The sequence below is a fragment of the Lactuca sativa genome, chromosome 8 (genome assembly GCF_002870075.4).
Source record: "Lactuca sativa cultivar Salinas chromosome 8, Lsat_Salinas_v11, whole genome shotgun sequence".
Lineage (NCBI taxonomy): Eukaryota > Viridiplantae > Streptophyta > Magnoliopsida > Asterales > Asteraceae > Lactuca > Lactuca sativa.
In genome coordinates, this window is record NC_056630.2 from 290,638,199 (window position 1) to 290,710,287 (window position 72,089).

Genomic DNA, 72,089 nt, shown 5'->3' on the forward strand with positions numbered 1-72,089 from the left:
TGTGCGTGATTCAGATTGAGTGACTGGGTTAGGTGGCGTGTCTGTGCCAGTGACAGATTCATAAGATTTAGATTTATCAGACACATCACCACACTTATCAGAAACATCTGAATCATCACTGTTCACAACAACTACATCATCAGAAACCAAAACATTAGTTTTCAAATTTGAAACCAAAACATCAGTGTTCATAATAGAAATATCATATTGCAACACAACATTATTATCAGAAAAGCTTTCTCCAGCTGCTTGTTTGCCTTGATTTAGGGGTAAATCTGCATGTGAAGTAGAAGCATTAGTATCTTTTACCCTAAAACTACTCTCCATCAGAAGTATGGTTTTGCCATACACAAGATGTTCCTCTCTGTCCATCTCTTCCTGGATCATAGGGATAGTAGTGTAATTGTGATTAAAAGGAGGAGGGACACTATCATACCCCATACCTACTTGATTTTTGTCTTTCCATTTCAATTGTTTCTCTATCATGGTCTCAAATATTTTACTTGACACATCAAATTTTTGAAATTAAAATCAACATTTTTAAATCGAATTTTTAATGTGTCAAGTTCTTCAGTTAAGCTAGCAAGTTGTTTTTAACGAAGTTGTAATTCTCACACTTGTTGCTATAATCTTCTTGAAGTTTCCTAAAATCCTTAGTTTTTGCCTCTAATTGTTCTTTTAGAGGTTTTTGGGCCTTCCTAAAGTTATATCCTTCGTACCTGAGTTCTTCATTGTCTCTACGTAATAACTCAATGTGTTCATGTAAAATTTTAACAGTATCAATGCATTTTTTAGAACAAGAAATTTCACTGACCTCTTTTTTCTCAGGCTCGGGAGTGGTAGATACCATGAAGGAGAATTGTAGCTGCATCATTTCTGCTTCAGGATCCTCTTCAACATTTTCCTCAGGTAATTCATTGATCTGTGCTAGACGAGCATTCTCAGGTCCTGAAATGTTTAAGGCCTGGATTTGATCCTCCCAGTCAAATATATGAGCCATAACTACCAAATTTGCAGTTTCACTGTTGGATGCTGTTCCTCTGTTGTTCACCATTGGTACCATTGTCCTATCATGGTTCTCTCTCCTATCTGGTTTTGGACACTCACAAGCAAAATGACCAGGCTCATGACAGTTAAAGCATCGTAGTTTGCCCCTATTGAATCCAACTTTCTTTTCTCCATTCATCCCCCAATTGTTCTTTCTCGTCTTCTTGGCAAATTGTTTGGCCCTAAACACCGCCATGGGAATTTTCCAGGTAATATCCATTACCTCACCGTCTTCAGGATGAATCTGGTCAAGATCAGCAAAGGAAATTTGAGGAGGCAACTCTCGAGCTAAGAAATCATTGTAACAATTTACGAGACCAGATGCTAGAGCCAGATTTTCTTCACTTTCCTTTGGAATTCAAACATTTGCAGGAGCTTTTGAAGAGGAGGCTGAATGTGGGCTAGACATGGATGGTGGAATAGCATGAGATTGTGGTTGTGGTGTAGGGAAAGGTTGAGTTTGTATAACATTGAAAGCTTGAGATTGTGGAACTATGAAAGTTGAAAAAGCATTGTTCGTTGAAATTACCGAGTTTGCTGTCGAATAGGAATGCACATGGTTTATCTCGTGTTGCTTATCATCTAGATCACAAGATTTAATGACGGCCATTGTTTCAGCGAGAGTGAGTCTATTAAGATCTTTGTTTTTCTTGATAACAGAGACGTTCATATCCCATGACTTGGGAAGAGAATTCAACAGTTTCTTATTTATCTCTGAACATGGCAGAAAAATTCTAGTGGTACTCATTTCAGTGGTAAGAGTGATAAACCTCTACAATTGAGCCTCCAGTGTCTCTTCAAGAACATTATTGAACATGTTGAATTTTTGACGAAGCATGTCTTGTCTACTTTGTTTCATGTCCTTATTACCCTCATAAACCTCTATTAGTGCTTCCCAAAGTGCTTTGGCAGAGGTGTATTCCTTGAAACCTTGAGCAATATCAGGGGATAAAGCCATTGTCAGAGTTGCGAGTGCCCTTTCCTATTCCTCAACTTTTTGAAAATCCTCATCAATGTAGTTTTCAAAATCTTTGTCAATTATAACTCCATTTTCAATAGTGGTGGTAATCCTAACAGGGCCTCTAAGAATGCTGCGCCAGACTTTGAAATCTTTCCTTTTGATATATTTTTCCATTATGTATTTCCATTCAGGAAATCCTTCGGAAGACAGTTCCCATGATTGAATCCAACTCCTGATGAATTGCACTATTTTGTGGTTCCATTTTTTAATTTTAATCAAAAATAAACTTGTTCGAAAATTAAGGAAAACACAAACGAAAACAGTTTTTGGTCGAAAAGAGTTTTCGATCGAGAAGCATTTTCGGTCGAAAAGAGTTTTTGGTCGAAAACTGGAGAACAATGATCAACCGAAATGTAACATCCCAAAATCGAGACCCAAATTTTTTTTGCTTAATTATACTACTTATGAAAATGATTTACGGAAATAATCGTTGTTATCATTTCAAACATCAAGTCACAAATTACAAGTCTGAAAAACCATATCATCAAATAGTAAAATGTCAGAGTACAATCTCAGGGTTATAAAAGAGGAAGTCATGTGTGTGCCATGCGCTGCTACCCTGCCGGTTCCTTTCCCTTAGCTGAATAGGTACCTGAAACCAAAACTAAAAACTATAAGTACGAAGCATAGTGAGTTCCCCCATCATACCACATACCATACAAACATACATACTGCCGGACAATTCTGGGGTGCCCGACCTACCCATGTCAAGCCATTCTGGGGTGCTGACCTACCCATGTCAAGCCATTCTGGGGTGCTGACCTACCCATGTCAGACCATTATGGGGTGCCTGCCTACCCTCCGGTCTATCTCACCCTGTGACGCAGACTATTTCACTCCTACTACTATCACATAATAACATATCATAAACATGTTGTCAGACATATCTGGGGTGTCCGACCTACCCTTCGGTCCTAACGACCGAATCGGGGGACTATTCCCCTCTTACTACCACTATCACATAGAACATATCATACTGGCACATGTAACACATCAAATAATAGCAAACCAGACAATTATCACAAACACAATCATCTCAAATGTAATTAACTACTAGTGGGTCGGCCTTGGTGCCTTAGACCCACTTCTACTAGCGGGTAACTCACCTCAACGTCATGTAGTGTCTGTGATGTCCTCGGTGTGAAAATCGACTCTCCCCGACTCCTCAATCCCTACATGACAACTTTTCCAAGTTATCAATTCATACTTATAACCCTTACAAGAGTCACTCAAATCCAAGTCAAAGTCAAAGTTAACTTTTGGTCAAAGTCAACATCTGGTTGACTCGACTCTCCTTGTTGGCCCGCGAACTCGTCAAGTCCCTATATCCACAAATGCCCTAATCCCGTCCCTACTCGTCGATTCTAGCAAGAGCTCAACGAGTTCGCCTGCAACAAAACATCAGACTATCTTCAACCGATTTGACGAGTTCGTCATTGAACTCGCCGAGTTCATCTTCAACCATATGAAGGTGTTAGGTCTATGACTCGCCGAGTTCCCTTTGAACTCGCCGAGTCCGTTTTCATGTGGCTGGAACATTGCCTTGAACTCGTTGAGTCCGTTCATCCACTCACCGAGTCCTATGATTTCCAGGTCCCTAGTGAACTTAAACAACTAAAGAACCTTCGATCTTAACATATGGTCCATAAACAGAAAGGATTTGGTGGAAAATACACTCTAACTCACCGAGTCCCATGAACGACTCGCCGAGCCCATCTTTGTGCAAAACTATACAGTCGATTATAATGGGTCTTAACGCATCAAAATCATAGATCTGGCCTCCTAGGTTCCATTTTATACGTAAAGCTACAAACTTGATGTACATGCATAGGGCCTTTGGCTCAAAAAGCCATAAAAGAAGGTCTACAAGATGCATGGGGTGTTTATGGCAACAAAGTTGGCACCTTTACACCATAAAGACCCCCAATAGTTTAAGATCCGAAGTATAACTTCAAGCATACCCACAAAATCCGATTTTAGCTTCTCTATACTCATAAAAAAAAGGTAGAAATAGCCTCAAATCAAAATCTAAGAGATAGATGGTTAAGGTTCCAGCTTTTTACGTTAAATGAGCTGAGAATGGAGTAAAACTTCTGGATCTCCTTGCTTCCACTTGAACTTCCAAGCTTCCTTCTTATTCTCCAACTTCAAACACACACAAAAGGCACCAGAAGGCTTAAGAACACTCAATAAGGGTTTAGGGTTTCAATCTAGGGCTTCTCTGAGTTGGGAGGGTGATGGACGCTGGTTTGGGGCGAGATAAAGTGTTTAAATTGGGTGCATACCCTAAACATTAGGGTTTCATCCAGACATCTCCTACTCGCCGAGTCGGTCTCCCGACTCGTCGTGTAGATCACTAAAACCCCCTCATAATGTCGAGTCTACTTGACGAGTTGGGCCTCCGACTCGTCGAGTCACATAGTAAATTATAACATTACTTAAATTTAACTATGTACCAGGAAGCGGGTTTTACATATCTCCCCCACTTATTTTAGACTTCCTCCTCAAAGTCTGCTGTTGAATCCGAAAAAAGATCAGGGTAGTGCTCCCTCATCTCGTCCACCGGCTCCTAGGTCCATTCCGAGCTTTTGTGGTGTTGCCATTGGACCTTCACTACTTCCACCCACTTGTATCTCAGATCCTTTGACTTCCTAACAAGGATAGCTACTGGCCGCTCGATGTAGTTCAGGCTGTCATCCACCCGAATATCCTCCAAAGGCACCACTGCCGAGTCGTCCACCAGGCACTTTCATAATTGGGAGACGTGAAAAGTGCTGTGAATCTGGTTGAGTTTGGCAGGCAGGTCCGGCCTATACTCCACCTTGCCTACCTGGGCTGCAACCCTGAATGGTCCAATGTATCTGGGGCCTAACTTGTCGCGCTTCCTAAATCGGATGACACCTTTCCAAGGTGACACCTTTAGGAGCACTGATGTGTGTCAAATGAGCTAGTTTAAATCCTACTTTTAGTTAATAAATTAAGCACACAAAGGCAGTGAACCTGTCTTTTAGTGGTATAGTTGGATAAGTAGGATGTCGAACTCAGGGAACGGAAATTAATCTAATAACTAATTTTAACTAAGCAAGAAATAAAAGTAAAAGGGTTTTTTCTCTAGTTTTACAAGACTAGAAACTTATACACAGCACTTAAGCACTTAACTAACTAAACAATTAAAGCAAATGACAAATTCACCAAATTTAATAAAGGGTTTCTATTTAGGTTCAACCAATTCACTCCTATGGTTATTTAAATGGTAGATTAATTATTATTGGTTACCAACTATAGTGGTTAGTTTCATGTTCATTACTCCTAACCCTTAGACAATTAATCAATTCAATCAGTGGCCAATTGTTTAAACTAATTAATTCCCTAGTTCAATTGTTTGGATTAAATAAGATTTGTCATTGGTTAATCAAGTTGGTGTTTCAGTTAACCTCTTGTTTGTTGGTTTCTCAAACAAACTCACACATTAATTTACCCATTATTTAATTAATCCTAGTTTCATATTCATTATTCCTAAGCATATGATGAAGTGTTCACATAACATATGAGGTTAACAACTAAGAGATGTTCATGCAGCTTAATTGCCTTCCAATTAACAGAAAATAGTTGTCATTAATGCATAAGGTTCTTTAACAAACTTAATTTAATAAAATCACCAAATAACAATCAATCAAAAAGTATAATTAAACCATAGGAGTAACTTGGTCTTCCCCAACAGAAACAAAACGAATTTAGTTCATAGTCATAGCAAAAACAAACTCAAAAACAATTTCAACTAAGCTAAACATGCTTAATTCCTAAAGTAAAGTGGAATGATTAACCTAAATTGCCTTGATTCTTCAAAGGATTGAAGGTTAGGGTTTCTCAGCTCTCCCAAGCGTTCTTCAATCGCAAGTGAAGCTCCAAAAACACCAGAAGTCCCCTCCATTCGGATAATGGTTTGGTATTTATAATTATCACAAAACAGGGTGTACTCGGTGAGTAACAGACCTAACTCGCCGAGTAGATGCTTGTTATCCGCCTTATACCAGGAGTCTTGACTTATCCTCTGGAATATTCTAGTGTACTCGCCGAGTAAGCTCGCAGACTCGCTAAGTAGCCATGCTTTTGTCCCTCATTCTTCATTCTTTGGTGTCTAATTGCTTCTCCTTGTTCCCTTTCACTTCCAAGCATGTCTTTTGAACTGAAAACAAAATTTAAACATTATTAAGTACCTTTTGTCCACATTATACAAATAATTAGCTAAAAATGATTAAAAATGTATGCTAAATATATGACTAATTATGCAAATATCAAACTACCCCACACTTGACTTTTGCTTGCCCCTAAGCAAAATTGAATTTTAACACATTAGAACTACTTATGACAACTCCAATCTAACCCAACCATTATGCCAAGACCGCAACGCATGCATTTGTGTCTAAAATTTTCCTAAATACCCCCATACTCTAAGTACTCACAATCCTCATAAACATTCACCCACTCACCCCGAACTATGCTCATTTTATGCATCCCTCCGAATCCATCCTCAGAAAATCTCTTAACCTCAAGGTATTTTTGGTTGAGCAACCTAAGCATACATAATCTAGATAATTACAATTTATGATACCACATTGGAGCTCTTTGGAATTCTTCATTTTTTTGGCATTGGATCTTTGATCTCTTTGAATTCACCACTTTGTTGTTTGATTTTTGGTATCTTCAACTTTTTTCACTTCTTTGGAATTTTTGATCTTCTAATTTCATATTTGACTTTGATGCTCCAAAAATTCTTCAAACTTTTCTTGTAATTTCTCTCTTTTTTTCTTTACATGTACCTCACTTTTTTCACTCAAAACCCTACATGCTTAAGCAGGGGCGCTCAACATCAACCTTTATTGGCTAAAGATAATAATTTTCCTGGATACATTTCTGGTACACGATGCTAAACATATTGCATCCTTCGGGCTAAGCAAGGTCGTGTTTTTGTCCCATGATTTTACTAGAATAAGGAAGCCACAAATGCACTAGAACGTATATAGTCTCAACTAAACATTTGGGTTTTTATGCAATCATCAACATAATTCTAACATGGAATCCTAATTACTTTTACTAAAATTTTCTAAATTAATTCCTAAGTAATCTTTTTGGTATGCAACATTTTTTAAAATTAGTCCTAAATTAAGATTCTAAATTTACTAATATGTGACCAACCCCCTACCCCACACTTATTTTATGCAATGCCCTCATTGCATATCATGCAAAAAATAAAAATACAAACTATAGAGAGAATTGGAACAAACTCCCCTGGGGTAGCAGTCGATAGGTTGCTAACTCTTCTTTTCATCTCCATCTTCAACTGACTTTAGACATGGGAACAACTCATCCATGTCTTGGGTGTCATTCGTCTCGTGTGGTTGACAGCTCGAAAATATCAAGGAAAAAGCTTCTTAGAAATCTCCAGTAACAATTCTTCACGAAAAATGGACAAGTACTGCAGTGAAAATGCTCAACACAGCTCTGGAATTCAAAAAATGTCAATCTACTCGGCGAGTAGTACCGTGTACTCGGCGAGTATCTCTTAATTTGCAATTATTACGTGTAATGACCCGTGTACTCGCCGAGTAGAAGTTGTGAACTCGGCGAGTAGGCACTGTGTTGCCAAAACTGATCCAGCTTGTGTTCTTCATGATTCAGGTTTTGAATTTGAATAATTCTTTGACCCTTTCTCTAAACCTTTCAGCAGCGACACCCTCCATTACTCTCAACTCTAACGGACTCAATCCTAAGGACAAAACTTCACACTTTTACTTGAACGTTCCTCACTTTCCTACTTCAACCTTGACCCTTAATCACTTTAATATGCTTCCTAACCCTTTAATCCTGAAAAAAATGCAGACAAAAGTGAAAGCAACCAAAACAAAAGTCCTAACAAGAAATACAATCATCCAAGTTTAACAAGTTGTCCAAATCAAACATCACGAAAATAAATTAAAAACACAAAAGAAACATTCTTCATTCTTCTTCCTCCATATTAGCTCCTCCACTTCCTCCTTCTTCATGCCTTCTCCTCATCCTTTCTTCCCAACTCATGATTTAGGGGTAGCCGGGTCCGGGTCTTGGAGCGATGTTCATTTGTTGGAAGAGGTAATTAAATGATTGATTGTTATAGTTGACCCCTCTTCCAATGTCATCCAAGTAGCGCCGGTACTCAAGTTGATTCCATCCATCATTCTCTTCTTCCACCGGAATAACCGGTGGGTCTTCCCGTACCCGCTCGCTTCTTTGTCTCACTCGCCTTCCCGGCTCCTCGGGGATAGCTGGCTCATCCGCATGAGGAATAGAAAAAGAATCACCAAACTTTTCCACAATTCTTGCCCTCCTATACAATGCGGTGTTGAACGGAGGGGGGTAAATGATCGTTAACGCCCTTGACTCTTGCAGATCTAGTACCCCAAATGACCTAGCTAGCCTCGTCACAAACATCCCTCCATTGATCTTGGAGTTCATCTTCTCCTTAACAGCCCCTTCCACCAGATACTTAGCTATGCAATAGGGGAGATTGCAGAAAACATTGGGAGTAATAATACTCCAAAGATAAAAGATGTCAAGGGTCGGGACCTTGTCCCAGTCTTTCCTCATATTGATCGTGCTTGCAACGAACCGATGAATGAGACGGTGGATTGGTGAACGTATATGACCCTCCTGTGTGGTAGATGGGATGTACACCCGGTTAGCAATAATGTTCCACCAGGTAGAAGCAACCACTTCCTCAGGAAGATCCTTGTGGCAATTCTCTAAAAAGGCTTCAAAATATTCATTCAACATAGTGCTTTGCTCATAGATTCCAAGCCTCCATGAAAATTCTGCCATGCTGCATTGTCGCAGCTCCCCACCCAAAGAAAAAGAAATTACATTGGGATTGTAGTACTCACTACCACCTCGGAAAGAGATGGTAGCAAAAAACTCCCAACATAATTCAGCATATACTGGTTGTTGAATTTTGTATAGCTGTAACCAACCATCACATATGATGGTTGAATCACCCAAATTACATTCCTTCACCAAAGATGGTGTTAGCTCTTCTTCCAAACCAACTTTCCCTAGCCAATCCCAATCCACCGCATTGGGTAAATGAATCTCCTTCTGTTTCAAAGCCTCCAACTTGTTCTTTGCACGGGCTTGAGACGATTTGGATGTGATTTGGCGGAACGAGAGCCACGGGATGTCCCCTTGGCTTCCCCCTCTTGAAGACTGACCCCTTCTGGACATGGTATCTGCATAACAACATTAAGAAAGCACAAACAAACAACACCCAACAATTAAAATCGAAATAAACAGATCTATATAGCCTCCTACTCGCCGAGTTCGTGTAGCGGGACTAAAAATCTGTTGAAGATATATGGGCTGTCCAAAACACCCAATTTCTCACAAGGGTTTGCTGTACTAAGTCTAATAACCACTCATTCAAAAGAAATTTCTCCTAACATCTCCTAATTCATGGTAAAATTAAAACCCTAGAATTTGAGGAAACCCCCAAATCCGAATTTAGACAAAATAGGGCAAATCAATGATAAAGCTTGAACCTTTGATGAGTTTTAAGTGTAAAGATCATACATTTTCCCTTGAAAGTCGAGGATTAAGCAAAAAATCAAAAAAAATCACAGAAATTGCTTGAAGGAGGCTGTGCACGGCGAGTGTGTGGGTAAAATGGGTGAAAACCCTTATTTTTCAGATTTTATACCATCTGTGTAAGTTGGCTACTCGCCAAGTAGAAAAGATCTACTCGCCGAGTAAAAATGCTTTTGCGCATTTTCTGGTTTATTTTGGCAAGTACTCGCCGAGTACTCGTACCTACTCGGCGATTAAACCTTGCAGTTTGAAAAAAAAAATGAATTTTTTCTCATTTTTAACCCTTCACCCCACACTCTAAGCATTGCTTGCCCTCAAATTTCCAGAAGAAGACGAATGAAAAAGATCCTAAAACAATTAAAAAGAAAGTAAAGGAAAGAAAATGCAAACTCTAAACTCGAGTTGCCTCCCGGAAGCGCTTCTTTTTAAGGAGTCATTAGCTGGACTCCTCCCCCTCTACGTGGCTACAATCCATTCCAGCAACATCAACTCTTCCATGCCTTCATTCCTTGAGACTCCTTCTTCATACTTTTTGACCCTATGTCCATTGACCTTGAAAGGTGTTCCATCTTTTGACAATAGCTCTATAGTAACATGTGGAAACACCGTCTTTACCAGAAAAGGACCATCCCATCTTGACTTGAGTTTTCCCGAGAAGAGTTTTAGCCTTGAATTAAAGAGCAATACCTTTTGGCCTTCATGAAATTCTTTATTTTCCTTGATCCTCTTGTCATGCCAATTTTTAGTTTTCTCTTTATAGATCAAAGAACTAGTGTATGCATCATTTCTAAGTTCCTCAAGAGAATTCATTTGCATTAACCGGTTGTTCTTGAGCTCCTCCATGTTGAAGTTGCACATCTTTAAAGCCCAAAAAGCTTTATGCTCTATCTCCACTGGCAAATGACATTGCTTTCCATAAACTAACCTATATGGTGTAGTACCAATAGGGGTTTTGAAAGCTGTACGGAAGGCCCAAAGTGCATCGTCTAGCTTATCCGACCATTCTTTTCGATTGCTCCCCACCGATTTCTCCAAAATTATTTTTAAAGCTCGATTTGTCACTTCGGTTTGTCCACTAGTTTGTGGATGATAGGATGTAGAAAATTTATGGGTTACCCCATATTTCCTTAGCACCTTCTCTAGTGGATCATTGGCAAAATGAGTGCCTCGGTCACTTATAAGAGCTTTCGGGGCCCCAAATCTTGAAAATAACTTCTTTAAAAACTGCACCACCACCCGACCATCATTAGTTGGCAAAGCTTGTGCCACCACCCACTTGGATACGTAATCCACCACCACCAATATGTATTTTTTGCCTTTGGACATGGGAAATGGTCCCATGAAATCGATCCCCCACACATTAAATACTTCGCACACTTGGATACTATGTTGTGGCATTTCATTTCGAGATGAAATGTTTCCCATTCTTTGACAGGCATCATATTCTTTGACAAATTGGGTTGCATCTTTAAAAATCATGGGCCAGTAAACCCAATGTCAAAGATCTTCTTAGCGGTGTAATGTGCTCCATGATGTCCACCCGTGGGCCCGCTATGACAATGCTCCAATATTTTCCGGCTTTCATTCCCGAACACGCATCTTCGTATGATTCCATCCGCGCAGCTTCAGAAAAGATATGGTTCATCCCAAAAGTAATACTTTATCTCGGAAAAGAATTGATAGCTAAGTAATTAGCTATATTTGCAAACCATGGTTCTTCTCCCACGGTCACCATAATGTACTCGTCCGGAAAATCATCTCTAGCTCAATCTTCTTGCAATCGCGGGTTTTCAAGCCTTGACAAGTGGTCAGCTGCTACATTCTCCATCCCCTTTTTGTCTCGTATCTCTATGTCAAACTCTTGAAGAAGTAGCACCCATCGTATCAATCTTGGCTTGGCATCCTGTTTGGCAAATAAATACTTGATAGCAGAGTGGTCAGTAAAAACTGTTGTTTTAGATAAAACTAAATAAGGACGGAGTTTATCAAAAGCATATACTACAGCTAATAATTCGTTTTCCGTGGTGGTGTAATTTTCTTGGGCTGGATTTAAAGTCTTGCTAGCATAATATATGGGTCAAAAGTGCTTATCAACCCTTTGACCAAGGACAGCTCCTAATGCAAAGTCACTAGCATCACACATGATTTCAAATGGTAAATTCCAATTTGGTGCAATAATGATCAGGGCATTAGTTAATTTTTCCTTTAGAAATTCAAATGCCTCTAAACACTCTTTAGTAAAATTAAATGGTGCATCTTTTAGGAGTAATTGTGTTAGAGGTCTAGTTATTTTAGAAAAATCTTTTATAAAACGCCAGCAAAAACCCGCATGACCTAGAAAACTTCTAATGCCCTTCACATTAGTTGGTGGGGGTAATTTGGCAATGGTGTCACTCTTTGCCCGATCCACTTCAATTCCCAATTTGGAAACTTTGTGGCCCAAAACTATACCCTCCTTGACCATAAAGTGACATTTTTCCCAATTAAGGACTAAGTCGGTCTTTTCGCATCTAGCAAGCATTAGGTCAAGATTTGTGAGACAATCATGGAAGGAAGATCCAAAAACAGAAAAATCATCCATAAAGACTTCCATGAATTTTTCCACCATGTCATGGAATATGGATGTCATACACCTTTGAAAAGTCGCGGGTGCATTGCATAGCCCAAAGGGCATGCGTCTATAAGCAAAAGTCCCACTTGGGCAAGTAAATGTGGTCTTTTCTTGGTCCATTGGGTCTATGGGTATTTGGAAATAACCCGAGAATCCGTCCAAAAAGCAATAATAACTATGGCCCGATAATCTTTCTAGCATTTGATCAATAAAAGGTAAGGGAAAATGGTCTTTACGAGTGGCATCGTTTAGCTTTCGATAATCGATGCACACTCTCCAACCGGTTACCGTTTGTGTCGGAATAAGTTCATTCTTTTCGTTGGTTATGACCGTCATCCCTCCTTTCTTGGGCACCACTTGGACCGGACTCACCCACGGGCTATCGGAAATGGAATATATGATTCCCGTATCTAAAAGCTTGACCACTTCTTTCTTGACCACCTCTTGCATATTTGGGTTTAGTCTTCTTTGGTGCTGCACAACCGGATTTGCTCCTTCTTCCAGATTAATCTTGTGAGAACAATAAGAGGGGCTTATCCCCTTGATGTCGGTGATGCTCCATGCTATGGCCCACTTTCGCTTCTTCAAAACTTGCACTGGTTCTTCTTTTTCAGATTTGGAAAGGTCAGAGGCTATAATGACTGGCTTTTGATGGCCATCTTCAAGGAAGGCATACTCCAAATGTTCTGGTAACTTTTTGAGCTCAGTTTTTGGGTTCTGTTTGTCGTACTCGCCGAGTGCAGGTAAGGGACTCGGCGAGTTGGTAGCTGAATTTACGAATTTTGTCTTTGCTAAGGATGAACTCGGCGAGTAGCTCGGCCCGACTCGGCGAGTAGAGCTGTCAGATTGCTTTACCAATTCTTCAAACTCAGCTTCTTCCAGCAGCCTTTCAATCTCCATTAAGTCTTTTTCTGTATCAAATTCTTCATCAAAAATTGTGAACTTTATGGGATCTTCACTTATGCATTCCTCCAATAATTCATCAAGCATGTCGATTGAGAATGTTGTGTTGTCATTGTTCCTTGCATACTTCATAGCTTGATCTACCCCAAACGTAACTGAATCTTCTCCTACCCGCAAAGTGAGCTTTGAGTCCCTCATGTCTACTATAGCACTTGCCGTGTTGAGGAAGGGTCTTCCAAGGATGATTGGGACTTGAGGATCCGCCTCCATGTCTAGAATGATGAAATCAGCAGGAAATACAAACTTATCCACTTTGACCAATAAGTCTTCACATATGCCTCTTGGAAAAAGTGACTGTCTTGTTTGCTAAGTGAATCGCCATGCGAATTGGTCTTGGTTCTGGGAGATCAAGCTTCTTGAAGAATGAATATGGCATGGGGTTTACGCTTGCTCCCGAATCGGCCAAAGCATGAATGGTAGCCAAGTTGCCAAATTGGCAAGGTAAAGTTAAGCTCCCTGGGTCACCCTTCTTCTTTGGTAGCTTATTTAGCATAGCAGCTGAGCAGTTTTCATTGAGGACTACCTTCTTCACTTCCTCCATCTTCCTTCTATTAGTGAGAAGTTCCTTAAGGAACTTTGCATATTTGGGCATTTGTGCGAAAACTTCAATGAAGGGTATGTTAATTTGAAGAGCTTTAATGTGATCTAGAAACTTCTGGTATTCCTCTTTCTGCTTCTCTTTCTTAGCTTGGGCTGGGTATGGCAATGGCGGCTGGTAAAGCTTTTCAGGGGTCTGATCCTTCGGATTTGGCAGTGGACTCGCCGAGTCCATATTTGGTACTCGGCGAGTAGAACTGTCAGATTGAAGATTTTGATTTTCTGCTTCCTCCTTCTGTGATTCTTTGGGTGCTTCATTCTGAATAGGGGCCAGAGGAGTGAATATTTTCCCACTTCTTGTTGTAACTAAATTTATGTGCGCGCCTCGTGGGTTATTTTTGGTTTTACTAGGAAGTTCGCTCGGTGATCTTTGGTTGATTTGTTAAGCAAGTTGCCCTAGCTTCATTTCTATGTTGTGGATAAATGCTTGCTGGTTTCTAAGCATGGTCCTTGTTTCTTGAATTGCAACATCATGATCACTATGTCTCTTTTCTGAAGCAGCAACGAATTTGGTAAGCATTTCTTCCAAACTTGGTTTTCTTTCTTGTGCCGGCTCCTCCTTTTGGTAAAAACCACTTCCTTTCTGCCTGAACTGCTCCTCCTTAGCCTTCTTGTACTCTTCATACGGGAGCCACTCTTTCTTTGGTTTCCGCCAATCTTCATCATATCGGTCTCCACTTGAGTAACAAACTTGCACCTTCTTGTTGCCATTTTCATTCAAGTCGTAGTCTCTAGTAAGATGAGGCCCATTGCAGTTTTCACACCCCACCCGAATAGCATGGATCGTTTGATCCATTTTATCCATCCTCCTATCCATGGTTTTTAGCATAGGCATGACCACGGATAAGTCTTCCGTAGTTGCATATGCGGCTCCCCTAGTAACATGATTTCTTGGGTTGTGGTATTCTCTAGAGTGCTTAGAGAATTCTTCAATCAATTCCTTGATCACCGGGGGTGGCTTCTTCGTGAGCGGGCCTTGCGAGTCAAGTAATTGCCTAGTTGTGACATTGACTCCATCATAGAAGATGGAGACTTCTTGTTGGCTATTAAGGTCATGGTGCGGGCAATTTCTTAGCAAACTCTTGTATCTCTCCCAAGCTTCGTATAGCGACTCTCCAGCTTGCTGTTCAAAGTTGGCAATGGACTTCTTCAACTTGGCTATCTTGGAAGGTGGGAAAAAGTGATCAATGAATTCTTCTTTCATCTTGGCCCATGTAGTGACTGATCCGGGGGGAAGTGACTTGAGCCAGTCTTTTGCAGCACCTTTGAATGTTACTGGAAGCATGCGAAGTAGCTGAGTCTCACAAGGCACATTTGGAACATTAAAGTAGTCAGCTACATCATTGACTTCATCTAAATGCTTGTAGGCATCTTCGTGGTCTTTTCCATAGAAAGGGATTTCTTTAAGTAAAGCTAGGATATGACCCTTGAGCTCAAAAGTAGTAGTCGCGGGAATTGCGGGTTGCACAAGTCCCGGTCCAGTGTCGTCGCGAATCCTCTTCTTCCATTCCCCTATGGGGATTTCATCAATGTTAGCCATGGTAAGAGCTAACTCGTCCTCAAAATCGGATTCGTGCTCGTACGTATGTTCTTCTTCTTCCTCGGTCTCGTACTCGGTGTCTTCTTTAATCGGGTCTTCGATTGTCAAAGAGGCACTGGATGCTCTTGATTTGTTGCTCTTCTTCTTCCCAAAAACAGTCTTCAAATTAGACAAAGGTGACTTCTTAGGTGTGTTTGAGCTCTCCACGTCCTTTCCTTTGTTCCTTTTCAATGCGGATTCGGGATCTTCAAACCGGGGTACCAGCGGGGTGTTTGATCCTCTGGTCATGAAAGTCCTAAAATAAAACAAGATAACAACGTAAAAAGAACAAAAAATTGCAACTAAAGAAAATGAAAATTAATCTGCGAAATACTGCTGTACTCACCGAGTAGGTGCGAATGCACTCGGCGAGTAGCAATGTAATTTTGAAAAACTACTAAACTTAATAATAAAACTGAAACAGATGCTAAAATCTAATTACTAACTACTAAACTGTAATAAATTAACTTTGTGCTAGTAAACTCACACAAAGGATCGAAAAAATTAGGAATTAGATTAAGTATTTAGAACCGTTCCCTAGCAACGGCGCCAAAAACTTGATGTGTGTCAAATGAGCTAGTTTTAATCCTACTTTTAGTTAATAAATTAAGCACACAAAGGCAGTGAACCTGTCTTTTAGTGGTATAGTTGGATAAGGAGGGTGTCGAACTCAGGGAACGGAAATTAATCTAATAACTAATTTTAACTAAGCAAGTAATAAAAGTAAAAGGGTTTTTTCTCTAGTTTTACAAGACTAGAAACTTATACACAGCACTTAAGCACTTAACTAACTAAACAATTAAAGCAAATGACAAATTCACCAAATTTAATAAAGGGTTTCTGTTTAGGTTCAACCAATTCACTCCTATGGTTATTTAAATGGTAGATTAATTATTATTGGTTACCAACTATAGTGGTTAGTTTCATGTTCATTACTCCTAACCCTTAGACAATTAATCAATTCAATCAGTGGCCAATTGTTTAAACTAATTAATTCCCTAGTTCAATTGTTTGGATTAAATAAGATTGGTAATTGGTTAATCAAGTTGGTGTTTCAATTAACCTCTTGTTTGTTGGTTTCTCAAACAAGCTCACACATTAATTTACCCATTCTTTAATTAATCCTAGTTTCATATTCATTATTCCTAAGAAAATGATGAAGTGTTCACATAACATATGAGGTTAACAACTAAGAGATGTTCATGCAGCTTAATTGCCTTCCAATTAACAGAAAATAGTTGTCTTTAATGCATAAGGTTCTTTAACAAACTTAATTTAATAAAATCACCAAATAACAATCAATCAAAAAGTATAATTAAACCATAGGAGTAACTTGGTCTTCCCCAACAGAAACAAAACGAATTTAGTTCATAGTCATAGCAAAAACAAACTCAAAAACAATTTCAACTAAGCTAAACATGCTTAATTCCTAAAGTAAAGTGGAATGATTAACCTAAATTGCCTTAATTCTTCAAAGGATTGAAGGTTAGGGTTTCTCAGCTCTCCCAAGGGTTCTTCAATCGCAGGTGAAGCTCATAAAACGCTAGAAGTCCCCTCCATTCGGATAATGGTTTGGTATTTATAATTATCACAAAACACGGTGTACTCGGCGAGTAACAGACCCAACTCGCCGAGTAGATGCTTGTTATCCGCCTTATACCAGGAGTCTTGACTTATCTTCTGGAATATTCTAGTGTACTCGCTGAGTAAGCTCGCAGACTCGCCAAGTAGCCATGCTTTTCTCCCTCATTCTTCATTCTTTGGTGTTTAATTGGTTCTCCTTGTTCCCTTTCACTTCCAAGCATGTCTTTTGAACTGAAAACAAAATTTAAACATTATTAAGTACCTTTTGTCCACATTGTACACATAATTAGCTAAAAATGAATAAAAATGTATGCTAAATATATGACTAATTATGCAAATATCAAGCACCATATCCCCGACCTGGAATTCCAGGTCCGAACGACGCTTATCAGCATAACTTTTCTCTTTTCTGCCGACTCAGAGCAATTTGAAGCCTGCTCTAGACCTGTTGGATCCTCTCCGTAGTCTTGAGTACCACATCGGTACTCCCCATGACCCTCTGGCCAACCTCACCCCAGCATATCGGGGGTCTTGCACTTCCTCCCATACAACATCTCAAAGGGAGGACGGTCAATACTCATATGATAGCTGTTATTATAGGAAAACTCAGCCAAAGAAAGGTAAGTATTCCAACTACCCCAAAGTCTATAACACACTCCTGCAACATGTCCTCCAGAGTGACCCTTTTGACCTTAGTCTACCGCAACCCTCAAGGATCCGCAGTCAAGCCCTCATCAGCAGCCTCATCCGAAGTCATCTATCCAACCGCAGTCTTACTTAGTTTAACTTTATCTACTTTTCTGTAATACTCTCTATTGTCTAGTATGCCTTGCATGGGTACTCTTAGAGATGTGATCCAATGTAATTCTTGAGTCTCTATATATAGAGCTCATTCTTTCTCAATTATAAGAATTAGAACAATCTTCAAGTCTATCAATTACATCTCTCTATTACGCGTCTCATATCTCTCCTTACTCTCAAAATTCTCTAGAACATAACTGAATATTATTTCTCTTCAGAGCAAGTCATTCGTGACTTTATCACTAAGATTGATCTCACTCACTAACTTGGTCTGAATGCATTCCATGTTATGAATCAACTTATGTGTATACTTGATATATCACCTGCTGTCATTTATATTTCTTACATTTCCACAACTTACTCTCTAACTATCTAACTCGTTAACTTATTATTGTTGAGCTTTTAGATCCTTTGAGATTAACTATTCCACAATTATACTTGTTCTAACGTTTGTTTAAGTGTGTATCAAGTTTTTCTCTCACAATTGGTATCAGAGCCATAGTGGTTGCTTTTTGAAAAACAAAACTATGATTTTCAAAGGGACTTCTATACCACTGAAGCTCACTTCTAAAAAAAACAAAAAAAAACAAAGAAAAATGGCACAAGCACTATCTCTGAATGTTTCCAACAATGTTGGTGGTTCAAATCGAGCTCCAATATTGGTGGCAAATGAATACCATCACTGGTCTCAGAGGATGGAAAGGTACTTAAGGAGACTTGGTAGAGATGTATGACGGTCCGTAGAAGAAGGACCACATGTCCTCGTTCTTACACCTGTTCAAACTGATGGAGCTACAGCCAGACTAGGAGGAGGACAACCAGTCATGAACTGTCCCACCAAATATGATCTCGATAAAATGGAAAATGATGATGTTTCTTTGTATGAAATATCTTGTGGAGTTGCCCCTGGCAACTTCGACAATATCATAAACTGCAAATTAGCAAAAGAGATCTAGGATGCTCTCAAGAATTTGTACGAAGGCTCAGAACAAGCTCAAGATAAGAAGCTCACAACTGCACTCAATGAATTCAACAAATTCAAAGCTCATACAGGTGAAAGTGTAGAAGACTCTTTCAAAAGGTTCAATCTGATAGTCACCAAGTTATCAAATGCTGGCACCATCCGCAGTATCCATGAAACAAACCTTCAATTTCTCAATGGTTTGGGAAGACAATGGACTACTGCCAAGATGATAGTTCAAGGGGATAGAAAGATTCATTCATTTTCTCTCTAAAAGCTCTACGGGGAACTGCAAGCACAAGAATCCACTATACTCAAAGACTGTGCTGACTTCAGAGGACCACTTGCTCTTGTAGCACAAGCTCCACATAATCAATCTTACTCTCCCTCGTATAACACTACACCGCAATCATACGAAGCCGACTCAGAGTATGATGACAAAGAAGAATTTCATAAGGCTATCACTCTTGTCAGTCAATAGTTCAACCGACTACCACCTTCTTCTTTTCGAAAAAATCAGCAATTCAACAAACCTCCTTTCAACCGTAACTTCAACCCACAGAATAATCACTCTCGTTACCCCAAAAGTTCTCACCCACTACTGCAATCTCAAAATACTCAACCAAAGGAGGAACCACAGTGCATTCAAACCTCTGACTCCGGTACTCCCTCAGAAGACAAAAGTGATGTTGTAATATGTCACAAGTGCAACAAAGAGAATCATTTTGCAAAAGATTGCAAAGCAAATGTGGTAAAAGAAAGAGCATTCTACCTTAGAATGGCTCAAGAATTGGAGGAAAAGGAAAAGGCTAGGGCATACGTGGCCCATGTCAAAAGAGACCATCAAGTTTGGTCATCCGGAGATGATGAAGAAACCATCAGCAATATCAAAGGAAAAGGCAAAATCTGCATGCTAGCAACTACTGATGATGATGGGTCTACAAAGCTGGAAAAGAACTACTACTACATGGCAAAAGATAGAACTCTAAGCGTCGTCGAACAAGTAAAACTCATGATTCAAACTCTAAACTATAACATGCATGACTTTCAACCCTTTATAGACAATCTTAATGACACATGTGTTGCCGTCCTTACAGACTACAACAAAGCCTTAGATGAGAAGAACATAGCGTCCCAAGAAATGTTTCATGTGAGAGGACAACTGGACAACAAAAGACTCAAAATGGCTATGTTAGAAAAGGACTTAGAGTTAGAAAAAGATGTAAGAATGTTGAGTGAAACACAACTAGAGATAGCTTTGAACCAAAGAGATTTAACTCAGAGTGAGATTGTATGCTTAAATCTATTAATAGAAAAGTTTTTCAATGAAAGTGAAGCTATTGAAAATTTGGTTAATAATGGAACTGTGGACAATACATACAATTGGGGTTGGTCCAATGGATATCCTACCGCAAAGGATTCCTCACCCCGGTTTAACAAAGATTGATTGTATATCCCTCCGAACCGAGAATTTCTTTTTCTACTCAATAACAAGACTTTTCCCGAATACATCAGAACTCACTTCAGTAGACTTCATCATCTAAGCAATAACTGTGTCTTTGAGGAAATTGTGCCTGAGGTTTCGGGTCACACATGTGATCAAACTCCTATCTGTGGCACAATCTATTCAAATTCTAAGACCTCATCAGTTTTTGATGAAGAAATTGTCATAGAAATTCCCGAAGTCTCACTGGACTTTCCGTATCTTCCCTCAGACCGTAGTCATGAGTCACAGAAGTCCCACAAAAGTCCCATAGAAGTCACAACTCAGACTTACTCTACGGTAGTCAAATCATCCTTACCACAGTCCACAATAAAAAGCTCAGTGACTCTTCAGCCAATTCACTATGAATTACCCATAGAGAACTTTGAAGTAGGTCAATGCTCTCAAAACCCAGACTCTTCAAGTTCGGATGAGTCAAGCCCTCGTTTTCAAAAATCTTAGCAAAAAAGGCTTCCAAAGAGGAATTTCGATCCCAAGGCACAAATCGACAAACCTTTTCAAAAAATAAAAGACACATCAGATCACCAAAATCTAAGAGTCCAGAAAAGTTTGTTTTTGCTCACTATTTTTCAAAAAACTCTCCTATCAAGAAAACATTCAAAAAGAATGTACAGTTTCAACATACATTCCTAACTCATCTGACACAACCCAAAAGAAAGAAAGGTCTTTTCGAAGCAATGGTTTTCAAATCTATTCCTCAGATGATCCAAAATGGAAGGGTATCTTACTTATTCCAACACTCTTAAAATCACATCAAAATTTCAACAAGTGGAAGGGAATTTTACCAAATCCTTGAAAAAGGTCCAAGGTATCTACACGTGCTAAATATTTTTCGAAACAAACTTTTTCAAATTCCAACAACACCAATGTCAGATTTTACCAACCTCAGACCAGTCACAAGCCTACCTCATCCTTCTGACTGCTAACCAAACAAAGTGTCAAAACAAAAGGCAAAATTTCAGCATATCAATGTCAATGTAGTTGTCAAAATGTCAAATCTAATCGTTTTCAGAAACCTCACAATCTTTCAAAAAAATGCAACACTCCAAAAACTCACAAACACCATGGACTAGGATTAAAAGTTGACACGAAACCAGTCCCTGCAACCTCGATTCATGCATCAATCAGAAACTCATCCTTTGTCCCAGGTTCCAAACTAGTTTGGATGCCTAAACTAACGGTGTAATTTTCAGGCCATGTGCAAGGAGGAACAAGAAGAAGAATGGTTAATCGACAGTGCCTGCTCCTTACACATGACAGAAAGGTTAGAATACCTTCGAGAATTCAGGCCAATTTGCAACGATGGAAATGTCACATTCGGGAACATTGTCAATGGGATAATCCGAGGTTATGGTGTTCTTACTACGGGAAACTTCTCTATTCAAAAGTTTGCTTATGTAGAACGCCTTAAACACAATCTCATCAGTGTTGGTCAACTATGTAAAGTAGGCCATCATGTTGAATTTGATGACCAATTTTGCTATGTAATGACAAGCGATCGGAGCACTTGTCTGATCAAGTCCAGATCCGAAGTTACTATGTACCCTCTGGATGTATCTCTGATCATAGGAAAACCGCAGTTATACTTCCTATCTAAAGCAGTATCCGAAGTCAGCTGGCTATGGCACCGCAAGCTAGCTCATCTCAACTTCAGATACATCAACAATTTGGTCACAGGCGAACTCGTCAGAGGTCTTACAATTCTCAAGTTCAACAATGATACTCTCTGTCCTACATGTGCTTGTGGAAAGCAATTCAAGGCAAGTCACCCCACATTGATTGACTCCTCAATTTCTGAACCATTGGAACTCTTGCACATTAATCTCTGCAGTCTATCTACCGTAGCCAGTCTTCATCACAAAAAATACATATTGGTTATAGTGGATGACTTCACACGTTTAACATGGGTCTTCTTTCTTCGACTCAAGTCAGAAACACCGTAGGTGTTGATCAACTTCATCAAGGAAATTAAACTTCAGATCAAGTTACCGGTTAGACGTATCCGCAGTGATAATGGAACCGAGTTTACTAACCATCTCCTAAATAGTTTCTTGGTTTCTAAAAGCATTACTTACAACTTCTCAGCTCCCTAAACACCGCAAAAAATTGGGGTAGTAGAGCGAAGGAACCACACTCTAATAGAAGCTACCAGATCTATGCTCAACTTTGCTCACCTTCCTATTTACTTCTAGGCCAAAGCAGTGGCCACAGCCTGCTTTGTACAAAACTGAAACATTATGTGCAAACGTCTCAACAAAACACCGTATGAGGGCCTTAACAACCGCAATCCAAATGTCTGATTCTTTCATATATTTGGGTGTAGATGTTTCGTAATCAACAACAGAGACCACCTCAACAAATTCGCACCAAAGTCTGATGAAGGCATCTTCCTTGGCTACTCCACTAACAAGGTTGCTTATCGAGTTCTCATTAGACGAACAAGGCTGATAATTGAAAGCTTCGATGTGAAATTCGATAACTATCACATCCGCAACACCGCTCCATCAACCGAAACCACAACAATTTTATAAAGTGATATTCCTGCCTCTTGGGGTCCGTTAAATATAGTTGAAGTAAACTGTGACGATCTCTTCGACCCGGTAGATACAGCCAAGTTATCTGAAGTTCTTGTGTCTCTGGAAGCTCAGCAGCAGCATGCTGACGTATTTGGTCCAACACTGTCCGATGAAGTATCTCTAAATACTTCCACCTCGCCGGTTGAGGGAGAAAACTCAACTCCGGACCATACAACAACCATCGAGGTTCCAATACTAGAAGATGCAACTCCAATCCGCAGAGAGTTTCAACCATCAAATGTGTCTTCGGATTCGGATGATGAATATATAGAGAACATTGATATTAGAACAGATTCAAGGATTATCACACTCCCGTCTGCACTCCAGGGGGAACGTTCACCATCTGCCCAAGAAAACTTTGATCCCTGCTTCCCAGTTCAAGATAATTCAGCAGGATGTTCTCAAATCCACGGGAAACTGCCGTCTCCAACCGCAGAGTCTTCCGACATTGAAGAAATTCCCTCCACCGCAGCTGCTGATCATCTTCAACCTCGTCTATATGTTTGGACGAAAGACCACCCACCAGGTTAAATCATTAGCAACCCATCCGTAGGTATCCAGACTCGATCATCCAAGGAGTTATCCGATCATTGTCACTACGCAATGTTTCTGTCCTCGGTCGAGCCACGAACGATCAAAGAAGCATTACTAGAACCAGACTGGATATCCGCAATGCAAGAAGAGCTAGAAGAATTCAAAAGAAATAAAGTATGGCATCTCATTCCGAAGCCGCAAAGCGATATCATTGTTGGTACTAGATGGGTGTACAAGAATAAGTTGGATGAATCTGGTGCGGTTGTCAAGAACAAGGCAAGGCTAGTTTCCAAGGGATATAGTCAACTTGAAGGTATTGACTATGATAAAACATATGCTCCGGTAGTACGAATGGAAGCTATCCGAATCTTCTTAGCATACGCAGCACACAAGAACATCAAGGTTCATCAAATGGATGTGAAAAGTGCTTTTCTCAAGGGTGAATTAAAAGAGGAGGTTTATCTTCAGCAAGCTCCGGGCTTTGAAAGTCTTAAATTCCCTGAACACTGCTACAAGCTTGAAAAAGCAGTCTATGGTCTAAAACAAGCCCCAAGAGCATGGTACATGACTCTCTCTATATTTCTTGTCTCGTCCGGATACAACAGAGGAGTGATTGATCCCACTTTATTTAGAAAAGAAAATGGTGATCATCTTATGCTTGTACAAATATATCTGGATGATATCATCTTCGATTCAACTGATCAAAAAATGGTGAATGAATTCGCTAAGCTCATGACCAACAAGTTCTAAATGAGCATGAATAGAGATATTAAATTCTTTCTAGGACTTTAAGTGAAACAAGTCCCTTAAGGGATATTCATTTATCAGGAGAAATACACCTCTGAGCTGTTAAAGAAATATTCAATGGACAACTGTTCTTCGGCTAAGGTTCCCATGGCCTTCGGATATAAGATATTTGCTGATCCCCCAGGCGAATCAAATGATCACAAGACTTATAGAGGTATTATTGGCTCACTAATGTACCTCACCACAAGCCGACCAGATATTGTCTTTGCAACAGGTGTATGCGCAAGGTACCAGGTTGACCCGAAAATGTCACACATGACTGCAGCCAAGCAGATTATACGATACTTAAAGGGTAGCGAGACTCTTGGATTATGGTATCCTCTAGGGAGTGACTTCAGCTTACAAGCATTCACTGATGCAGATCATGTCGGATGTAAACTGGATCGTAAAAGCACCTCAGGTGGATGTTAATTTTTGGGTGGAAGACTCGTCAGCTGGTTATCAAGAAAACAAAATTGTGTATCACTGTCTATCGCAGAAGCTGAATATGTGGCCGCAGCCAGCTGTCATTCACAAGTCTTATGGATTAAACCACAACTATTGGACTACGGATACAGAATGTTGTGGATACCAATCTATTGTGACTTTGAAAGTGCTATAGCGATTTCTCACAAAGGCACTTGACTTTACAAAGCTCAATAGTTTCTTACAAATGTTAGGAATGATGAATCTAGACCCACAATTCTTTTTGAATTGATAGGTACCATAGACCATCCTTGGTTTATGTCGCGGTCCTAACTGAAGTTACTTATGATAGATGGTTTCGATACATCATGTGTACCGCAACCATATATCATATTTATCCTTCAATGGTCCTTATTGTTTGTTATTACTAATCTATGTTCAAGTGTTCTCCTCAGTTCTTCTACCGCAGTCATCCACCCTTTGACAGATGATCCATCCGCAATTAAGTTTCAATCCACAGTCACTTTGATTGATTTTCAAACTGTTTCATTTTTTTATAAAAAAATCATGGTGTGCTATTTAATGATCCTTCATTAAATTGGAAAAACATTAAAAAAAAACATTCTTTATGTAACTGTCCCATTCTTTTTGAATAAACCTTGTGTCAGACCTATTTTAGGTATGATGACAAAAAGAACGATTTCCCAAAATCGAATCCTTTAAAACTGTTCCTATTACCCCAAAACGTCCAATCTGTCACAACTTCCCCTTTACACAACGGATTAATCCCACCCTCACCACACTTTCTTCAGATGTGGTGTTGAAGTTTGACATTTTATTAAATGCTAACCCTTTTTGGTAAATCTCAAAAATATAGATTAAACCTTTTTCTTAATCTGTGGCTGAGATTATCTCTCTTAATCCAAGAGAAACACCCAAACGTTTTACCTAATTTCATTTAGGGTAAAATCATTTCCCTCTCCAAATTAGCCACTATAAAACCCCCTTCTTCTTCCCCAAGAAAAGTTTACGCTTTCTAAACCTCGAATCTTTTCTTGCACTCTGTTTTCTATTGCAAAAACATCTTCAACTCCTACAATGGTGAAATATGGCATCTCCAAGAAACACACCAAGGCATTTGGATCAGCAAACCCTACTGGTTCAGACTCTGCATCAAGACACCCAATGCCAATGATTGCTTCAAGCAATTTTAGGGTTGTGTTAGAAGAGCATTCCTTCTACAATGCTAAGACCAAGTTAATGATCAAGTTTCTGTCCAATCATCCACTATTTTTTCCCTTCGATTCATTCACAGATGTGGTTCCTCTTTCAATACTTTTCAAATGTGCCTTCCCATCGTATCGACCCCTCGAAAATCCTCAAGAAGTGCATCTGAACTTGGTAAATGATTCTTTGGTCATTCTGACTAAAGAAAAGTTCCTCACTGCCATCAACCTGCTAGTTCATCCTTCAATCAAGGTTTTCACTCCAAGTATGGCGGTCATCCTTTCTGCACTCTACCAGATGGGTTACCAAAAGAAGTTCAAAGGCATAGGCGAGTTCAAGAAAAATCAGTTGCCTGCGGTATGGGAATTTGTTTGCCATTTCGTGATCCGCAGCCTGTCCGGTAGAACTGGAGGCACTGATAATATGGGTCTCAAGCTCCTGGAGTTGGTGTGGAGCATCTTCACTTGCTATGATGTCAACTACGGTCAGATCTTGTGGGATAACTTCTTGCAATACATTCCCAAGGAAAGTCCAAGGGAGAACCCTACTGAACTCACGTTTTCTAGATTCTGGTCTCTATGTATCCCAGACCTTCATACGGATCCAGGACTTAGCATGGGAAACGACACCAATCTGTTCATCACTAAAGATCTCAAAAGGTACAATCCATCTACTGATCAATCTGTTTTTGGACCTATCACACGGCTACCAGTCCATATTCTTTCTACTCTTGGTCTTGAAACTGCTGATGTCTCATACCATATTGAGGCTACGAAAGGTATTGCCCCATACCTTTCTACCCCACCTCAACAAACCACATCTGCACTCACTGTCCCTGGTATTACCGCAGTCCCATCCTCCACCACTCTATCAAACCTATCTTTATCACAAAGACGCAAACAATTAGCCTCAGCTCGTCAAGGCCCCCGTCACACCAAGAAACATGGAACTCTTAAGAAAAAGGATGCTCCCAAGCAAGCTGATCCTTCAAAGAAAAGAAAAATCATCCCAACTGTGCCCACAAATGTCGATCCAAACGAACATCAATCTCGCTCTTCTTCTATGAGTGATTCGGATGAGGACGATTAGTCCATCTCAATCCTCAAGAAAAGAAAAACCAATCCCACATAACAAATGCATGACTGGACTGATGCCACAGCCTCTCTAAAGGCTCCGGTAGTCGTTGGGGTGGCCGCACACCCATTCAATGCCACTATCGAATACCACTCAGACACAGAAAGTGTGTCTGTTTCACCGGAACGTGGACCCAAGAGGATGGAAATGGTTCCTGCCCTAAGGTCTCCAGGGCTTCCTGGCTACACTTCTTTTCCCCTGAGGAGTTAAAATCCATTCTTTTGTCTGTTACCCAAACACTTCAAACACCTTCCCAACCGCAAGGTGATTCTTCAACCTTTTCCAGAACTAAGCCGAGGCCAGACTTGACCCCAGGTCAAGGAGACCAAGGAAGCTTAGGAAATCCTACTCTGCTTACATCTATTACAGGTGGTTTAGGCACAGTGAGCACCAATGTGCAAGGATCCGTGAACCCGAGGGATACCTCTATGTGTTTTGAAGGAATTGACGAAATTGACCTCAACGACTCCTGGAGCAAGTATCAACCAACCAATGAAGCTAAATCCAAGAAATATGCCACTTTCCGTAGGTCATTTCAAGCAAGAAAGGCTCGTCAAACAAAGCAGCTTCAACAGAAACAACAGGAAATTCAATCTGTAGCGAAGTATTGGCCAGGCGCAATCAATAATGCCAATACCGTATCTACAATCTGCAAAGTTCAAACTTTGATGGATGGAATGGCCAACACAATCCACAAGGCTCAAGCTACAACTACTGATCAAACTCCCTCAAAGCCCCCTCCAACTCCAACTGCTAGAGATTCTCAAGGCGAAGGCACCACAATAGAAGTCAGCTCCGCTCTTACCTTCGGATTTGATTGTTGGGTTTTGAGCATTCTAACACTCCTAAGTGTACATGCAACCCTAAATACCTTGGATCTATGTTTTCTCTATTATACATGCAAATATGAACTTTCCAAGGTATTCATCCTAACTAGCATAATAACATTGATTCATATGAATATAACAAGTTAGAATTACATAACTCTTTGATGTAGAATGTCTTCATGAAGCTTGAGTGCCTAGTGCCCCAAGTGTGACACCTCAAATGGTTCACACAACACTAAATACACTTGGAATAGATTAGAGAGAAATCCACACTTCAAAAAAATCGGCTAGCCCTTTCACATATACTCTAGTGTCGATTTTGTCAACAATAAGATGCTTATATAGTTAGTGAAAATTAGGGTAAACCCTAATTTTCATGGATTTCCATTTCCTTGGATCCATGGGTTCAAATATACCATGGAGCATCTTGTGGGTTTTAGCCCAACTTGACAATCCATGAAGCATTAGCCCACTATACAAGTATGGATGATTTACACAATCAACCCATATATTTAATTAGTTTTCTTTTGATCACTTAATTAATCCTAGATTAATTCTTGATCAATACTAATTAAATAATCTTATTAATATATTAGAACTTATAATATATTAAAAAACCTTAAGTGTTATTTCTCTCATTATAGTCTATCCAAATGCATGATGCCATGCAACCCAAATGGACCATGCCGGGTCGGGTCAAGTCTTACCAATTATAATTATGGACTTAGAGATTAATCTACCAGTCTCCCACTTGGATAAGTCTAAAACTATTATTGCAAGTATGACTTCAAGAACCGTCTAGCAATCGTAGCTCTCAAAAGCTTATGCCGAACCCTGACCTTGCTGATGATCTCTGACCTTTATCAATGACTTGTCCATTAGATAAGGGATCATATATTCCTTCATTCTAGATATCATATGGACTGAGACATGGATTATAATCATTCTATCTATCCATTTGTTGTTTCCCGATTTCCGATTTATGACGACTGACTAATTGAACAGATCAAATCAATCCAGGCCCGGCCGAGCACTTACATTTGTCATCACTAAATCATCGAGGGGCCCAAAGATATCGCTTTTATCCTGAAGGTAAAAGAAACGGATAAACTTCGACTCATATGGCTTGTTCTACTACTTGTTGAATCATACACAAAGGCACGTTTTATAACATCGAGTTACCAATGCGTTTTCGTGCAATCAATGTACAACCAACTCATAGTAACAACTCATATCTCTAGGTTTGAAGAATATAAGATATTATCGTCTCATGATAACTCATGATAAAATCCATGAAGTGATTCAAATGAGCACGGGTTGAATCAAATATTTAGAACTTATGAGCACTCATTAGTGTTTTAGCATCGCTTTGTCCAACATCTTAGACCTCTACAAGCCAACTCATGACAGTCTTAAATCATATCTACTTCCAACATATGACCAAATGTGGATGGTTTGAATAACTAGTCATTCGGGAAGAGTGACCTAGTTTATTCTGGAAGTCAAAATATGTAAAATGAAATACAATAATAATAGAATCCAATATGCTCTCAGAACTTATGAATATAAATAAAACACCTTTTATTTATCACCATATGATTACACATTATTCATTGCATACTGTTTCAGCTATCAACTTTATACTTGAATTAAAAAACACTAGTTGTCCCATGCTCCAAGCATGTACACTATGTTTTCTAAACACTAGTCATGCCACACACCAAGTATGCATACTATGTTTGTCTATGATCTTTGCTTTGTGAAATAGATAAATTGAACATAACTTGAATGATTCTCTTTTCACACTCCCAAATCCTTATCGAAAATGTAAGAATTCCAAATTCCTATCATTTACTGAAATCTATTAGATTTTAAACTTATATGCATTGATTATCTTGTAATGATTATGTACAAAGTCACAAAGACTTGTCAACAGACATTACAATGTATGCCAATGGAGATCAACTCCATGGAAACATCCTTCTTGCATTAAGTTTTTCTAACCTTACACAAATTGAATAATTTATAACTTTGAAACATTTCCATATTCCAATTTGAGTATCACTTCTAAACAAGAGTTGTTTTCTTACAAATTATGTCAATATGGTCCTTCCATAATTAACACTATACTTCCAACTGTCCTTGAGCAACCAATCTTTGGTAAACCATACATTGTCCTCGACAATTGGTTAATCATTTTAGTCATCTCCAATTCTAGATCCTTTTCCCTTCTTAATGCCCCAGGCATTTGTAAAATTTTAGAAAGGATGAATATTATAGCACATGCAGTCGATCCTATATCCGAAGCATATGGGACACGATTCACGATGTCTCACATAAAGACATGATACTAGACCAGTCTTTTGCTATAATATTTCTATTTCTATTTGCCAAGTTCTCATAATTCAGATTATGAAAAGGGATGCCGTAATCATAATCAAATTCTAGAACGCAAATAATAGACCCATATATAGAATTTCCTTATGTTGAGCCATTCCAACATGAAATTCATATATATATATATATATATATATATATATATATATATATATATATATATATATATATATATATATATATATATATATATATATATATATATATATATCCGTGACCAAAATACGATTAAAACCTCAATCTAAGCTTTTAGATTTGAGATGAAGTATAATTTCCTCTCCCTTAATTATAGCAAAACAACTTTTTCCCAACTGAAACCTTTTGTTTTCTATAATTAACATTGCTAACTTGCAACCTTTATCATAATTATCATGCTCCCACTAACATGATGATTATTAGCATAACAGTTATGCTCCCACTAGCTTTGACATGTACTCAGAAATCAGTTGAACTTCTAGAAAAACAATACTTTATTGACTTTCTTACCAAAGTTCAGATTTCTGATACTAGATTGCTTTGATAAAACTTTATCAATATCGTACACCTTATCTTAGATAGCTCACAGGTGTGTCTAAACAATGTTAAGAACTATGAAAAGGGATGCCGTAATCATAGTCTCGATTTTTTAGACCTTTGCCACTTCTCACAAGTCCATGTTCGTGTTCCGGTTAACCACACACGCTCCACTAACGACTTTGAGAATGCAAATATGACAATTTCTATCTAGCTAAAATCTACTTAGTGAAAGTGTTTCCTCACCATCATTTTCATGAATTGGAGAGAAACCTTATGTCACTTAGATTTAATGGTGAATGTGTTCTTATCCATGTGAATTGTCAAAACCGTAGTCACAAGACAAGGATAATGATAAATCCAAACTCATATGGACTGAACTCAATCTTAATTTCTTGCCATTTGGCAGCTCAAGGGCCTGCCATTGCTTCCAAGTTGTTGTGCAACCAATTCAGAACTATAAGAACTCATATGCAAAGCCAACTTTAATTGGAATGGACACAAAATATGTCAACACGATATGTTATAAACCTCAAGTCGTGTGCTAGTGAAGAACTTCAGGTTTTATTCTTGATTAGTTCTTGAGACTTTCAAGACCTTTAAGACTCACACTGTCCTCTTGACATATAAGACTTTCTTTTCAGATATTCAAGAGATAGTGTGGATTCTAATCAAGACAAACACTTCACACAATTGGCCTTAGTTGGTATTTGTTTTATCCAAAACATCACAACATACCAATTTCAAATGTACATGAGTATAAAACTTTTACTCATACATTTGACAAATGTTTTAAACCTTCTTTAAGACATGTCACTCAAGTTACAATCTTAGAGTATAACTCTAAGAATTATTTTTGGAACGAAGTATGAATCATCTTCTTGATTTAACCATTTCAACAATTCATAACTCCTCTTCTTAACTATTAGAATGCACTTAGAGGATGAATTGTGATAAGGTCTCAAAATCATTAAGATGGTCTTAAAACCTGATACTAAAGTACTCTACCATCTTTTCAGATTTGAGAAACTTTTATCTTTCTGCCTAAGTTGATTCTTCTTATTCGCTCTGCCATTCATTAGAACCTTTTCCAATGTCTCAGAATTACACTTAAGCTTGTAAGTATAACCATATTTATTGAGCTATAGTAAATTATGACAAATAGTCTTATCGATCTTTTGTGGTGGACTTAACTAGTGCACAAGAATGTGTACTCGATCCCTTAGTCCTGTACTTGAATCACACATCCATGTGAACAAGTAGGTAGTCTTAATTTTTCCAATGCTTGAGAGTTCTCATTCATCATGCTATACAACTTACATGATTCCAAGTTTCTATCCAACTGAAACTTGGGTGATGAGAATCTTTCCTTATTTGGTAAACTTAGACACTACCACAAATGAAATAATCAAATTCATATTTCCACTCTTGCTCTTAATGGAATCTTATAAGCAACAATTTTTTTTTCACAAATGCCATTGTAAGGATATTTTTAAAATAAATAAAATCAAAATTTTTTTCCTTTTATTTTAAAAGCTTTGCGGAAAAACTATCCTTACAGTGCAAAAGCACATGAAAACTTTGTTGTTATCTATTCCTAAGCAATATAACATAACTCCTAAGAAGTAGCTCAAGAACCCGATCTTCAAACTATGCGATAGAAATCCATCTACGCGATCAGCTTCAACATATTCTTTCTTTAAGTTTCTTCACTTTTCTTTTATTCTTAAAACATCAACATGTGACCCAGTCACATCATTTATCAAGAATCTCAGAATAGAAACTTAGCAGAGTTAGATAGTGGACTTTACTTGAAGTAGAGTCAAACTTATTGACTTTAACATCCTTTGGTAAAATTGGCAGCTTCGCAACTAATGCCCCTTCCTTTGGAAATATAAACATATGGACCCTTTGGTAATGGGATGCAGGACTATCACAGACTTAGTTTTTCGCTTTACCATTTGGTCAACCGAGTTGACTATGGCCGATCCCTTTCCATTGGGAAGAGAATGCTTTTTTTGGATTTCCAGTGTCTTCATTGTCAATGTCCATAAAGTTTTAGGAAGTTGATATTAGCAAATAGATAAGATCATTAAGGGTCTTGCCATAGTCTGTTTCATAGGAGTCCCAAAGGAACTCACTATGTGACCTAGAAAGTAGTTGAGCCACCAACTTTCTCAAGACTTTGACACCCAACTCTCCCGGCTTGTCAATATGTGACTACATCTCCAAGATGTGATCACACATAGACCTTTGCTTGCCAATAGGGCTTGAGTGACCTTAAACTTTTCAAGAACTTGTGGGTTAGGGAGAATAATTGGAGGAGGTGAAGGAAGTATGATTTCCATGGGACCTCATCTTCATTTAGGAAAGCTTGTTTCAAGAGATTTGAAAAGGTCATAAGTGTCTAAACCAGACATCTTTTGGGAGCTATTCAAGATAGTTGATTTAAAGTCCCTAATATAACACCCAATATGAAATATTAAGGCTAGGACCCAACAAACTATTTTATAACTTGGAAGAGGGATGTCATAATCCAAGCTAAAAAATATTTGAAGGTAGGTGAATGACGATTCACCAATTTCCACCAAGATAAACGAAATGTATTATTAGGTTTTAATTGGTTTTTGAATCTCCTAGATTCTTTTGAGATTCATTGTACTTTTCAATGGCATTTTTCAATCTCGAGTGTGCCCTTCAGGTTTTGTGACTGAGATGCCGAGGATCACAAAACAAGGTGTGAATAACCATGCAAATATACTTGGTACCCCTAATATTTACCCCTAAATCGATGTGCCGGTTAACCACACGCACTCCACCGATACTATGATAAGCATTTAGTTACCCTTTCCCTACCTTGTTAAATACGAGTTAGTGTGCCGATTAACCACACACGCTCCACTAACCGACTTAAACAAAGTGCAAAGTGTAATTTCATGGATTAGCAACTTATTCACATTTTCCTAAGTAACTAAGATTGGGTGTTTATAAAAGGTTTAGTTACTTAGTATTTATCATTAATACTTTTAATGAAGGGAGAATTCTAGTCCTTGTCCTACCCGTTCGGCTAACGACCGTCCACCGGTCAAGGAAGCGGTGGGTGAGAGTGGACACCCATTAAACTGCCATTTTATAGGCAGTAACCTTATACCATTCTTATAGACCGACTTCGTGAATGAGGCCCACTAACGGTAAGACTGACTTTACTCTTATACATACATACATACATACATATATATATATATATATATATATATATATATATATATATATATATATATAAATATTATTAACTTATAATATTATAAAGTATAAGGGTTGAATTTTAACTTTTAAAATTCTAAGGGCTAACTTGGAATTAAAGTATTAATAAGTGAAAACTTTTCAAATTTCAAAACTTGAGGGCAAGTTTTGAAACTATTCAAAACTAATTAATTCGATAACTTATGTGTTTAAAGTAGTTTTAATTAAAAGACTCTTCAAGTTCCATAACTTGAGGACAAGTTATGGAAGACTTTAAACTAATAAAAGAATGTAACTTTTCTTTGTTTTCTAACTTATGGAAATTAATTAAGGTTACACATTTTATTACTTAATGAAGTGACTCTTGAACCTCCATAACTTGAGGACAAGTTATGGAGTCATAAAACCATTTAATGAGAACAAGACTCTTCATTTTGTAACCTTTGCCATCTTTTATGAGTTTTAACAAACTTGAATGTGACCTTTCACGTAACTTGAGGACAAGTTACACAAACACATTTTAGAATCATCTCTTAGATTAAAATGGATTGAAAACACATAATCAATAAACTTATCTATTAATCTAAGCAACTCGTATGAAAAAAGATAATTCACATCAATCTTTTTCATGTAATTAGCATAACTTTTAAACTACACAAAACAAGAATCTATTGACAATTATCTTTGAAATTGGGTTAGCATGAACATTACCACATCAAAAACAAGTTTATAAGTCCAAAAACGGATTACGGTAATGTTCCTAGTCCATTTTTAGCCAAAAAACTCGAAAATATGTTGTCTGGGGTTCCTACTCGTCGAGTGTATCAACCTACTCGACGAGAATGATGATTTTCTTCATGGACTCGGAGAGTTCATCAGTGGACTCGGCGAGTCCAGTGCCTAGAAAGCCATAAAATCGATATTTTCAGCATTTTTTAGCAATTTGCATAAAGTATAATTGAAAAAAGCCTAGGCTCTGATACCACTGTTGGGTTTTGAGCATTCTAACACTCCTAAGTGTACATGCAACCCGAAATACCTTGGATCTATGTTTTCTCTATTATACATGCAAATATGAACTTTCCAAGGTATTCATCCTAACTAGTATAATAACATTGATTCATATGAATATAACAAGTTAGAATTACATATCTCTTTGATGTAGAATGTCTTCATGAAGCTTGAGTGCCTAGTGCCCCAAGTGTGACACCTCCAACGGTTCACACAACACCAAATACACTTGGAATAGATTAGAGAGAAATCCACACTTAATAAAAATCGGCTAGCCCTTTCACATATACTCTAGTGCCGATTTTGTCAACAATAAGATGCTTATATAGTTAATGACAATTAGGGTAAACCCTAATTGTCATGGCTTTCCATTTCCTTGGATCCATGGGTTCAAATATACCATGGAGCATCTTATGGGTTTTAGCCCAACTTGACAATCTATGAAGCATTAGCCCACTATACAAGTATGGATGATTTACACAATCAACCCATATATTTAATTAGTCTTCTTTTGATCACTTAATTAATCCTAGATTAATTCTTGATCAACACTAATTAAATAGTCTTATTAATATATTATAACTTATAACATATTAACAAACCTTAAGTGTTATTTCTCTCATTATAGTCTATCGAAACGCATGATGTCATACAACCCAAATGGACCATGTCGGGTGGGGTCAAGGCTTACCAATTATAGTTATGGACTTAGACATTAATCCAACATTGATGACATTGATCTGAATGAGGTAAATCATCCTAAACCTTCTGATGATGATCTAATGATGTTTGATGAGGAAGAGAAATCGAGTGGTTCTCAACACTCAACCTCCAAGCCTAAGGAGAAGAAGAAGAAGAAGAAGAAGAAGAAGAAGAAGAAGATGGCTATTTCTAGAAAAAAATTTCTGAGACTACAATCCAAAGTAGATCAAATTCTTGCTGCGGTCAATTCCAGTCAACTGCGATTTGAAGACTCTCCAGGACCTTAGTCCTTAATCTAAAGGATTGAAAGATTGGAAACTCGGGAACGTTTGGCTGCTGAGAGGATTTCTCTCAAAGTGGAGATGGGGATTCGGTCTCTTGACAACACTTGACAGGTTGTTCACAAGCAATTCATGGTTGCTGCGGAGCGCCTCATCTCTGATGTATCCGCAATCAAAGAACATTTGCAAATAGCCATTACGGACTAGTCCACTCTCTCACAGAAGCCGATAGCAGAGACTCACATTGCTTATGAGTCCACTATCTCATTCCTTCATTCAACCATCAACATAACTCAACCGTATCGTCTAGTTTTCATGGACCTGAAATTCTACAACTCACAAAGGAGATTCATCGGCTACTCTTCAACTCCGCAATCCCAGACAATCAACAACTGGCTGATGTTCTCAAAGCTCACTTTTAGGAGGCGTGTGCCAAGGTCGACGGTCTCAAACAATGGCTTGAGGAGGCTCCGGGTCTGAACTCCTCAAGAGGGGGAAGTGAAGAAGACCATCGTAAAGAAGAAAATCATGAAGAAGAACATCACTCAAACAATGCTTCTCATCATAGAAGCCCTCCCATCATAACAGAAAACATTCCCTCACCACAACCATCTACTCACCAGACACCACCACAACATCCCTCTCCCTCTCAACATAAAATTTCTCCTAAACGACCAGAGACTCCCCCTCACCTCAAGAATCTAGCATACGATGTGTCATCCACAAGATCCAATGAATCTCCCGTCACAAAACAGATGAAAGCTGGTTGGAAAGCAACTAAGTTCGCTGAACTCGTATGGAGAGAATTCGGTTTTGACACCAGCATGGATGAATCCTTGATCAATTCTTGGATCAATCCCCACCGCAAACTACTGGATGATGACTACAAACCCTACCTTACCTATGCTGAGCCCCCTTCTGATGGTTACTGGGATGTTCCAATCTCCCCAAATGCTAAATACTTCATGGTAATTTAGTAATTTGACCATAGCCTACCGGATCACAGAAGACTGCCTATGGAATTTGAGAGACTCAATCGTATCCATGCCAAACATGCCTCTTCCATCGAGAAAATCTGGTCTAACAATATACCATCGCAGTCAAGAACTTCAAGCCCCGGAAATTCATGAAGGCTGACTTCATTCAATACACACTTACAAGAATGAATCAGGACTATGTCTGCACCTAACCTGACTTCCCATGTATGAATCCAGAAGAAGTCTTTCTAATAGCAAGGGTGTTCCAAGAAAAATGCGAAAAGTATCCAAAAATGAATATAACACTTGAAAGGGCAAGCATTTTTCTAAAGGAAACCATGTGCGACTTTGCAATGATCGATGCAAACATCTACCCTACAATTTCAAAGATCGATGCAGACATCCTGCACCGATGCCTACCGAAGGTTATCAAGAGAGATCCCTAGGTGCAACAAACTTTCCTGAACTTGGAGTCATTTTCAAAAGGAAGGTCGATGAGATCAAATACTTCATTCCCATGACCTCCATGAAGCGTCTTACAAGGAAGCAACTTGAAATCTGTCGAACCGCAGTAGAAAAATCAAAACACACGACTGCCGAAGTCAAGTTCGAGATTTTAAGAAGGATCACATGGTTGGAAAATATCAGAAAGTTTTGGTGGATTCTGATCAAGTTCCTAAAAATTGATAAGTGAAGAAAAGTTAAAGAGGTCACTTAGGGGGAAATTGTTGAATCATGGAAGTGACCTTCTTGAACTTAGTCTACCTCAACCCTCAAGGATCCGCAGTCAAGCCCTCATCAGCAGCCTCATCCGAAGTCATCTATCCAACTGCAGTCTTACTTAGTTTAACTTCATCTACTTTTCTGTAATACTCTCTATTGTCTAGTATGCCTTGCATGGCTACTCTTAAAGATGTGATCCAATGTAATTCTTGAGTCTCTATATATAGAGCTCATTCTTTCTCAATTATAAGAATTAGAACAATCTTCAAGTCTATCAATTACATCTCTCTATTACGCATCTCATATCTCTCCTTACTCTCAAAATTCTTTAAAACATAACTGAATATTATTTTTCTTCAGAGGAAGTCATTCGTGACTTTATCACTAAGCTTGATCTCACTCACTAACTTGGTCTGAATGCATTCCATGTTATGAATCAACTTATGTGTATACTTGGTATATCACATGCTGTCATTTATATTTCTTACATTTCTGCAACTAACTCTCTAACTATCTAACTCGTCAACTTATTATTGTTGAGCTTTTAGATCCATTGAGATGAATTATTCTGCAATTATACTTGTTCTAACGTTTGTTTAAGTGTGTCTCAAGTTTTTCTCTCAACACTGGTGCTCGGCATTGACCTTTCTGCAGGTCAAACACCTCTCAACGTACCAGGTGACGTCCTGTAACAGCCCAGATTTCCAGGTATCTTTTATTCATATATTTTTGGTATTTTGTGAGGAGACTCGGCGAGTTGGAGCTCAGACTCGCCGAGTAGGATCGCGGTTCTGGACGCGGGTTCGCGCCTGGACTCGGCGAGTCCAAGGAATGGACTCGTCGAGTCCGCGCTATTTAATGAAACCCTAATTTCCCGGTCCTAAGCCCTATTTAAAGGACCTTATGGCCCTTCATCACGGCTACCTTGTCCTTGAGAGCACCTAAACAGCTGAGAGTTCTTGTGAGTGAGATAAGAGGCCATTATTCACTAATTTTGTGTGTATTTGCAAGAAAGGAAGGGGGAAATCAAGCTAGGAGAGTTGGGGAGCTTGGATCTACTTCCATTTCGTCAGAGGAAGCTTATTGAGGTATCATTCAGAGCTTATTCTCGTATTTTTGTTGATATGGTGAAATCTAGGGTTTCTTCATGCCTTGTTTGCCTTGTATTTGGAGTGTGAGAGGTCCCATGGGGATATGGTACCTAGATCTGGACCTTAGCAGGTCCAGAGAGTCCGAAATGCCATGCTTTATGTCCTCCTTTTAGGTTTGGAGACTAGGGTTGCCATCTTAGAGGTCATCTCTCCAAAAAGAGCCTTGTAGGTGTTGCATGGTAGCCAAGACTGTGACTTTACATGATGAATGAGCTTAGGAAGGCAAGATCTATGAGTTGATGCATGGCATGGACTCGCCGAGTCTGAAGAACAGACTCGGCGAGTAGCATGAAGATTGTCCTTAACCATTCAACGAGTGGTCTTGCCGAGTTAAGGGTTGACTCAGTGAGTCAGGGAGAGTTAGAGAGGGTTGACAGGTGGACTGAATCGAGCTGGAACTCGCCGAGTTGTTCTTCAGACTCGACGATTTGAGTCGTGGTGGCCCCGCGATTCATGCCAGGTGGGACTCGTCGAGTTGGGGGTGTACTCGACGTGTCAGGAGGGGATCCTAGAGAGTCAGTGAACACGTATAGACTCGCCGAGTCGCCATAGTGCACTCGCCGAGTCCGGTCAAAGTTGACCGTTGACTGTTGACCAGAGTTGACAATGTTGACTTGATAGGGGTAGTCAATCTTAGTGGTAAAAGTGTTAATTAGAGACATATGATGTTATAGGAGGATTATAGCTCGAAGGATCGAGCACGAGTGATTTTCGGGATTCGCGAGTTATCGAGATATACGAGGTGAGTCTTCTCACTATACTTTACCTTGAGTAGGTAATCAGAGTTATGTGATAGAGTATTTGTATGCTATATGCCGGTTATGTGTTGTACTGCATTATTTCTATGTGATTTATGCTGTGCATGTTTATAGAGTTGGAACCGGAAGGTTCCCAGAGTTAGAACCAGTGGGTTCACAGAGCAGGGTCTACGGACCCACAGAGTTATAGCCTCGAGTGGCTAATATGTGTTATGTGTGGTATTTTGAGGAACTCACTAAGCTTTGTGCTTACAATGTTAGTTTTGTTTGTTTCAGGAACTAGTGATGACCGTGGGAAGGCGCCGGCTTGATCTGTACACACACATGGGATTTTTATAATATGTGATCTTGGGATTTTGTATGATATGGATTGGAGTTTTAAACTTGATGTTTTACGAAAATTTAAATGAATATGTTTTTATATTATGCGAAAAATTATTTTGAAATTCACGGTGTTACAATTTGGTATCAAAGCCTTGGTTTGAGGGATTCGAGTACACCTTCGGGCGTATTTGAACTCAAACTAAGGATTTGAAGAGTATTTTCAAAAAGAGTAAAAGATTTTGGAAAAACGCAGAGCAGAGTGTGTGTACGATCGGTCCGTGCCCGAACGGTGATTTCCCAAAATACCCTCATGTTATGTGCTATTGATATTGATATGATGTATTCGCATGCTAGAGTAGGCTAAATATTCCTATTAGGACTAGAGTGGCCTGATTTGTGATGCCTTAGCCTAGGAAGAGGTGTGCTGCTATGAGATGCTTGAGAGTGAGTAGGTAGCAGCGAGGGGCTTATGAGAGATCTATTAGAGAGTAGCCTGTGCATGATAGAGTACTTGGAACTTGGGATCCGAAGAGGAGGACTTGGGGTGTATTCTGATACGGTGCGGACAGTAGTATTGGGCCCATACTACTGAAAGCACCGGAGCGGTGTACAGCCCAAGTAAGAATCTTTGGAATACCAAAGATCAAGGAGGGATGAGTTGTCGAGTGTGAGTATGCTCGAATGGATTCTAATTTATCGTATGTTGTATTTCAGAGGTAGATCATGGTGAGGACACGTTTGATGCCTGAGAGCAGTGATACCAGTGATGAGGAGATCCGCCGGATCATCCACGAGGAGGTGGCTGCGGCCATCAGGGCAGAGATACCAGAGATGTTCGGGTCTATTAAGACCACGCTGGTTGAGACTTTTGACGAGCGTTATGCCGCTCTTTCTGAGGCTGCTGTTACAGCGACCACCGCAGCTATTGCTGCCGCTAGGCCACAAGGTGGTGATGCATTGCTATTCCGGGAGTTCAGCAACACAAAACCACCAGAGTTTGATGGGACCCAGGACCCGGTGGCAGCTATGAGGTGGATTTCTTACATAGAAGGGTGTTTCTTCACTTGCTCATCTCCTGAGCATTTAAAGGTTCGGTTCGCGCTGAACCAGCTTCGCTTGGGAGCGAAGGACTGGTGGAAGTTTGTGACGGCGCACTTTACGCCTCCTGAGCTTGCGACAGTGACCTGGGAGAGTTTCACTGACATGTTCCGAGATGAGTACGTTCCCCAGGTGGAGAGGGAGCATTTGGCCCAGGAGTTTTTGACCCTCAAGCAGGGTATTGAGTCGGTTACAGCGATCACCAGGATGTTCCATGAGAGGGCGATGTTCTGCCCTGAGCACGTGTCCACCGAGCAGGCACGTATGAGCCGTTATCTGAGTTTCTTGAGGCGAGACATTCGGGAGTTCGCGGCAAACTCCTCGTACTGGACATTTGCTGAGCTTCAGGCAAATGCCCGAAAGAGGGAGATTGATCTAGAGACTCAGGCCAGAGAGGAGGCGGAGTCTCAGGGGAGGGATCGGCGACCGGCACAGTCTCAGCTGGCAGCCAAGCGGGCCAAGCCCGCTGATCCCAAACCAGGGAGCCAGAAGGGCCGCACTTGTGGGAAGTGTGGCAAGGGTCATGATGGAGTTTGTAGAGCGGGATCTTGCTACAAGTGTGGCAAGGAGGGACACATGGCCAAGGACTGCCCAAGGGGTTTGCGGTGTGTTTTCACTGCAATCAGACCGGACACTGGAAGGCAGAGTGTCTGCAGTTGCGAGGATCATCTCAGGGAGCACCTCAGGGATCTGCCCCTGCCGCCATCCGAGCTACAGAGAGTCGGCCAGTAAAGGCCGAGGCGCCGAGGGCATGAGGGAGAGCTTTTCAGCTGACCGCGGAGGAGGTCCGCGCAGCACCCGATGTCGTGGCTGGTATGTATTCTTTCGTGTATTTATTTTGATGTTGAGATATTATGCTTATATTATGTTGTGCGTAGGTACTTTTCTTGTGAATTTTGTACCTGCACTGGTGTTATTTGACTCGGGTGCGAGTCGGTCTTTTGTATCTTTGGCCTTTAGTTAGCATATCAGTGTTAGTCGTGAGGCGTTGAGTCGGCCTCTGAGAGTGTCCATAGTTGATGAAAGGGTGATATATGCCACGGAGGTTCTCCGAGGGTGCGTAGTCGAGATTTTCGGTGTTGAATTCCCGATTGATCTAGTTCCTATTGCGATGGGTGATGTTTGTGTCATTGTGGGCATGGACTGGTTGAGTCGATTCGGTGCGGTTATCGACTGCGAGCGACAGCTGGTGACCATACGAGACCCTAGTGGGGGAGTTCTTTCGGTGTACGGTGAGGGTACACGTTCAGGATCAGCGTTTTGTTCGGCCGCTAGGGCGAGGCAGTGTCTACAGCAGGGCTGTAAGGGTTTTGTGGCTATGTGATGGATACGCGGGTGGATTCCGAGAGGCCGAGTTTAGTTGAGGAGGTTCCGGTGGTGCGTGAGTTCCCGGATGTATTTCCCGAGGAGTTGCCGGGTGTGCCTCCTGTGAGGCAAGTGGAGTTCAGTATCGATTTGGTTCCGGGGGCCGCGCCTATCTCTAAGGTGCCCTATCGTCTTGCACCTCCAGAGATGCAAGAGTTGTCCTCGCAGCTTCAGGAGCTGCTGGGAAAGGGGTTTATTCGGCCTAGCAGCTCACCGTGGGGAGCGCCGATCCTGTTTGTCAAGAAGAAGGATGGTTCACACCGGATGTGCATTGATTACCGGGAGTTGAACAAGCTGACGGTCAAGAACCGTTACCCGTTGCCGAGGATCGACGATTTGTTTGATCAGTTGCAGGGAGCATCTTGGTTCTCCAAGATCGACTTGAGGTCTGGATATCATCAGGTGAGGGTGCGAGATAAGGACGTCTAGAAGACAGCGTTCAGGATGCGTTATGGGTATTATGAGTTTGTGGTGATGCCTTTCGGGCTCACCAATGCCCCGGCAGTGTTCATGGATCTCATGAACCGAGTGTGTAGGCCGATGCTGGATCGGTCGGTGATTGTATTTATCGACGACATTCTGGTATATTCGAGATCTAGAGAGCAGCATGAGGAGCACTTGAGAGAGGTTCTCGGAGTTCTAAGATCGGAGAGGCTTTATGCCAAATTCTCCAAGTGTGATTTCTGGTTGCGGGAGGTACAGTTCTTAGGACATCTCGTTAACCAGGAAGGGATATTGGTCAATCCGGCCAAGGTTGAGGCGGTGATGAGTTGGGAGGTGCCGAGGTCACCCTCCGAGATCAGGAGTTTCCTAGGTTTGGCAGGGTATTATCGGAGGTTTATCAAGGATTTCTCTAAGATCGCAGTGCCACTCACCAGATTGACCCGGAAGGGTGTTGCTTTTTCATGGGGCCCCGAGCAGCAGGCCTCCTTTGAGACACTTCGCCAAAGGTTGTGCGAAGCCCCGGTGTTAGCTCTCCCGGAAGGGATGGAGGACTTTGTGGTATACTGTGATGCATCGATTTTGGGGTTGGCAGCGGTGCTGATGCAGAGAGGGCATGTGATAGCATATGCATCGAGGCAGTTGAAGCCTCATGAGACGAGATATCCTACCCATGATCTAGAGTTGGGGGCAGTGGTGTTCGGCCTCAAGATTTGGCATCACTACTTGTATGGGGTTCGGTGTACGATATACACGGACCACAAGAGTTTGAAGTATTTGATGGATCAGCCCAACCTGAATATGCGTCAGAGAAGGTGGTTGGATGTGGTCAAGGATTACGATTGTAAGATCCTGTACCACCCAGGCAAGGCTAACGTGGTAGCCGATGCATTGAGCCGCAGGGCGGAGAGCACACCGCTGCAGGATGTATGTTTGAGATTGACCGTGATAGCTCCAGTGTTGGACGCCATTCGTGGGGCACAGGCCGAGGCTGTGCAACCTGAGATGCAGAAGAGGGAACGGGTTGTTGGTTTGGTTTCAGAGTTCGTTACCGATGGTCGGGGGCATATGACATTTCAGTGGCGTATCTGGGTACCGTTTGTGGGAGGGACGCGTACCATTTTGATGGAGGAGGCGCATCGGTCAAAATTTTCGATCCATCCAGGGGCTACTAAGATGTATTTGGATTTGAGAAAGGAGTATTGGTGGCCCTGTATGAAGAGGGATGTCGCGTGGTTTGTTGAGAGGTGCTTGACCTGCCGTAGGGTTAAGGCCGAGCACCAGAGACCGCATGGCAAGTTGCAGCCATTGGAGGTTCCCGAATGGAAATGGGAACAGATCACTATGGATTTCATCACCAAATTGCCGAGAACTGCCAGAGGAGTTGATGCAATTTGGGTGATTGTGGATAGGCTGACGAAGAGCGCTCACTTCCTTGCTATCAGCGAGAGTTCTTCAGCAGAGAAATTGGCGGAGGTGTATGTGAGGGAAGTGGTATCTCGGCATGGGGTGTCGATCTCGATTGTTTCAGACCGTGATGTGCGTTTCACTTCTAGATTCTGGAAGAATTTTCATGAGGAGTTGGGTACTAGACTGCATTTTAGTACCGCATATCATCCCCAGACAGACGGTCAGAGTGAGCGGACGATTCAGACGCTCGAGGACATGTTCCGGGCATGTGTGTTGGATTTCGGGGGTAGCTGGGATGCATATTTGCCCTTGGCAGAGTTTTCCTACAACAACAGCCATCATTCGAGCATTGGTATGCCACCCTTTGAGCTATTGTATGGGAGGAGGTGTCGGACCCCCATTTGTTGGGGAGAAGTTGGACAGCGGGTGATGGGCAGTACAGAGATCGTGCTTCAGACGTCAGAGCAGATCCATCAGGTCAGACATAGGTTGTTGACCGCTCAGAGCCGACAGAAGAGTTACACAGACAGGCGCCGGTCCGAGCTTAGGTTCCAGGTCGGCGACCTTGTACTCCTGAAGGTCTCTCCTTGGAAAGGAGTGATTGGATTCAGGAAGAGGGGCAAGTTGGGGCCCCGATATATTGGTCCTTTCCGTGTGATCGCGAGGGTAGGCTGGGTAGCCTATCGTTTGGATTTGCCAGCAGAGTTGGGGCAGATTCATGACACTTTTCATGTGTCGCAGCTGAGGAAGTGTATAGCCGACGAGTCGGCGGTGGTTCCATTAGAGGATATATTCAGGTGGATGCGAGCCTGAATTATGCTGAGAGACCAGTGGCCATCAGAGATCGGAAAGTCAAGGTTCTGAGGAACAAGGAGGTACCCCTGGTGTTGGTTCAGTGGCAGCATCGGAAGGGGTCACAGATGACCTGGGAGCCGGAGCGTGAGATGAGTGAGTAGCATCCGGAGCTATTTGCAGAGCGAGACTTCGAGGGCGAAGTCTAGTTCTAGTGGGGGAGAAGTGTAATAGCCCGGATTTCCAGGTATCTTTTATTCATATATTTTTGGTATTTTGTGAGGAGACTCGGCGAGTTGGAGCTCAGACTCGCCGAGTAGGATCGCGGTTCTGGACGCGGGTTCGCGCCTGGACTCGGCGAGTCCAAGGAATGGACTCGTCGAGTCCGCGCTGTTTAATGAAACCCTAATTTCCCGGTCCTAAGCCCTATTTAAAGGACCTTATGGCCCTTCATTGCGGCTACCTTGTCCTTAAGAGCACCTAAACAGCTGAGAGTTCTTGTGAGTGAGATAAGAGGCCATTATTCACCAATTTTGTGTTTATTTGCAAGAAAGGAAGGGGGAAATCAAGCTAGGAGAGTTGGGAAGCTTGGATCTACTTCCATTTCGTCAGAGGAAGCTTATTGCGGTATCATTCAGAGCTTATTCTCGTATTTTTGTTGATATGGTCAAATCTAGGGTTTCTTCATGCCTTGTTTGCCTTGTATTTGGAGTGTGAGAGGTCCCATGGGGATATGGTACCTAGATCTGGACCTTAGCAGATCCAGAGAGTCCGAAATGCCATGCTTTATGTCCTCCTTTTGGGTTTGGAGACTAGGGTTGCCATCTTAGAGGTCATCTCTCCAAAAAGAGCCTTGTAGGTGTTGCATGGTAGCCAAGACTGTGACTTTACGTGATGAATAAGCTTAGGAAGGCCAGATCTATGAGTTGATGGAGCGGATCTGACCTCATAAGCGAGATTGAGTTGATGCATGGCATGGACTCGCCGAGTCCGAAGAACAGACTCGGCGAGTAGCATAAAGATTGTCCTTAACCACTCAGCGAGTGGTCTTGCCGAGTTAAGGGTTGACTCAGTGAGTCAGGGGGAGTTAGAGAGGGTTGACAGGTGGACTGAGTCGAGCTGGAACTCGCCAAGTTGTTCTTGAGACTCGGCGAGTTGAGTCGTGGTGGCCCTGCGATTCATGCCAGGTGGGACTCGTCGAGTTGGGGGTGTACTCGACGTGTCAGGAGGGGATCCTAGAGAGTCAGTGAACACGTATAGACTCGCCGAGTCGTCATAGTGCACTCGCCGAGTCCGGTCAAAGTTGACCGTTGACTGTTGACCAGTGTTGACTTGATAGGGGTAGTCAATCTTAGTGGTAAAAGTGTTAATTAGAGACATATGATGTTATAGGAGGATTATAGCTCGGAGGATCGAGCACGAGTGATTTCCGGGATTCGCGAGTTATCGAGATATACGAGGTGAGTCTTCTCACTATACTTTACCTTGAGTAGGTAATCAGAGTTATGTGATAGAGAATTTGTATGCTATATGCCGGTTATGTGTTGTACTGCATTATTTCTATGTGATTTATGTTGTGCATGTTTATAGAGTTGGAACCGGAAGGTTCCCAGAGTTAGATCCAGTGGGTTCACAGAATAGGGTCTACGGAACCACAGATTTATAGCCTCGAGTGGCTAATATGTGTTATGTGTGGTATTTTGAGGAACTCACTAAGCTTTGTGCTTACAGTGTTAGTGTTGTTTGTTTCAGGTACTAGTGATGACCGTGGGTAGGCGCCGGCTTGATCTGTACACACGCATGGGATTTTTATAATATGTAATCTTGGGATTTTGTATGATATGGATTGGAGTTTTAAACTTGATGTTTTATGAAAATTTAAATGAAAATGTTTTTATATTATGCGAAAAATTATTTTGAAATTCACGGTGTTACACGTCCCACTTCATGCAGGGCCACCAATAGTTGGGTCGAAGATCTTTGTACATCTTCGTCGCACCTAGATGGATGGAGAACCTAGACTTGTGGGCCTCATCCATCATGATCTGCCATACTCTGCCCCAGTACGGTACCCATACCCTCCCATGCAGGGTCAACAATCTGTGACTATCATAGTCAAACGAGGCCACCTGGCCTATGATCCGTTCGCACTTCTGGCGCTCCTCCTTCAGGCCCTCAACCTGCACCTCGCGGATCCGTTCCAACAGTGGAGTCACTACCTTCATCGTTAGATAAACATCTCTAATCGGGGATGCCTTGTGGCTAAGCGCGTCAGCCATAACATTGGCCTTCCCCGAGTGGTAAAGGATCTCACAATGATAATCCTTCACCACATCTAGCCAACGACGCTGTCTCATGTTTAGATTTGGCTGATCCATAAGATACCTAAAACTCTTATGGTCCGTGTCAATGGTACAACGGACCCCATAAAGATAATGACACACAATCTTGAGGGCGAAAACAACTGCCCCAACTCCAAATCATGTGTCGGGTAGTTCGCCTCATGAGGCTTCAGCTGCCTTGAAGTGTAGGCGATAACATGCTCCCTCTGCATCAATACCATGCCCAAACCCGAGATGGATGCATCACAATATACCACAAATTCATCCATTCCCTCTGGCAGGGCTAAGATTGGCGCCTCGCACAATCTCTATCTCAGAGTCTCGAATGAAGCCTGCTGCTCTGACCCCCAACGAAAGACCACGACTTTCTTTGTCAACCGTGTTAAAGTCATGACTATCTTGGAGAAGTCCTGAATGAATCTCCGATAGTACCCTGCCAATCAAAGGAAGCTCTGAATTTGACCGGATCGACTGAAATCTCGTCCTGGTTGACAAGGTGCCCTAGAAACTGCGCCTCGCGCAACCAGAACTCAAACTTGGAGAACATGGCATACAAGCTCTCCCTCCTAGGTGTTGGGATTTGAGCATTCTAATACTCCTTAGTGTACATGCAACCCTAAATACCCTGGATCTATGTTTTCTCTATTAAACATGCAAATATGAATATTCCAAGGTATTACCCTAACTAGCATACAATCTTTTGATACTTGGGTAATAAAATGGATAGAATACATACCTTTTCTGATGTAACTTGTCTTCATGAAGCTTGAGTGCCTAGTGCCCCAAGTGTGACACCACAAATGGTTCACACAACAGCATGAACACTTGGAATAACCTTGAGAATAAGGATACTTTTGGTTCTCTCTAGTGAAATCGGTCTTTCCCTTTTGTGTACACACACTAGTGCCAATTTCACCAACCAAGTACATCTTTATATTGTGTGGACATTAGGGTTAAACCCTAATACCCATGACCTTTCATTTCATATGATTCATGGGTTAAACACTCCATGGACTATCCATGAAAGCTTAGCCCAACCTAAATGAACTTGGCCCATCACACACATATATCTTAGAGTCCATATTTAATTAGTTCCTTTTGATCACTTAATTAATTAAAAAGTAATTCTTGATCAATACTAATTAAATAATATGATTATATATTAATATATTTGAACTTATAATATATTAATATAAATCACTAGTATCCTTTTTCCTCATCTTGTCAATCCAATTGTCCCGATGCCATGCAACCCAAATGGACCATGTCGGGTCAGGTCAAGTCTTACTAATTATAGTTATGGACTTAGACATTAATCCAACAGTCTCCCACTTGGATAAGTCTAAAACTATTATTGCAAGTATGGCTTCATAACTCGACTAGCAATCTTAGCTCTCAAAAGCTTCTGTCAAACTCTGACCTTGCCGATGAACTCTGACCTTTGTCGATGACTTGTCCATTAGATAAGGGATCATATAGTCCTCCATTATAGATATCATATGGACTGAGACATGGATTATAAATCATTCTCTCTGTCCATTTGTTGTTTCCCGATTTCCGATTTATGACGACTGACTGATTGAACAGATCAAATCAGTCCTGGCTTGGCCAAACACTCACATGTGTCATCACTAAATCATCGAGGGGCCCACAGATATCGATTTTATCCCGAAGGTAAAAGGAATGGATAAACTTAGACTCATATGGCTTGTTCTACTACTTGTTGAATCATACATAAAGGCACGTTTTATAACATCGAGTTATCAATGCGTTTTCGTGCGATCAATGCATAACCAACTCATAGTAACAACTCATATCTCTAGGTTTGAAGAATATAAGATATTATCGTCTCATGATCACTCGTGATAAAATCCATGAAGTGATTCCAATGAGCATGGGTTGAATTCAATACTCAGAACTTATGATCACTCATGAGTGTTTTAGCACCACTTTGCCCAACAACTTAGACCTCTACAAGCCAACCCATGACAGTCTTGATTCATATCTACTTCCAACATATGACCGAATGTGGATGGTTTGAATAACTTATTCAATCAGGAAGAACGACCTAGTTATTCTAGAAGTTAAAACATGCAAAGTGAAACACAAGAATAATCGAATCCAATATGGTCTCAGAACTTATGAATATAAATAAAACATCTTTTATTTATCACCATATTGATTACACATTACTCATTGCATACTGTTTCAAACTATCAACTTTATACTTGAATTAAAACAATAATTGTCCCATGCTCCTCGCATGTACACTATGTTTTTTAAACACTAGTCATGCCATACACCAAGTATGCACACTATGTTTGTCTGAACATAAGTTATCCCATACTCCAAGTATGTATACTAAGTTTGTCTATGATCTTTACTTTGTGAAATGGATCGATTGCACATAACTCCAATGATTCTCATTTCTCAATCCCGAATCATTACCGCAAATGCAGGAATTCCAAATTCATAGTATTTACCGAAATATGTTAGATTCTAAACTTATATGCATTGATCCTCTTGTAATGATTATGCACAAAGTCACAAAGACTTGACAACAAACATTAAAGAGTATTCCAAAGGAGATCAACTCCTGGGAAACATCCTTTTTGAATTAAGTTTCATAATCTTACATAGATTTGTTGAACAACTTCCACCTTCCCATATTCCCATTTTCACTATGTCAATATGGTCCTTCCAAAAATTAAAACTATACTTCCAACTGTCCCTGAGCAACCAATCTTTGGTAAAGCTTAGATTGTCCTCGACAATTGCTTAATCGTTTTAGTCATATCCAATTCTAGACTTTTCCCCTCTTAACGCCCCAGACATTTGGGAAATTTTAGAAATGATGAATATTGTAGCACATACAATCGATCCTATATCCGAAGCATATGGTAATCAATTCTTGATGTCTCACATAAAGACTTGATACTAGACCGGTCCTTTTGCTACAATATTTCTATTTGCCAAGTTCTCATAATTCAAATTATGAAAAGGGATGTCGTAATCATAATCGAATTTTAAAACGCAAATATGTACCCATATATAGAATTTCCTCATGTTGAGCCAAACCAACATAATATATATATATATATATATATATATATATATATATATATATATATATATATATATATATATATATATATATATATATATATATATATATATATATATATATATACACCATCTTATAATGGGTGGATAATATACAAGTACCAAATGCATAAATTTCTTAATTTTAAGCCTAAGAGGTACAACATCCAAATGCATAAGGTTGGGCGGGAAAATTCAAACTAAAATATAATCAAACACGAGATCCATCCCTTTACTCCCTATTCCCAGTCCCCAATCACTCACAATGACCTCCACCTCTAGCAACATCCACTATCAGGTACCCACCATTCACAACCTTAATTCAAAGCCCCTCTCATTCTCTCTCTAAATCCCTCTTCCTCCCTTATCCTCTCTGAAAAACTCTAACTCCCATTACGAGTAGAGCCAACACCATGGCTACAGATTTCAGTTATACTGGTTAACATCTCTGCCTTCACTACTACCGGTTACCGCCACCGGTACCAGCTCTACTATTAAAACCATCGTCGCCCTCAACAACCCTAGATCTAAACCACTGTACACGGATAACCGGTCACATCCATTATGCCGCCTCCTACTTCTCTTACCGGCGACTACATTTATGCCATAATCGAACCCAACACTGCAGCCATCACCGTCCTTTCCAGCCAACATCTCAGGTAACCGACGTTCACCTTGAAATTGCTGCTACCATTGTCGTAGCCCTGCACTACCACTAGCCGGTATTTCATATTTAGAGTAAGTTAAAACATTGAGAATATTGTTCTCCGTTAGCTTTGGGATTTTTCTAATGTTATTCAAGTTCACCGAGACTTAAAGCAAAGGGGAACATCAAGATTACATCAAGTTCATACGCAAGTCACAGGGTAAAATTTATAATGGTATTCCTTAGAAATACTTCGTGACACCACCATCATCAATTTTATCTTTTTCTAATTAGGGTTTTAACCTTACTTGCAGGAACGTAGATACTACATGGTCATGGTCTGTTTGGTTAACAAACAGAGAGATAAGGGACAACATCCAATCCCTAGCATTACCATCGCTCCCGTATCTCCTTCATCTCGTGCTCGCTTTCAGCAAATCACATGTAATATTTTTTCCTCTGAGCTCTCCCTTTCTAAGCCCTTTCCTATTTCAATCCTTTGATTTTTCTATCCCTAAATGTTTTTTATAATCTGGGATGAAGATGAGCAGGATATTTGGATGAAGACTTAGTAGTTTTTGGTAATCTATTTATGATGAAGATAAAAAGTCGATACATATGTTGTATAGTGTATACCCTCAACATATCTTGGAAATTACCCTCTTCATTGTTGATATATTTCTTCATTTGTTAACTATTTATGTGATTTTAATCTATTTTGGCATAAAATAATTCATTATTTTTTATTTTATTTTTCCAGTCTCGTGAAGTAGCAAGACTGGTATCAGTTTGACTTCCAAAGTTTTGTTTACATTTCAAGGTCTATTAACTAATTCCTCTGCCAACTTTGGCTGAAATAAAATTTAAATACATTATAGAAATTATACAGGCTGGTGAATTTGATTGTATAATTGAGAACAAATTACTACCAACATACATTTTGTTTTTATATTGGTTTTAATTTGATTATAGAAAAAATAAAATGATTGTTCGTTTGGATTGGAGATTTTGAGGGTTTTGAAATAGTTCGATTGAAAGGATATCAAGTGAAGGTCGTTGGACACCAGTTCCAAAGCTATGGTTAATTTAGGAAATAACAATCTACTTTTTAACACAATTTAATAATTTTTTTTTTCTATTTTTCTAATAGTTTTAGCAAATAGTATTAAAGATAAAAACCAAACAAATGGGGAGTCGTGAATGGTCAACCTGTAGATAAAGTGTTTGATGTGGGAATTAAGTGCATGGAAAAACAAAATGTGATGGATGATGAAATAAACTATTTATTTGATTATGAATGTGATGAAATAATTTTTTTCATAATTGTTGTGAAATAATTAAAAATAACAATTATATCATTAAATGATTGTAAGCATTTGACTTATGAATTGGTAAAACAGAAAACATATTTTGATTCTTTTATAAAATGTGTGAACAACAAAAGAAAAATTGGAGGAAATGGTTTCCATTTATTATCATATACAACTTTTCACCTAACAAAAACTGATCGCCGCCCAACAATTATTTGCATATAACAACACACGTTTATATTTAAATTATAATAGCAATATACTTTCATATTTAACCTATATAATTATTTTTAATAAAATTAACATAATAATATACTTAAAATAAAAAATATAATGTTTTGTCATTTTTAGGATAAACTACAAAGTTTTAACAACATATCGAATCGAAAGAAAATATTATTCGTTAAATAAATCAAATTGTTGTTTGCTACCGGATAAAGAATAATAGACAGAAGCTACTATTTGCCGTTTGCTGCCAGATAAATAATAATAGACAAAAATTATTATTTGTTGCCCGTCTAGAGACGGCTGATCACTAAAAAGAAAAATCGTCGGAATGAAATAAATCAAAAGGAAACGATTTGACTACCACCGAAATGACACTAATTTTCGTTCGGAAATTAATCGCCGGAATAAAATAAATTGCCTCCGCCGCATCGCGCGGGTACGTTACTAGTATATATATATATATATATATATATATATATATATATATATATATATATATATATATATATATATATATATATATATATATATATATATATATTCTTGACTAAAGATGATTAAAATCTCAATCTAATCCTTTTAGAATTGAAATGAAGTATAATTTTCTCTCCCTTAATTATAGCAAAACAACTTTTCAACCCCTGCAACTCCACGAATTGAAACTTTTGTTTTCTATAATTAACATTGCTAACTTTCAACCTTTATCATAATTAACATGCTCCCACTAAATGATGATTATTAGCATAACACAAATGCTCCCACTAGATTTGACATGTACTTAGAAATCAGCTGGACTTCTAGAAGTCAATACTTTACTGACTTTCTTACCAAACTTCAGATTTCTGAGACGAGATTGCCTTGATAAGACTTTATCAAAATCATACACCTTATCTTAGATAGCTCACAAACGTGTCAAAACAATTTTAGAACTATGAAAAGGGATGCCGTAATCATAGTCTCAATTGTTTAGATCTTTGCTATCTGTTTCAAATCTACCTGGTGGAAGTGTTTGAAACCTTATGACCCTTAGATTTTATGGTGTATGTGTTCTTATCCATGTGAATTGTCAAAACCATAGTCACAAGACAAGGATAATGACAAATCCAAACTCATATGGACTGAATTCAATCTTAATTTCTTGCCACCTGGCAGCTCAAGGGCCTTCCATTGCTTCCAAGTTGTTATGCAACCAATTGAGAACTCTAAGAACTCATATGCAAAGCCAACTTTCACTGGAATGTGCATATAAATAGAAATATGTCAACACGATAGGTTATAAACCTCACGTCGTGTGCTAGAGTTAAACAACATGTTTTTTTATTCTTGATTGGATCTTGAAATTTTTTTCAGGATCTTTAAGACTCCTACTGTCCTCTTGACATATAAGACTATCTTGTCAAATATTCAAGAGATAGTTTGGATTCTTTATCAAGACAAACACTTCACATAATTGGTCTTAGTTGATCTTTGGTTTATCCAAAACATCACAACTTACCAATTTCAAATGTACAAAAGTAGGATACTTTTACTCTTACATTTGACAAGTGTTTTAAACCTTTCTTTAAGATATGTCACTCAAGTTACAATCTTGGAGTATGACTCTAAGAATTGTTTTGGAACGAGGTATGACTCATGTTCTTGATTTAACCATTCCAACAAATCAAGATTCCTCTTATTAGTCATAAAATGCACTAAGATTCCCTTAAAGGACTAATTGTGATATGATTTCTAAATCATTAAGATGATCACGAAAGCTGATACTAAAGTACTCTCCCATCTTTTCAGATTTGAGAAACTTTTATCCTTCTGCCTAATTTGATTCTTCTCATTCGTTCTGCCATACATCGAAATTTTTCCAATGCTTTAGAATTATACTGAAGCCTGTAAGTATAACCATATTTACTAAACTTTAGTAAATCATGACGAATAGTCTTATTGATCTTTTGTGGTGGACTTGACCAGTGCACAAGAATGTGTACTCGATCCCTTAGTCCTTCACTTGACTCTCATATACATGTGAACAAGAAACTAGTCTTAATTTTCCAAAGCTGAAAGTTCTCATTCATTATACTGTACAACTTGTATGATTCCAAGTTTCTATCCAACTGAAAACTTAGGTGATAAGAAGCTTTCCTTATTTGGTGAATTTAGACACTACCACAAATGAAAGAATCAAATTCACATTTCCATTATTGCTAGAAACATATACACATCAAGTTTTTCATAAATGCCATTGCAAGGAGATATAAACTAAAGTAAAAAAAAAACTTTTATTTATTCATAAAATGCGGAAAAACTTTTTTTCCATACAATGCAACTATAAATGAAAACTATGCTATTACATGTTTCCTAGCAATCTATCATAACTCTTAAGAGTTGCTCAAGAATCCGATCTTGAATCAACCGATAGAAATCCATCTTCACAATTCTTAGCCTTCGTCTTAGAAACTGAGCTCTCACAAAGCAAGTCATTACTTATTGTCAGATTCATCATACTCTTTCTTTAAGTTTCCTTCACTTTTCCTTTGATTCTTAAAACATCAACATGTGACCCAATCACATCATGTAATATGAATCTCAGAATAGAAACTTAACCGAGTTAGATAGTGGACTTTACCTGAAGTAGAGTCAAACTTATTGACTTTACCAGCCTTATGATCTTTCAAGTAAATTTGGCAGCTTCGCAGCCAATGCCCTTTCCTTTTGGAAATAAAACCATATGGACCCTTTGGGAATGGTACATGGGATAATCTCAAACTTAGCCTTTCTCATTAACATTTAGTCAACTGAGTTGACTATGGCCAATCCATTTTAGTTAGGAAGAGAAAGCTTTTACTGGGTATCCAATGTAACCATTGTCAATGTCCATGGAAGGTTTGGAAAGTTAATCTTCTAATCAAATTTTCATTACTAGTCCTCAAATCATTTCTGATTCATCAGCACCAAGCAAATAGATAAGATCATTAAGGGTCTTGTCATAGTCTGTTTCATAGTAGTCCCAAAGGAACTCACTATGTGACTTAGAAAGTGATTGAACATCCAACTTTCTTAAGACTTTGACACCCAACTCTCCCAGCTTGTCAATATGTGACTTCATCTCCAAGATGTGAGCACACATAGACCTTGTTTTCCATTAGGGTTTGCGTGACCTTGAACTTGTGGGTTAGGGAGAATATTTGTAGGAGGTGGAGGAAGTGAAGTTTCAAGAGATTTGGGAAGATCATATATGTCTGAACTAGACATCTCTTGGGAGATATTCAAGATAGTTGATCTAAAGTCCTTAATATAACACCCAATATGAAATATTAAGGCTAGGAACCAAGACAATATTTTATAGTTGGAAAAGGGATGCCGTAATCCAAGCTATAGAATATTCGAAGGTAGGCGAATGACGATTCACCAATTTCCACCATGAAAACAAAATAGTTGAATTAGGTTTTACTTGGATTTGAAACTCCTAGATCTTTTAAGATTCATTGAACTTTTCAATGGCATGTTTCAATCTCGAGTGTGGCCTTCAGTTTTTGTGACTGGGATGCCGAGGATCACCAAACAAGGTGTGAAGTAACCATGCAAATTACTTGGTACTCTTAAATGTTTACCCCTCAATCGATGTGCCGGTTAACTACACACGCTCCATCGATATTATGATAAACATTAAGTTACCCTTCTCCTACCTTGTTAAATACGAGTTAGTGTGCTGGTTAACCACACACGCTCCACTAACCGACTTAAACAAAGTGCAAATTGTAATTTCATGGATTAGCACCTTATTCACATTTTCCTAAAGTAACTAAGATTGGGAATTATAAAAAACATTTAGTCACTTTATATTTATCATTAATACTTTTATTGAAGGGAGAATTATAGTCATTGTCCTACCCGTTCGGCTAACAACCCTCCACCAGTTAAGGAAGCGGTGGGTGAGAGTGGACACCCATTAAACTTCCATTTTATAGGCAGTAACCTTATACCCCCCCCCCCCCCTTGAAGACCGGCTTCGTGAATGAGGCCTACTAATGGTAAGATGACTTGCTCTTATACATATATATATAAATATTATTAACTTATAATATTATAAAGTATAAGGGTTGAATTTTAACTTTTAAAATTCTAAGGACTAAACTTGGAACTAAAGTATTCATGGGAAAACTTTACAAATTCAAAAATTTGAAGGCAAGTTTTGAAACTATTCAAAACTCTTGGATTTTCATGACTTATGAGTTTAATTAAAGCTTTAAAACTTTTTATGAAGAGACTCTTGGACATCCATAACTTGAGGACAAGTTATGGAGTCATAAAAAACTATTTATAAGAAAAGACTCTTCATTTTTTGTAACCTAAGGCATTTTTATGAGTTTTAAGATTCATAAATGTGACTTTTCATATAACTTGAGGACAAGTTACAAAAACACATTTTATGAACAACTTTTAGATTAATTTGGATTGAAAAGAACTAAAAAACAATTTTTCCATTAATCTAAACTAACTCATAAATTAAGGAAACATAAATTTTTTTTTGGTAATCCATAAGTTGAGGACAAATTATGGACTCCATTAAAATACATTTAGATCAGGAATTAACTAACATACACTTTTGTAAATAATTCCTATGATCTACCAAAACTCATAAGCATGAACAATCCATATCAACAATTTCAAGAATTACATCAACATAAATAAAACTTGAAATTTTGATTTTAACCTTGAAATTGGTTTACTGTAATCATTACCACTTAAAAAAAAGGTTTTATATGTCCAAAATAGCTTAAGGTAATGATTCTCTGTTGGTTATGAAGATAACTTAAGCCACGAGCTGCACCATTACTTGGTACTCTTAAATGTTTACCCCTCAATCGATGTGCCGGTTAACTACACACGCTCCATCGATATTATGATAAACATTAAGTTACCCTTCTCCTACCTTGTTAAATACGAGTTAGTGTGCTGGTTAACCACACACGCTCCACTAACCGACTTAAACAAAGTGCAAAGTGTAATTTCATGGATTAGCACCTTATTCACATTTTCCTAAAGTAACTAAGATTGGGAATTATAAAAAACATTTAGTCACTTTATATTTATCATTAATACTTTTATTGAAGGGAGAATTATAGTCATTGTCCTACCCGTTCGGCTAACAACCCTCCACCAGTTAAGGAAGCGGTGGGTGAGAGTGGACACCCATTAAACTTCCATTTTATAGGCAGTAACCTTATACCCCCCCCCTTGAAGACCGGCTTCGTGAATGAGGCCTACTAATGGTAAGATGACTTGCTCTTATACATATATATAAATATTATTAACTTATAATATTATAAAGTATAAGGGTTGAATTTTAACTTTTAAAATTCTAAGGACTAAACTTGGAACTAAAGTATTCATTGGAAAACTTTACAAATTCAAAAATTTGAAGGCAAGTTTTGAAACTATTCAAAACTCTTGGATTTTCATGACTTATGAGTTTAATTAAAGCTTTAAAACTTTTTATGAAGAGACTCTTGGACATCCATAACTTGAGGACAAGTTATGGAGTCATAAAAAACTATTCTAGACCAATTCCAGCTTTAAAACTCGAAGATATGCTGTCAGGGGATCCAAGTCGTCGAATGCATGAACCAACTCGGCGAGTTGGATGAGTTTGCACTTGGACTCGTCGAGTCCCTTCATGGACTCGTCGAGTCCCCTACCCAGACAACACAAATCTTCGATTTTTCAGCAATTTAAGCAAGTATAACAAGAAAACAAGCCTAGGCTCTGATACCACTGTTGGGATTTGAGCATTCTAACACTCCTAAGTGTACATGCAACCCTAAATACCTTGGATCTATGTTTTCTCTATTAAACATGCAAATATGAATATTCCAAGGTATTACCCTAACTAGCATATAATCTTTTGATACTTGGGTAATAAAATGGATAGAATACATACCTTTTTTGATGTAACTTGTCTTCATGAAGCTTGAGTGCCTAGTGCCCCAAGTGTGACACCTCAAATGATTCACACAACACCATGAACACTTGGAATAACCTTGAGAATAAGGATACTTTTGGTTCTCTCTAGTGAAATTGGCGTTTCCCTTTTGTGTACACACACTAGTTCCAATTTCACCAACCAAGGACATATTTATATAGTGTGGAGATTAGGGTTAAACCCTAATACCCATGACCTTTCATTTCATATGATACATGGGTTAAACACTCCATGGACTATCCATGAAAGCTTAGCCCAACCTAAATGAACTTGGCCCATCACGCACATATATCTTAGAGTTCATATTTAATTAGTTCCTTTTGATCACTTAGGTCCCGTTTGATAGTTGCTGACTGAGAAAGTGCTGATTGAGAAAAGTCTGTCTGGGTAAGAAATCCTGACTGAGTAAGAAACCATGTTGTTTGATTCTACGTCTGACTGAATGGCCTGACTAATAAAAAATGACCATTTTACCCTTTTCTCTAAAGGGTGATATAAATTACACACAATTCCTTTAAAAATTCCAAATAAAAGTTATAAAAAAAATCATTGTTTTTATAAAGTTATAAATAAATTCATTGTTTTTCAACAATTCAAACAATTTATTCTTTGACCAAAATTGATAAAGAGCAACAGTAAACATAAGAATAACACTTTGACCAAATTAACTCTGCTCCATTTTTATTCTAGAGCATTCCATGAGCATAGAATTTTGACCATCTGTCTTGTAAAAAACAGATCCTCTCATCCATACCTTCAATAATCTACTAATTTTGATTTCTTGATCCAGAAAAACCAATTGAGAACCAACAGACCTGGCTTATACTTGCTAATCTTGAAATTAATCAAAAAAAGACCAAACTGCCCTTTTCTCAAAAAAAAAAAATTCTTAATCAGTAACCAAAAATATTTATTCAATATGTCACTGTAAAGATCCCACCGAAATGAAATAAGAAGAAGAAATTAGAGGGCATGATTCAAATTTCATAACAATAGCACATCTAATCATAGCTTATACATATTTCATAACAATACAACATGACATGAATTATAGAGAGTTGTAATTAAATAACACAATGATAATCATAATCTAATCAAGTATACTTAATTAAATCATAAAATGAATCTTTGTATGGAATTATGTACTTATGAAACTGGAAGACATACTAGAGCAATCCAGTGTTCTATTAAGCATAAATAATGTCATATGAACTTTTTTAAATTCTCAATTCCGCTTATTTGCAATAAAAAAACATGACTTGCTAAGAGCTATTTCGTATGATCTTGTCCAACATATTATACAACCAAAAAAACATGACACTTGCTCATAGCTTATACATATTTCATAACAATACAACAAAAAATGATACAAATTTCATAACAATAGAGAAAAACAATTATGGTTTCATAAAGAATTCATAATATTCTAACAAAAAAGTATTTTTATTTCATAAAGAACTTCAACGCATAAATTGTATCTGATTTTAACAATTATTAACAGAAAAGAAGAAGAATATCTTACCTGATGGCGTCGAGATGGTGTCACAGATGGAAGAGATGGAAGAGAAGTCTGGCGGAGGTGCGATCGGTGGGATGGCAGAGGTCCGATCGGCGACCTCTGTTTGGCGTTCAATTGGAGCTACGATGTGGAGTTGTATGCGACTGTGTTTTTAGGTCAGGGAACAATGGAAGAAAGAATAAAGAGGGAGGAGTAGGATCGTCTAATGTCTCCAGTCAGCGATTGTTAAGATACTAAGTGAGAAAGCAATTGAGCCAGCCAATCTTACCGAGAAAGCAACAATTCAAACACTTATGGTCTGACCGAGTCAGCCCAATTCGCTGACTCGACCCAGTCAGACCTTTATCAAACACACACTTAAGTAATTACAAATTAATTCTTGATCAATACTAATTAAATAATATGATTATATATTAATATATTAGAACTTATAATATATTAATAAAAATCATTAGTATCCTTTTTCCTCATATTATCAATCCAATTGTCCCGATGCCATGCAACCCAAATGGACCATGCTGGGTCGGGTCAAGTCTTACCAATTATAGTTATGGACTTAGAAATTAATCCAACACTAAGAGTATCCAATACCTCCCGCAAGTGCTCCTCATGCTGCTCCTGAGTCTTGGAATAGACCAAGATGTCATCAATGAAAACTATCAAAGACCGATCCAACATTGGTCTACACACGCGGTTCATGAGATCCATGAACGTGACATTAGCATTGGTGAGCCCAAAAGGCATCACCACAAACTCATAATAACCATATCGCGTCCGAAAAGCAGTCTTCTGCACATCCTCCTCGTGTACCCTCCTCTGATAGTAACCCGAATGCGGATCGATCTTGGAGAACCAAGATGCTCCTTGAAGTTGGTTAAAGAGGTCATCAATCCTCGGGAGTGGGTAACGGTTCTTCACTATTACCTTATTCAGCTCCTAATAATCTATACGCATCCGATGCGACCCATCCTTTTTTTTTACCGAATAGTATCGGGGCTCCCCAGGGTGAACTACTCGGTCTGAAGAATCCCTTGTCTAACAGCTCATGTAGTTGTGTAGACAACTCCTGCATCTCAGGAGGAGCCAACAGATACGGTGCCTTGGCTATTTGAGCCGCATCAGGGACCAGGTCGATCCTGAACTCCACCTGCCTCTCTGGAGGTATCCCAGGCAGCTCCTCTGGATATACATCTGCGTACTCTCTTACCACAAGCACATCACTCACCGTTGCCTGACCTGCCTCTCGGGTATCCAAAACATAGGCGACATACCCCTCGCAACCCTGCTGGAGGTAGTGCCTAGCCCTCGCTGCTGAACATAAAGCTGGTCCACACTGTGGCCTCTCACCCTGAATCACCAGCTCTCCCCCACCTGGGGTCCTGATCCGAACCAAATGTTGTGCACAGTCAATCACTGCCTCATTAGAGCTAAACTAATTAATCCCTATGATAACCTTGTTCCCCCGTAATGGTATGGGAACCAAATCTACCAAGTAGCGCTCCTCGTACAACCTCAAAACATAATCTCTGAAAACCTCTGATGCTCGCACCAACTGGTTGTCCGTAATCTTGACCTCTAGATGGCAATCTAACATGCCCGAAGACTTAGGAAACCTATTGCAAAGCCAAGAGAGACAAATGATCGGGTATCACCCAAATCAAATAACACCTGGATCGGGATACCATTCACATGGAATGATCCCATTACCACATCAGGTGCGGCGCGTGCCTCCTCGGCTGTCAACTGAAAAGCTTAGCTCCTCACCACTGGAGCCTCTGGCTTGACCTTCCGGGTATCCGTAACCCGTGCAGTCGCTGGAGTTGGCGCCACTTTTGGTATTGCTACTACTACTGTTAATCTAGGGAAGTTGTCTTTTTTATGGACCCTCTGATTGCAGTGACAACAAATTAGATCCGAAGTCTCTAGAGTGGGGGCAGGAGCAGTACAATCCCTGCCAAAATGCCTCGTCTTGCCGCACTTGTAGCAGCCTGATGATCCCGCTCTACAAGCTCCCTCATGCGGCTTGCTGCATTTCCTGTAGTGGCTCTGGCCTGGCTGGCCCTTCGACCTCGTGTCGGATCCCTTGTGTTTCTTCCCGAAACCCCCATACTCTGCTCTGTCTCTTCCTTCCTCTTCCTGAGGTGCTCTAAGTCAATATCCCTCTCCCTTGCCCTGGCAATCATGGAATCCAGGGTCGTACAGGATGAGAAGCTGACATGCTCCAGGATATCAGCCCTCAACACGTCGTGATAGCGGGTCCTCCACATGTCCTCAGCTCCTGCATACTGAGGTACCAACAAGGCCCTCTCCCGGAACTTGGCGATGATCTCCGCCACCGAATCTGTAGTGTGTCTCATATCAAGGAACTCCCTGGCCAACTGTTGAAGCTCCACATCTAGTGCAAACTCAGCCCTGAACCTAGTCACAAAATCTGACCAAGTCATAGCCTCAATGGCAAGGGCTCCCAACGAGTCACGGACTGACTCCCACCAATCCCTTGCTTTGTCCCTTAAACAACCTACAACAAAGCGGACCTTCGACTCCTCTGGGCAGAAGCTCGTCAACTTTGCAGACTTGATGTTTGCAATCCATCTCCTGGCAGCAATGGGGTCCTTCGCCCCGTGAAAGTATGGCGTTCCACTCCCCCGGATGTCCTTGAAGGACAGTGTGTGCGTACCCGATTGGCTGGACGTCAAGTCACTCCTGAATGCTCGAATGCGATCCTCTATCATCTCAATAATCCCCTCCTTGATCGACCCAAAAATAACCGGGGTCGCCTCAAGGATATCTCTCGTGATCTCAGACGCGATGAAATTGCGTAGCCCGTCATCAACCTACTCGGATCTTGCACCCGAGCTTGACCCTGATCCAGACCTAGATCCTACTCCATCTCGCGTAATATCCATACTAAAAATAAACACAAAGATGTCAGAGTCATACATACTCTCGAGAGGTCTTACACAATCTCCAAGTTTCCTGGTTCTATCTCAGCCCTCCTTGATTCGAGTACGGATCCTCTGCTTCCAGTAGTACGGGCCCATACTACCTTCCACATATATCCATACTTTCCTCAAGGTTTGCCTTGACTTTACCAAGTCCCTTTTTACTAATACAACCTTCCAACTAATCTCATCCTAGGCTTATCCTAGGGCACTCTCCGACCTAATCTCCGCCATCAGATGCATAAGGAGTCCCTACCATCTTTCCCTAACTAGCTTGCATATACTATTACATATCCGCTTACTAGTTAGTTAAAGCTAGCCGAAATCCTTATCAGCACAAAGTAAGCAACATTCGTTCATTGAGTAACCATTACCAAGCATAACCTAATCAGGCTACCATACTACTGACTAACCAGCCCTAGCATATAGCTCAATAAACTCATACAACAGGCATATAAGGCATACTTCCTAGATCTTTAGCCCTAATATAGCATGCAATTCTCATAATCATATCATATAATATAACATAACATGTATGGGTATCTTGGGGAAAACTTACTTGAGCTTCGTCGGTCGCACGCATCACACACCTTGTTCTTTCTCAAAACTCCTTATTTTAAATTTTAGGAAACTATTTTCTAGTAAAAGTCCTTCAAGCCCTCGATTTGAGTTCAGACACTCCTGAAGGTGTGCCCGAATCCTTCAAACCAAGGCTTTGATACCAACTTGTAACATCCGAAATTCGAGACCCAATCTTTTTTGCTTAATTATATTACTTATGAAAATGTGACAACCGTCAAATTCTGGTCAATTCAAAGTCAAATAAAGTCAACAAGTCAAACCGGTCAACTCAACTAACCCTTGTGTGCTAGGGCTTACGTTATGTATGTACTAAACAACTCGCTAGAATGAGAGATCATAAATCGAAAAGTACGTACATCTAGATCTCCTTAACCTAAAACTGTGGTAAGTGACGAGCCAAACCGATAAAACAATGTTGCGTACTCATCGGGAGTGTGTAAGATCCTTAAACAAGGCTTAATAGGGTTTACGGACCTTGCATTGCGAAGCTGGACACTCAAAAAGGTCACAAATGAAACCTCTCTCAATTGTTTTCACTCTATCTCTCTCTATTTAGAAATCTCTCCCAAATCTCTCCAAGAATGTGAAATCTCTCCCAAATATCTCTTTGTATGTGAAATCTCTCCAAGAATGCCAAATCTCTCCCAAATCTCTCCAAGAATGTGAAATCTCTCCCAAATATCTCTTTGTATGTGAAATCTCTCCAAGAATGCCAAATCTCTCCCAAATCTCTCCAAGAATGTGAAATCTCTCCCAAATATCTCTTTGTATGTGAAATCTCTCCAAGAATGTCAATTCTCTCTCAAATCTCTCCAAGAATATGAAATCTCTCCCAAATATCTCTTTGTATGAGAAATATCTCCAAGACTGTCAAATCTCTCCCAAATCTCTCCAAGAATATGAAATCTCTCCCAAATATCTCTTTGTATGAGAAATCTCTCCAAGAATGTCAAATCTCTCCCAAATCTCTCTCAAAAGTTTCCGTAACTTTTTGAAGTCATTCAGGTCATTCCGACCTTTAAACGGGTCAAAAACGGACAAAAAGGGCTTAAGGACCCGAAACCCCTCTTAAGGACCCGAAACCCCTCTTAGGGCCGAAAGTCCTCTTAGGGACCGGACCCTTCTGAGCCGAACCCGAAGGCTGCTGAACCGAACCTGAAGGGTCCTTTCGGGCCCGAACCTCGCACAAGACCCGAACTCGAAGCCTCGGTCCATTTCGCTCCATGATGCCTTCGGTCTCCTTGCTTCTGACCCTTCGGACCGAGCCTGACCCTCGCTTGTTGATCTGCTCCACTTCGCTTCTCGACCAGCCTTAGGAGGACCGAACCTCGGCCAGGACCGAGAGGTCTCGCTGGGAAGCTTCTTTTCTCCCGGTTTTCGAGTAGTTTCGCATTTTAGCTTCGTTTTTAATTGTTTTAACGCGGGATTTTCATCCAAAACTTTATTTTAACATATAAGGACCCATAATTAATGATTTATCACGTTTTTAAGGATAAAACATTATCCAAAAAGAGTGGGTGAAGTACAAGAGGTGGAGTGTTGACTTTCCTTTATTCTATGACACAAGCAACCACCATACCCACTCCGTGACTAACCTACACTCCTCCCTACCATACCTTGTCACTTCCTTGTCCTTTTTACCTCTCTAACAAGTTATTTCCACGTTCATAGAGCTGGATATTCATCATCTCTCCTCATTCTCACTCACTTGCTCTCATTTCAACAAAAATCAAACACCACTTTCCTCTCAAACTTTTTCTCTCCATTTCAAGACTCTAAGGCTGATTTTCAAGCTTTATTCTTCTCTTGGTAAGTATAATTCATCATCCTTGTGATTATTACACCTCATTCTACTTAAATCATTGATTTCTTACACAAACATCATCACATTCTTGTTAGATCTTCGAACCGTCAAGTGATTCTTCAAGTGTTCTTGAGTTGAACACTTCTTCTCTCCATCATCCATCTTCTGAAATCACTCAAGGTGAGTTCATGCCCCTACATTTTCATGTTTTCTTAAGTTTTTAGGGGGGGGGGGGGGGGGGATACAAGTTAAAACACCAAGAACATAACTAAACTTTTCTAAAAGCCTTCATCAGAAAAGTTCAACTCCATTCATGGACTGTTTTGGACAACTTAAACATTTTAGTTTTCAAAACTGCTTTAGGTGCAAGTAGTTCCACTTCTTAGCTTTAAAATGACTACTTTTACATCTCCAAACGATTTTTCTACAATTTATGGTGATTTTTACAAAACAGCATGTCTTTTCAAACACAAGTCCGGACCAGTCTGTGAATATGAGCATTTTAATACAAGATAAAGGCTTCCAAAAATCATGATAAACATTATGAGTAAACTAGACACATTTTAGGAACTCTCAGAATTTACGGATCTAGTTTTCGACTTCGTATGATTTTTCTATGATTTTTCTAAAACAGTGCAGAAAGGTTAAATTTAGTTAACAACTTATAACTTTCAAAACACTTTGTAACATGTTGAGCAAAGTGTTAAATCTTTGATGAATTCATATATTATATGTATTTCTTGTAATGATATATTTATATGATAGGAAATTACTTACTGAATTTGTAAGAATCCTCCATCATAACCATTAGTACAAAACAAAGCAAGACAAACATAACTATATTGTACTATACATTTGACTTACATAGAAAGGGTTCTTATACACCACAAATAAACATACTAAACTATACTAAGTATAGTTAGGTTGCATATACATTTCAAACATTTTGATAAACTATAATAGGTATAGTTTATGATCATTTACATTACAAAAGGTTTTCACACGAATATGGTACATTCCAAAGTACCGGGTTTTCACATAAATGGGGTACATTCCAAAGTACCGGTTTTTTATACAAAAAGGGGTATAGATACAAAGTACCGAGTTTTCAATTACAAAAAGGGGTACAGATACAAAGTACCGGGTTTTATACAAAAAAGGGTACAAATACAAAGTACCGGGTTTTCATATAAATGGGGTACATTCCAAAGTACCGGGTTTTATACAAAAAGGGGTACAGATACAAAGTACCGGGTTTTTAACTACAAATGGGGTACATTCCAAAGTACTAGGTTCACATAAAATAGTTGTTATGATATTAAAACTATATTTCATCTAGAATTGTTAGACTTCAACTATAATCGTTGAGCGTATATGCTTGAGTCATATAAGAAATTAGTCTTGATTGGCTTAGAATTGGTGGTGCCCGCCTCATCTCCTGTTCCTCGTTGGGTTGTGGACCTAGGGCAGACCCACTATATTCAACGTTTTATCTAACTTAAATCTTATATAACTTATATACGCTGGACGATTATAGGGGAAATCTACGGGTCATTCTAGGGTTCATTAACACGTCATATAGGAATATTTTGTTCACACTTAACTAAGAAAATATTGGATTTTCTGGAAATCAAACTCTATCGATTTTACGAGGAAAACGGTTTCTACTTCAAACAAAACTCGTATGAACTCACCAACTTAATTGTTGACACTTTTTCAAAACTACTTGTATTCTCAGGAAATCAGTGAAACAGGAAAACTTCAGCGCTTTGAGGATGGGACGTTAAACCGTCAACAATTTATTTTTGTCATCATAATGTAATTGATTTTGGAACATGTAAACATATACTTTGGTGTAACTTTTTCAATTATATTTATGATGGTTGTATTTACTTTGAGCACTATTATACATGTTGTTGTGATACTGTACATGAAGTCCTCCACCCCCGGACGTTTCCGCCATCCTTGGTTTGGGGGTGTGACAGAAAATGATTTACGGAAAACATCGTTGTTATCATTTGAGACATCATGTCACAAATAACAAGTCTCAAAATCCATATCATCAAATAGTAAAATGTCAGAGTACAATCCCAGGGTTGTAAAAGCAGAAGTCATGTGTATGCGATGCGCTGCTACCCTGCCGGGTCCTTCCCCTTAGTTGAAGAGGTACCTGAAACCAAAACTAAAAAATGTAAGTACGAAGCTTAGTGAGTTCCCACATCATACCACATACCATACAAACAGACATACTGTAGGGCAATTCTGGGGTGCCCGACCTACCCATGTCAAGCCATTCTGGGGTGCTGACCTACCCATGTCAAGCCATTCTGGGGTGCAGACCTACCCATGTCAGGCAATTCTTGGGTGCTTGCCTACCCTTCGGTCTATCTCACCCAGTCATGGGGACTATTTCACCCCTACTACTATCACATAATAACATATCATAAACATGCTGTCAGACATATCTGTGGTGTACGACCTACCCTTCGGTCATAACAACCGAATCGGGGGACTATCCCCTCCTACTACCACTATCAGATAGAACATATCATACTGGCACATAGAACACATCAATTAATAGCAAACCAGATAATTATCACAAAGACAATCATCTTAAATGTAATTAGCTACTAGTGGGTTGACCTTGGTGCCTTATACCCACTTCTACTGAAGAGTAACTCACCTCAACTTCGTGTAGTGTCTGCGCTGTCCTCGGTGTAAAAATCGACTATCCCCAACTCCTCAATCCCTACACAACAACTTTTCCAAGTTATCAATTCATACTCATAACCCTTACAAGAGTCACTCAAATCCAAGTCAAAGTCAAAGTCAAATACTTAGTCAAAGTCAACTTTTGGTCAAAGTCAACATCTGGTTGACTCGACAGGTGAGTTGGCCCGCCAACTCGTCGAGTCCCCATATCCACAAATGCCTTAATCCTATCCCTACTCGTTGAGTCTAGCAAGAGCTCGAGGAGTCTGTCTTCAACAACACATCAGACTATCTTCAACCGACTCGCCGAGTTCATCTACAACCATAAGAAGGTGTTAAGTCTATGACTCACAGAGTTCCCCTTGAACTTGCTGAGTCCGTCTTCATGTGACTGGGACATTGCCTTGAACTCGTTGTGTCTGTTCATCCACTCGTCGAGTCCTATGATTTCCAGGTCCCTAGTGAACTTAAACAACTAGAGAACCTTCGATCTTAACATCTGGTCCATAAACAGAAAGGATTTGGTGGAAAATACACCCCGACTCGCTGAGTCCCATGAATGACTCGTCGAGCCCATCATTTTTCAAAACTATACAGTCGATTATAATGGGTCTTAACGTATCAAAACCATAGATTTGGCCTCGTAGGGTCCATTTTATACGTAAAGCTACAAACTTGATGTACATGCATGTGGCATTTGGCTCAAAAATCCATAAAAGAAGTTCTACAAGATGCATGGGGTGTTTGTGGCAACAAAGTTGGCACCTTTATGCCATAAAGACCCGAATAGTTCCAGATCCGAAGTGCAACTTCAAGAATACTCGCAAAATCCGATTTTAGCTTCTCTATACTCATAAAAAGGATAGAAATAACCCCAAATCAAAATCTAAGAGGTAGATGGTCAAGGTTCCAGCTTTTTACCTTAAATGAGTTTAGAATGGAGTAAAACTTGTGGATCTCCTTGCTTCCACTTGAACATCCAAGCTTCCTTCTTCTTCTCCAACTTCAAACACACACAAAAAGGCACCAAACGGCTTAAGAACACTCAATAAGGGTTTAGAGTTTCAATCTAGGGATTCTCTGAGTTGGGAGGGTGATCGAGGCTGGTTTGGGGCGAGATAAAGTGTTTAAATAGGGTGCAAGCCCTAAACATTAGGATTTTGTCCAGACAGCTCCTACTCGCCGAGTCGGTCTCCCAACTCGTCGTGTAAATCACTAAAACCCCCGCATAATGTTGAGTCTACTCGATGAGTTGGGCCTCCAACTCGCCGAGTCCCATAGTAAATTACAACATTACTTGAATTTAAATACATGCCAGGAACCGGGTGTTACATGAAAACGCCGGGATTATGACAAAAAGATGATTTCAAGCAGATTTTCGATTCTTTTAGCCTTGAATTCGTGACTAACAGCAAAACCCAACAACAACAATTGCAACAATGAATGATTTACAATTTGAAGCTACAAATCAATCCCAACTCAGCTGAAAATAAGTACCATAAGGCCCAGTAGTATAGGCCCATAATACCTTCCACATATATCCATACTTTTCTCAATGATCGGTTTGAATCCTCCAAATCACTCCTTATCCATACAATCCTTAACTGGACAAGGCTCCCAACACTTAATCTCTTCCTAGGTTTTCCTAGGGCGATCACTAAGCCACTCTCTTCCATCAGCTGTAGAAGGAACTCTTACTAGCACCCTCTAACTAGCTCATGGATACAATTACATATCACCGACACCAGATAATTCTTTGAATGAAAGGTCTCATACTACAACATTTGGACTCAAACAAGATTTACGTAATAAAGTTAAAACTAACCTGCTAAAACTATTTAGTCTCAGTAATATGTAACTCAGCATATTCTCATACTAGTGAGCTGAAGTTACTGAGAACTCCTAAAAAGCGCAAAGCAAGCAACATTCGAGCATTGAGTAATTGGAATCAAGCATAACCTAAACATGCCATCATATCACTGATTGATCAGTACCAGCATGCAAGTCTACTAGCTCATATAGTAGGCATATATAGGAATCTCTCGTAGCATTATAGAAATCAAATCCCGAGCAGCTCCTTAACCCTAACTAGCATGCAATTCACAGATTCAAAAATCAAAGCATATCATAAAACATGTATGGGTAATTTGGGAAAACTTACTTGAGCTAGGTCGATTGCATGAACCACACCCTTTTTCTTTTATTAGAAACCCATTTTATAAACCATTTCTTTTTGAAAAATTCTACCAAACGCTCAATTTGAGTTCATACACACCTACAAGTATGTTTGAATCCCTCAAACTAAGGCTATGATACCAACTTGTAATGTCCCAAAAATTAAGACTAAAAATTTTGATTTTTATATTAAATAAACCATCAACGCAAACAACATCATAAAAACCATGGTGAATCAAAGTGTGTCAAATAGTATCCAAGTACATTAGAGTAATATAAAATGCAGAACAATGTGGTTTGTGCACTGCATTAAACTCGGGGTCTTCCTTTTCAAACCAGAAGGACCTAAAACATAAATTGAAAATTGTAGCACAAAGCTTAGTGAGTTTCCCAAAATACCACATACCATATCAAACATATAATAGCCCCCTGACATTGAGCCACGCTTGGAACAGATCTATCACTCAGTAGGCTCCGCCTGGCATTGGGCCCCACCGGTATACGTATAAACATATAAACGTATAATCATATAACACATGCAATAATCAAAAAGATAAATAACATACAGGATAGTCATCGGGCTCTGCCCAATTTAAATATCAATATCATACATGAAAGAGTTACACAGATGACTAGCATCCTACTCATAATAAACCATGGACTAGCATTGGTGCCTTTGACCCGCTAAACATAGTGAGGAAACTCCCTCAAGCTGTTGAATTACTCAAATAAAATCTCGCTATGCTAATCCAGAAAATCTCCGCGCTAACATCACCAATAATACCCAGTTAATAAGTGGGCCTTAATCCAAAATCAAGAGTCTAGATCACTTGTCCAACATCCAAGGTAAAAGATCATTTTACCCTTTTTCTTACTTGGCCCAAAACCAATGCCCAACTGGTTTCTCAAAAGGCCCAACATGGCCCAAGTTCTTAATTGGGACAAAAACCCAACATGGGCCTAAATCTAAGAAATCCCAAAACCTAAGTATCATCTAAACCTCCAAATAGGCCCAAGTACCATAAGGGCCAAATTCAGAAAATTGGCGACCCAAAAGCCCGAAACAGCGTCTCACGTCATGACCAGTCTTTGGTCACGTCGTGAGATGTGTCCGTTTCAATTCCGGGACTTACTTCTGACTCAGACGACTTAGCGGGGATAGTGACTCATGCTCACGTCATGAGACCTTATGTCTCACGTCGCGAGGACGGTCTGAAACAAAACTCATGTTCCAATAATCTTAATCAGTTACGCTTTCCATTTTGACTCATCCAAAGGCTCAAGGGGACCTTAATGGTCTATAAAAGTGCATGCTTTGTGGACATACAGACACCATGCATGTCCTATCAACATTTTAGGTCAAAAAGTGCAAATATGGCCTCAAGTTCTCGTGCAAGCTCTACTACTCCAGTAAATCCCAGATCTGAATGATATATGACTCTAAGGACCACTTGAATCCATAATGTTGCTAAATTTATGGATCTACACCACTCAAATCATGCCAAAATATAAGAAGATGGCCAAAAAACCAAGATCTAGCCATGAAATGTAATAAAGCTTGAGTGTTGACACTTATAATGGTCCAAAAAAGACAATAGCTGATGAAGATGGTGATCCTAAGCAACTTCCTTCACAATGATGCTTCTTAAATTCTATCCTTTTCCTTCCTTTGCACAAGCAAAACACCAAATATCTAAAAGGAATCGAAATCTAGGGTTTCCGGAGGCTTAGAGGGTGAGAGAAGCTGAGGATGGGTAACCCTCGCCTCTCATTCC

General features: G+C 39.6%; 1 long non-coding RNA gene and 1 other non-coding gene across 2 annotated transcripts; both read left to right on the forward strand.

The window, feature by feature from the left end:
* Nucleotides 1-14,902: 14,902 nt before the first annotated feature.
* LOC111893838 (small nucleolar RNA R71) lies at nt 14,903-15,009 on the forward strand. Its single transcript, XR_002850965.1, has one exon. It is a non-coding gene; the product is annotated as a small nucleolar RNA R71 (small nucleolar RNA).
* A 35,663-nt stretch (nt 15,010-50,672) lies between these two features.
* LOC111893835 (uncharacterized) lies at nt 50,673-51,800 on the forward strand. Its single transcript, XR_002850963.3, has 2 exons — nt 50,673-51,288; nt 51,383-51,800. It is a non-coding gene; the product is annotated as an uncharacterized LOC111893835 (long non-coding RNA).
* Nucleotides 51,801-72,089: the final 20,289 nt, after the last annotated feature.